The 59,269-nt window shown below is 44.2% G+C and overlaps 2 protein-coding genes across 2 annotated transcripts in view; one reads left to right on the top strand and one right to left on the bottom strand.

Annotated features, from left to right (window-relative positions):
* Positions 1-33,394: 33,394 nt before the first annotated feature.
* LOC112108571 (forkhead box protein F1) lies at positions 33,395-38,284 on the top strand. The gene is made up of 2 exons (XM_024202758.3): positions 33,395-34,433; positions 37,558-38,284. Exons 1-2 carry the CDS (start codon positions 33,395-33,397, stop codon positions 37,716-37,718), a joined length of 1,200 nt encoding a protein of 399 aa, XP_024058526.2. The 3' UTR covers positions 37,719-38,284.
* Positions 38,285-56,605: 18,321 nt separating this feature from the next.
* LOC113405014 (methenyltetrahydrofolate synthase domain-containing protein-like) overlaps positions 56,606-59,269 on the bottom strand; it is a 21,478-nt gene continuing 18,814 nt past the window's right edge. The window contains exon 7 of the mRNA XM_029914241.1: positions 56,606-57,676. Within this exon, the coding sequence (XP_029770101.1) occupies positions 57,149-57,676 (528 nt within the window). The 3' untranslated portion in view covers positions 56,606-57,148. The remainder of the gene's footprint in view (positions 57,677-59,269) is intronic.

The following is a 59,269-nucleotide window of genomic DNA, read 5'->3' as shown; positions in this document are numbered from 1 at the left end:
ATATATGCCTTTATATTGAGTCTCAGTATTGTTACTCACAAACTTTTTTTCAAAAAACCTCTTTTTTTTTTCAATGGAAAACCTACTTTTGTATTCTGCCACATGAAAGTAGTTTTGCCTTCATTAGTGGCTGCGCTGATTACAAAGACTAGAAGATCTTTAAATTGGTTGGGTTTTGTGTATTTCTTTCAAAGAAAACCATCAAAATAGCATTTGTGACTCATTATGATTATAACAGTGATGTTATCATACTTGTCTTATTACTTTTCTCATTTTGATCAAAACTCTGTATGCCAGGCATACCTTTAACTTATAGGGTCTCTGTGCAATCCTCTTTTGAGACATACAGAGAATACTATATGGTATGAAGATTGCAGATGCTGAGAAGTAACTGAGCTTAGACTCACTTAAAGAATACAGGACACATTCCCAGCTAGTGTAAATCAATTATCGCTCCAATAAAGTCAAAGGAAGTGTGCCAGTTTACACCAGCCATAGATCTGGCCCAATATGCCAAACTCTAGTGGAGTTACACCAAGGATGGATGTGGCCCAAAGGGCATTATCAATAACTTAGAGCTGGATTCTACTCTCAATGAAGTTAATAGCAAAACTGCCAAAGGCGTCACTGGGAGAAGTGTCAGACCCTTAGCAACTCTGGAATCCTTGTCCAGCACATAGTGTGACATCCGTGACATAAGATATTTAGGAATTCTTTTCAGAAGGGTTCAGTTTGAGGGTTTTTTCTCCTACTACGGAAACTTAGCAACCGTTTTTCTCCTTATTTTTGCTTTAAAGGAAGTTTATGGTAACTTTCTTCACTATTTTCCTATAAATAGTCTAGATAGTGTCCAGAATTACAGAACTTCCAGCTCCCACAGAGTTAAGAATCATTTATATTGGCGTTCTTGTAACTGAAAAACGTCACAACTCACATTTGTTTCATATTCACAATAAAAAGAAAATGGGTGTGTGTGTGACTTCACTGGGACCAAGATTTTTCCCCAGAAGTTTAGAGTTTTGTAAGTGCCTACAAAGTGGATATGTTTCCTGGAGGGCCATTGCATGGAATTAATACACTTGTAACTTACAGTCATCTCTTGCTAAAAATTGTCCTCCACAAGACACTAAAGCCCTGATATTCTTCAGAGGTGCTGATTTAACTGCAGCTTCAAGTGGTCAGGATTTCTGCAAATCCAGCCCAAACTGTAGTTTCAGGTAGAGTAATTGGATGAAATGACCGCATATGCCTTCACTTCACTTGGGATCATTATACCCTGGTTGCGTGCATTACCATGCCTAACTATTCCAGATTTGTGTTCTTCCACAACGTTCCATTATGTCATCGTGCTCAGGCTCTTTAAAAAAGGGACGGGGAATCTCTCTGCAGCAGGACATAAAGTAACTAGTAATAAATAATGCCACAATAGCCCTGGGCAAAGGATGACCTAAGCATTAAAAAGCTTTTTTGGACAGATGAATTCCATTGAAAATTGTCGGTTTAGAGATTTGGTTTGGTGCCACTGCAGGGAGCAATCCATCCCACACAGCTGTGGTGGAGACCTAGTCCCAAAGGAATGAGACCAACCCTTCATTTCAGATAAGTGTCATTTGTTCTTCACAGAAGGCTTGATCCTGAGCAGCGCTGAATCTCTCCAGCAGTCATTGAAATCAAATGGAGTTGCAGGTTGCCAGTACCTCTTAGGATCAGGAACAGAGGCTCAGATCTCAGAGGTATTTAAGCACCTAATTCCCATTGACATCAATGGAAATTAGGCACCGACATACCTTTGAGGATCTGGGCCAGACCTTATCACAGGCTCTGTGCTGGTCTGTGTGATTGACTCAACACATTAGTGTCTTTACAAGTTCTTTAAACTTTTCATACGTTTTAAGAACCATCCAGCCCTTTCTGAAAGAATGGGAAGGAAGGACAGTTCTGTGGTTACATCCCCAGGGGCCTGAGGAGCAGGAGATCTTGTTTTTAGTCTCAGCTGTAACACTTCTCTATGTGCCTCAGCTTCTCTCTCTGTAAAATAGGGATGATATTTACCTACAAATACAATTGTTGTATTCACCTACAGGTCCCAGCTGAGAACACGGTACTATTGAGTTAAGCATTGTACAAACACATAGTGAAAAATAGACCCTTCCCTCAAAAGCTTATAAACTAGACAAGAGAGAGATGAGAAGTGACCTCCCTAAGGTCACCGACAGGGACTAGAGGCAGGTCTCCTAAGTCCCAGTCCAGATTCTCTCCCTACTACAAATCAATGCGACCTGGATGGAGGGTGTTATACAAGTATAAAGTCTTCATAGTCTTTTGTAAACGATTGAGGATATACTAAGCGATTTTGTACTTGTCCTTATTCAGATTCCCCACTGTGATTCCTATTCAGCTCCTGCCTTGAAACTTACTCTCTTTCTGACTTCTTTGTGTGGGTGGGGCGGAGGAATGTCTACCAACCAACCAACTGACACTTCCCTTTTCTACCACTGTTTTCACTTATTAAAACTTTTTTTAAAAAAGTCTTGTTGCTGATTCTGTCCTTTTGATGATTATATTGATTTTAATTGTCATGTGTTTCCTTGTATTAAGTTTCTGATATTCAAGGAAATCCAGGCTGGATAACAAGTGACATGTGGGCACAATCAGTTTCAGACAATTTAGTTTTACCACCGTGTGTAAACACTGTGCTGAAATTGTCACTCTGATTTAGGAGGTGTCAAATTTTTCTGCAGGTCTTTCCCTCTCCCCACTTTTTTTTTTTCATTTTTCCTTCCTGTCTTTCAGCCCTCAGCCCTCTCAGTTGTGAGCTGCTTTCACAAAGGACTTCACCAGCTAAGCAACACGCACATTCGGTTTGCCCAAAGCCTTTGTGCTAACCTCCAGATGCATTCTTGGATGCTGTTAGAAGTATAGGCAGTTGCAAAACTCAGATCTTCTTTTCTTCTCGCTCTTGCCTGGAATTGGGAACAATTTTGTGCACCAAAAATAGAAGTATCAGTAAGCGGCTCAAAGGGACTTAATCCCCTAGATGCAGATGAAATCAATTAAAAAATTTGAAACTGGCAGCCTCTTATATTTTAATTGCACAGTGCGGAGATATTCTGCCGAAAGCAATTACATTGTAGATCTTCCCACACACAGACAGCCCCAGTTGTGCTCCATGAAGACTAGTGGTTAAGTGTATCAGGAATCACGTCTGCGTTTCAAAAATCCGTTTTCATTCCGGCTTTGAAATAAAGTTTCAGCATTTTTGGACAGAAGGGGGGTTGTGGGATTTATTTAATTTTTTGGACTAGCACAATGAAAATGCCCATGTGCCCGGAGGATAATATTGGTTTCATTCCTATTAATTAATCCATTGCTTTTGCTGCAAGGACGCTCTTCTGCCTCTTTGACTATTTTTGAACAGGCAACTGTCGGAAAAGATACCCCTGCTCAGCATCAAATGAACGATTCCACTCAAAAGAAAAATATTTCCACAGGTTGAACAGGCCTTGAAGCCCAGTCTTCCAAATTGTGGTTGCAGTGCTCAGATCCAGTTCATGCTAGTGATATCCCTTGCCCTCCCTTCAAAATTAGCCCATATGAATGGACCCTTTTGTAGCAGAGAAAGAAACAGACAGGGATCACAATGATCTCTTTCTAGCCAGGCCTTCTGTAGCTACTAGTGAGTCAACAAGCCTGCCTGCTCCTGTAGGAGAAGGAAAACAGCAATTTCTTAGTGGTTTCCGTGGCATGTTGGAAATTGCAGCAACTCTTCTGTTACTCTCCTGTTGGACTTCTGGCCTGCTTCCTACCATTAGCCGCCTTCCATCCAATACTGGTGTTAAAGTTCATGTATAATAGCATTTCATAGCAAAGAGCTAGGACCCATGTATGTGAGCAGAGTTAATACCAATAGGATTCATTGTCAGCCTCCAGGTAGGGGAGATCACACTTGCCCTCCCCCTCCAAAACCTTCCAAGGCAGCAAACTGAGAGAAGAGGGGATGATTACTTAGTACCACCATTAGCATGACCCCAGTCATTCATGTTTCTCATGCGTGCTTCACGAGCAATATCGTAACACTCAGTGTAAAGTTATTCTTCTTTCCTGTTATTCTAAAACTAAGTACTTTGCACATTTGGGAAGTATTATTAAATAATAGTCTGACGGATGGTCTGCGGTTGGAGTTAATTTCTTCCCGTTTTCAGAGCATCTAGTTACACTTTCCTCAATCGTAACTATCATAATTGCTTAGCACGTGTCAATGTCACTTGTAACAAAACATTCAGCTCATCCCTCAAGAGTGAAGATCTGGCACAAGAGGCTGCACCCAACACGTCTTTGAAATAAATGCAGTTTACAAGTCTGTATTTCTCTTTGGGTATTCCCCTAGGGATAAGAAACAAAGGGCTGGTGATGTGAAGCTGCATACCCCTATTTAAGCTGCCTCAGTTCACATCAGCTGAAGAGCTGGCCACACATTCTAAGGGCTGGTCGACATGAGAGCCTTGGAGCCTTGTCGATATAATGAAAATGGTGCAAACTCCTGTGTGGACACTCTTATTTCAGTTTAGGAGCACTTAGGACAGTAGTCTGCCGGTCTGCCACTTGTTCAGGGAAAGCCCCTGGCGGGCTGGGCCGATTTGTTTACCTGCTGCGTCCGCAGGTTCGGCCGATCGCGGCTCCCATCGGCTGCAGTTCGCCGCTCCAGGCCAATGGGGGCTGCGGGAAGTGGCGGCCAGCACATCCCTTGGTCTGCGCCGCTTCCTGCAGCCCCCATTGGCCTGGAGCGGTGAACCGCGGCCAGTGGGAGCCGCGATCGGCCAAACCTGCGGATGCGGCAGGTAAACAAACTGGCCCAGCCTGCCAGGGGCTTTCCCTGAACAAGCGGTGGACCGCCTTTGAGAACCACTGACTTAGGAGACCTGGGTACTATTTCTGGCTCTGCCACCAGCTTGCTGGGTGACCTTGGGCAAGTCACTTTGCTGCTCTCTCCCTCAGTTTTCCCATCTGTAAAATGGGGGTGATGATACTGACCTCCTCTGTAAAGCACTTTGAGAGCTACAGATGAAAAGTGCTATGTCAGAGTTAGGTGTTAGTTTGATTTAACTTAAACCTGTTCCTAGTCAACTTAAACTAAACCAAAAAATGGCACTCTTCTACCAGCATAAGAGTGGCCATATGAGGGTTTAACCAGATTACATTTGCACTGTAAATTATACCACTGCAACTATTTCATACAGATGTGCCTTTTGTCAAATAGAATGCATCCTTTGGAAGAATATTTCTACGTATTTCCTCCAGGCATTTTTATTAAAATAACACACTATGCGATTGATTTTTTTTTTAAAGTCGATTTAATTTTTCAGGGAGTTTTACTGTTGATGAAGAGTGTCAGGTGGGAAGACTGAAGGCCTGGAGTAATTTGTAGAGCTACTAGTGGCAATGCTCCCAGGAAAAATATGGATAAATTGAAGACAGTCCCGCGGAAAGCAACAAACATGAAAAAAAGGTTTAGAAATCCTGACCTATGAGGAAAGATGGAAAAATCCGGGCATGTTTTAGTCTTGAGAGAGACTGGGGAGGGACCTGATAAGTCTTCAAATATGTTAAGGACTAAATATGTTATAAAGAGGACTGTGATCAATTTTTCTCCATGTCCACTGAAGGTAGAACAAGAAGTTATGGGCTTAATCTACAGCAAGGAAGATTTAGATTAGATATTAGGGGAAATGTCCTAATTATAATGGTAGTTAAGATCTGGAATAGGCTTCCAAGAGAGGTTGTGGAATCCCCATTATTGGAGGTATTTTAGGAACAGGCTGGACAAACACCTGTTGGGATGGTCTAGGTCACCTTGGTCTTGCCTCAGGATGGGGGGCTGGACTTGATAACTGCTCCAGGTCCCTTCCAGCCCTACACTTCTATAATTCTATGCAAACTTCTTTGCCTGTGTGTCCACCACTCTATGCTAGAAGAGCCCATAGGAATGCCAGGATAACTCCAGCTTCATACCCCTTCAGTCACTGGTCTCTCTATTGGGACTTACAACTAGGCTGACAATTGCCATAGTCATTCTTGTGGTGTCAATTTCTTTCCACTGGGAACTGGAATGAGACACACCCACTCAACTCATTTCACACTGGCCACCAACAATATTCATATATTCAGTGACTTTTGGACACTGCTGACTTGGGCTAGTCAGAACAGGCAGCTAGTCCTTTAAGGTCTGTGTCCCACTATCAGACCACACAGGGCCCCCATTTTTTATTGGGAAAGATCCAGAAGAATTGACTAGCTGGCCTTCTAGAAATCCCTTCTGGCTCAAGGGAATGTGTTCTTGCTTTATTTTGGCTTGGTGTGTTTGTGTGCTAGAATTTGATATTTTAGGCTGATGCTCTTGTTTGTGAGGTGATGGGCCCATTTTCATTTGAATGGTGGACTGCAGAAGTAGACATGGTATCATCCAAGACTTTGTGAGCTAAGATTGTGATTTATTTTTCTTTCCTGGGATTTGTGACTGCATCAGGTGGAGAGAGGAAACGAAGGTTTGTTCTTTCTAAAGATTTATTTCAATACATCTGCAACAAGTCAAGGAGAGAACAGAGTAGAAAGACTTTTGGGTTTGGGCCTGAAACAAAGCACAGTTCCTTGAGATAAACAAATGGGAAAAAAGGAATTATCAAAGAAAGAGCTAGCCACAGACCATATTATGAACTGTACTTTAATCAGGTGGGTAACTTTGGTAACTTAAACCAAACTGAAGTCAGATCAACCTCTGCTGAGTAAAAGTCCTAAAGACCTGCAGAATATCAGTGCACCTAGGGCCAAAAATCTTCCAAAAGTCATCATCCATCTTCCAGATCTCTAATATGTGGCACTACTTTTCAGCCTTGACATGGAAGATATACCCAAGGTGTATATCTTCAAAGGTGATGATCTTCAAATTAGAACCCCAGTCTTATTCCTTGGTTCTATGCCTAACTCTGCCACTGACTTTTTTTAGCCATGGGAAAGTTATTTAATACATCTGCCCCTTAGTTTATCCATCTATATAAAGAGCTAATGACATTTACATACCTGTAATTGATGTTCATAAAAGGCCTTGAGATGCGTGAATGAAAAAAAACTATGTAAATGAAAAGCATAATTATATACATGCATGAGACCATCTCTCAGTCCCTTTCTCCCCATTCACCATGAGTGCAACATTTCAGGTATATAACTCGAGGCCATTTTTTGCTTTAAATGTGGCCTTTAATGTCTGCACCTCAGTTTTCTCATTTATAAACTGATTATGCTAATTCTCACCTAACCCGTTAATGGTCATGGCAACAAATTTGAAAAATCTCCGAGACATGGAATTTGATTAAATCATGGAGTTTATTTCCACAGGCACTGAAAGGAAAAAGTAGTTAAGCATTCAGTACAACAAGATTAAACTAACAAAGAAAGTGTAATAAAGAGCAAATGCCAGAGTACATACAAGAGGTCTATTAGGAGCCTAGCAGAAATAAATATTGAATTGTTTCTTTATCACTCCTGCATATTGTTTTGCAAAAACTCAGTCTAGCAGTTTCTCCAGACAACTGAGAACAGGGAGGATGTCAGTGCATATATGTGACCCCAGACCCTCCATACTCACAGATCTCTGAGAAGAAAAATGGTTGCAACTTAGCATTACAATTAGTGAGGCTCATCTCATTATCAGCCTGATACAATCAATATACACTAGGAGTTAGGAAGAGAAACATACAACATTTTGTTATACAGATATTCCAACAGAAGTGTAGTGGATTAAGGGGCAACCATTCCACTCCCACTAGTGAGGGGATGACCCATTATTTGTGATCTGTCCTCGTTGATGAGAATGCATTAAAAAGGCTGGGTTGGTCTGCCCAGTAATCAAAAGAGGCCTAGTTAGTACTCCAGAATCCCCACAAGTCCACCCTAAATGTGCACCACTGAGGTGATGAGATTGCTATCCCTACCAGTAGCTCAAGCCCAGTATAAACTACTGAAACCAGGAGAGCCACACTGAGGTAAAACTGGAGTCATGCAATGGTAAATAAAACTGACACTTGTGCCCCACAGTTACACAGAGAAAATAGGGAAACCTATATATGTAGTTCAGCTACCGTTTGACAACCACCATTGGTTGAAGCTAAAAGTTGTGCATTTTGAATATTCTTTGGGCAGCATATCATACGATTATTCTCTCTCTATTACTATACTGTAGAAGATCTTCAGAGAAAGATTATATACACAGCATGCTTGCAAATTCAAAGCCCCATGCACGAAAATTCCTCAGAGTAGGTCAAGATGGCTGGCCAAAAACCTGTAAAGAAGAGAGGGGAAAAAACTGTTTGTGGCAGAATTACGAAAGTACAAGAAGAGAAAAGGGCAGCTTGTTTCAATGTCTTTCTGTCTGGGATTGTGTTAACTTTTCCTTCCCTAATGCACAGCAGAGCTGAAACTGAGTTTAGTGGGGGATGACCATTAATGCTTCACATTCAGTGAGTGGGGTCAATTACACATGTTTTTGCTAAAATGTGACATGAAACCATTGCTGGCTTTCTGTTTTTATGGAGACAATTTGTTTTATCCTTTTTTTATATTATGCATCACTGAAATGAATAACTAAATCACAGCAAACCCTGTGTAACTATATTACCTCATGCAATAATCAAGTAGCTAACAAGAACCATAGCTAAATGAACTTAAAGTAATGACATAAGCATGGCTCCATGCAACCGATATTAGCGCGCTGAATATTTCTTGAGCTATGTAAGGCAAGAAATTGTCTTAAGCTAAAGTTTTCAAACTTGGGTGCCTAACTTAAGACACCAAAAGTAACATTTTCAAATGACTTAGAAGCCTGCCCCATTTTCAAAAGTGACGGAGGGCCAGAATTTTAAAAGGTATTTAGGCACCTAAAGACGTACATAGGCAACTGGTGGGATTTTCAGAAGTGCAATGGGAATGCCCTTAAAAATCTGGCCCGTAGGCACTTTTGAACCTAAGTCCCATTGACTTTCACTTCTAAAAATGGAGCAGGTTCCTAAGTCACTTAAAGTGCTTTTGAAAATTTTACACCTAAATCCATATTTAGGTATTGTCTCCCATTCATTTCATTAGCCGTGGTGGGTGCCCAGCACCTCTAAATGATGGCCTGATTTTCAGATGCCTAAATCTGGATGTAGGTGCCTTATTTTAGAACTCACAAACTAGGGGGTAAGGAGGAGGGAATTGCCGATAGGGCCTAATCTAATGTTCATTGAAATCAAAGGAAAGATTCCTAGTGACTTCAGGTGGGCATTCGATCAGGGTCTTGATGCATTTAGCGGAGAAGAACACCTGTAGAAGGGCAACACGTCATCTTCAGCAGGAAGGCTCATTCTTGCAAATAGAATTCCACTGGTACAATTGTTCATGGGAAGTGAATAAATAATAATGCCTAGCTTTTATATAGTGCTTTTCATCAATAGACCTCAAAGGAGAGTCTGCATCATTTATCCCCATTTTAGGGATGGGAAACTGAGGCACAGAGCAGCGAAGTGTCTTGCCCCAGGTCATCCAGCAGACCAGTGGCAGAGACATGAATAGAATTCAAGTCTGAGTCCCAGTCTAGTGGTCTGTCTAGCAGGCGACACTGCCGATCACAAAGGCCGCTGGAATTAACTTGTGGGTTTCATTCAAAATTTTGTAAATGTTTTTTGCAGTATTCCCCCTTATCCACAATATGACCTAAACCTGCACTCACTGAAGACAAGAGACGTTTTGCATTGTCTTTTGCAAGTGCAAGATCTGGTCTTTAAGCCCTGTGAAAATAAAGGAAAACTAGGTGTGGGGGAAAAAAAGACTTGATAAATATACTGAGGTGGTAATAATAATTCAGGATGCCTATAGAAGGTGCTTCAGTAGGTCTTCATCTCTGCTCTTTTTTTCTTAAATTTTATACTAACTTCAACAACATCTTAAGAACTAAGATTTGAATCAGTATATTTAGCATGCGCCTAAGTTTAGACCTCATCATCCTTATTAGTACGTATTGTTTATATTGTGGCTGTGGTTTTGAGACCTAATGGTGCAGGGAACATAAAAACCTAGTAAATGACAGCCCCTGCTCCAACCAGTTTAGAATACTCTACAGTGAGGTACCAAAAATTTCAACATGCTTTTCAAACATTCATTCATTAAGCCTTTCAACACACTTGCAAGGTAGATATTAATACTTCACTTTACAGATGAGGACATTTCATGGACTCGCAGGGACCGTGAAGTGTTTTGTCCCAGAGCCAGAGCGAAGAATGGAAATGAGAATGCCTGACTCCCAGTTCTGTAGTCTTGCTATTGAAGTACACTTGTAAAATGCACATTAACAATGCACTGCAGATAATTAGTGCCATGGGGTAATCAAAAATGGACCCTAGTGAGGGACTCTTTGTAGCTTGACCATATGGAATATATTCATAATACAGTGAAGAAATTGTTCGAGAGCAATTAATTGTTGCCCCAGAAAATATTGCCCCAGTGCCAGGGGTGCTGGAACAGCTTTTATAATGGGGGGGGGGGGACTGAGAGCCATTGAACCAAACTGTAAACGCTGCAGATAATGGAAACCTCTTCAAGCCAGGGGATGCGGCAGCACCCCTAGGTCCAGCACCTATGCCCAGTGCTGCTGCTGAGGTCAATGAGAACATAATTTATCAGCCACATAAGTGCTGGGAGACTGCCCCGGAGGCTATTACAACTTGTGGAGTAATAATAATAATAAAAACATTTTCCAAACAGCTGTAATGTAGGTGTAGATACAGGGTCTGTCACTGCAACCCATTATATGCAGGCACTGAGATCATGTTCATTGATCTCTGATGCCGATATTTCTTGAACAAGGCATGTTATTTGGCCCTTCCATGCCAGTTAAAACAAACATTTCTCAGAGAAACTTCACATCAAATTATTTTTGACTGACTCTCAGTGCGCCCAGTTTCCATGCTATAATGAAAATTGTTTGTATGGGTTCATGCATTGGACTGTAACTGTTCATTGCATGGGGAATAGTTTTCAGCAATCCACATTCTAACAGAACTCGAGCCAGCTCAGTAAGACAAGTGACACCAAGAAATACACCACGATCTTATATTCGGAGAGAGCGCATTGTACAGCTTTATACCTATGCCCACTCTGTACTCAACTTCCTTTCCTTCCGAGAAAGATATTTTTCCTCCCATATTAAAAGACTTCAATATAATTAGTATACAGAGCTCCTCTGGCAATTGTAATACCCAGATTGCTTCCCTGAAATCTCTGTGTAGAAGCAGCCCCAGCTGTCTCCACGGGACTTCTGCCCCACCCCCCGTCACCCTCAGGCCTTATGCAAGTTTCTCTGCAGGTTCAGGGTTCAGTCCTGGGGCAACGAAAGGGGGTGGGTGGGCTGGGAACAGGACAGGGACACTCAGATCATCTCCTTCACAGCATCACCGGATAAGATAATACAGCCCCAGGCCTGGATTTATGCCAGGGAAACCGAGTGCAGAATGTGGCCATAAAATTCTGCATGTTCCCTGGAAGAGCAGTCAGTAAAATTTTGTGGAATAAAAACCTTTCCATCTGTCAATGGTTCCCTTTAAAAAATAAATATATATAACCACCACTCTGCTCTGGACCACAAACTATCACTTGCAGTCTCCAACCCAAACTCAGTGAATTTAAAAGCCCTAGTTAGTTTGTTTCTACTTTAGTTAACCTTGGGCCAAATCCTACTGGTTTTGCAATAGTCTCATTGACCTCAGTAGGATTACTTGGCTAAGTAAGACAGAGATTTGGTTCCCCTGTAGGCATCAATACAGTACTTCTACCTTTGTATCCCATTAATGTCATGGCTTGCAGTAAGCATGGCTTGTGTTCCCACCCCAGATGCCTGTGGTGCAGAAAAGGTAATATAGCTGGGGGGCTGTACTATCTCTCCACGGAGAATTCAGCTGGGCCATTGGGTGAGGGGATGATGTGTCTTCCCACTACCCTGTCCTGCCCACTCCTCACCCAGCCTAGTCCTTCCACATGACCCACAGAGTCATACTGTGAATGACAGCCCTAGGCTGCACTTACTGTGCTGGCCACATCCTGGTACCACCGCCTACACGTCTGATCGCCCGTCCAGTGAAGGAAGAGGTGATCCATGCAAGGAGGCTTTCCGGCCCTCTCCCCGACTGCCACGTCCCCTCTGATGTACAGATCTCTGGAACATAATAGAGGCCTAAAGTTAAGAAATGTTGTAGATATGTGGCCATGTCTGCACTACAAAATTATGTCGACCTAACTGATGCTGGCATACAGCCACCATTATCAAACCACTCGTGTGTGTGTGCAGGTGGCTCCTTGTGCCGGCGGTGCACGTCCTCACTGGAAGCACTTGTATCGATTGTATTGTCAGCGTGGGGCATTGTGCAATGGCTCCTGAAAGTCAGTAACAGTCGACGCAGCGTCTGCACTGGCACTGCAGTGACCTCATTACATTGACCGTGACTCCACGCTGCTCAGGGAGGGGACGTTACTAACTCCGCATAGAGAGGCACTTATGTCGGCGGGAGCCAAATTTAAGTGATGATGTTTCCACAACTAGGTCGATGCAAAGCCGCTTCCCTCGACTTCACCGTGTCGTAGAGGCCAATATTCGCTGCACGAATGTGGTGGATACGTGGTTGTGTTGTGAAGAAAGCTGAGGGGCCGGCACAACTCAACCACATTTGTCATAACGAAGACAGACGTTTACAGAAACACGGCCGCACTTGCCATAAAGAGAGAACCACAGTTAACCTTTGTGATTCGCCATAGAAGACCCTGCCCTTGCTCCCACTGAAATCCAGAGTAAAGTTCCCACTGACTTCAATCTTCTTAGAAAGATGTGCAACATGCCTCAGGTGGCACGTAACCAGGATTCACCACTGAATTTGGTCTGTTGGTGGATCATTAGCTTCCTTGGCCCTGGGCCAGGAACTAACAGGGAGTGCGACAATGCGGATCCATACCTCCCACTGACTTCAATGAGGGCTAGGATCTAGGGGTCATCTTATGTGTCCATTTACACAAGCAGGTCAGACTGTTACTCTGTGGCACTAGCACAGCTATATATCTTGGAGTCGGTCTATGGCCTAACAGCGTAATCTGAGAAGCTCTTTAAGAACATTGTTTAGGTGAGTGCTAATTAATAGTTTGAGAGAAAGAAAAATCCAGATTAGTTTGGACTATTATAGAGGCATGATTCCATATTTGAGGTTGCATTGAGACTTGCATTTAAACTAGGATTTAATTTCTTGAGTATACATTAAAACTTCACTGAGCACAAAAACGGAATTGACAGAGTTCTGAATACCTTGTCCTATATTTTATTCTTCAAGCCCTGCTCTGGAGAAAAAATGCACAGTTCCCATAATAAATAAATAATTCAGCCATTTTCCTTCATTTTGTCAACACAATGAGGGCAAGCCCCCCCCCCCCCCCCCTTAAAACCTATCTTAGAAAAATCATTTAAATAAATCAGATAACAAAATAGAAAACATACCATTTAATCAACAGTGTGCAATTATGGGATCTCCCTCAGACACAACAATGGAGCCATTGTATCCACCCATCGGAGCAGTCAGCAAATTGTGGTAGTACAAGGCTGTAATGAATTAAAGGCTTTTCTGCAGCAGATAGGATTGCTGTTTGTTACTAAAAAAAGCACGTCCTCTGAAATCCTCTCCAGTCTGCTGCATGCTAAATTCATGTTAGTGTTTCTAGCACAGAGTAAAACCTTAAAAACCAGAACCAGGGGGATGAGGCCGGGGAAATTGCCAGACTGGAGTGACTTAATGCTATGCTGATTTTTCTCATTTTGCATGCTAGTGATTTTCTGCAAGTGATTGATAGGAGTGCTTATTGGTAGATTGCTTGCACCTCCCTCTGAAGCATTGGGACTGGCTGCTGTTAGAGAGGATACTGGAGTAGATGGGCTGGGCTGATCCAGTATGACAATTCCTATGTGGCTGTGATAATGACTGTAGTAATCATTTTGATTCTCTCAGTAAACACACATACATTTATGCTGACAAAATAATTGCTCTCCAGGCAGCATGGCTTAGAGGAGCGGGTACTGAACTGGGAGTCAGGAGAGCTAATTTCTATTCCCATCTCTGCCAATGACCTGCTGCATGATTGGTCAAATCACCCGGGCCTGGATCCTCAAAGGTATTTAGGCAACTAGCATCCATTGATTTCAATGGCAAGTTATGCGTCTACAGACCTTTGCGGATCTGGGCCTTAGTCTCTCTTTGCCTTGATTTTTCCCTACAACCTATTGTCCGACTGGTCTATTTCGAATCCTAACATATCATTTGGAAAGTAAACGTATATTATTTAGAGAGAATTATATTACAATATTGCAGTTAGTGTTGCGATAAATATTTTGATAGGCCTAAGTAATCCAGAGCAATTATTTTGTTACAATTTGTAGAAATGCTGGGCTGGAAAGGTCCTCAAAGTCATCTAGTCCAGCCCCCTGCACTGAGGCGGGAGCAAGTAAACCTAGACCATCCCTGACGGGTGTCTGTCCAACCTGTTCTTCAAAACCTCTAATGATGGGGATTCCACAACCTCCCTTGGAAGCCTATTCCAGAGTTTACCTATCCTGATATCTAACCAGAGTTTTTTCCTGATATCTAACCTAAATCTTCCTTGCTGCAGATTAATCCAGTTACTTCTTGTCCTACCTTCAGGGAACATGGAGAACAACTGATCACTGTCCTCTTTATTACAGCCCTTAATATATTTGAAGACTGTTACCAGGTCCCCTCCTCCCAGTCTTCTTTTCTCAAGACTAAAAGCACGCCCAGTTTTGTCATCTTTTCTCAGCGGTTATGACAAAACAGATGCATTGCTTGGGTTTAAAAATGCCAGTAATTGTTTTAATTGCGAACAGGGACCTTGAATCATTGAAATTGGCTTTGGCCCTCATCCAGTAGCCATTGGAGTAAACAGGACATTGTCCATTGACTTAACTGGGAGCAAGCTCAGGACGACAGTGCATCAGGATGCCGAGAATTGCGTAGTAACTTTTCTCCTCTCTCCCCCGTTCCCACCACACACCCACAGCATGTGTCACATTGAAACGAGACGCACCTGCTAGTGAAGTTGTGTGGGGGCAGAGATTATACACGGTTATAAATCCCCAGCCTATCAACAGCCTTTGGTAAACATTTGGACAATCCTTCCTACCTGTCTTTCGTCCAAATATTTGCACCGTGCAGGGCTGCGAGTCGTTTCCTGACATGTCCTCAGACTGCAGGTCGAATCCAGAACAGGTGGATTAATCGTCTTATTTTATAAAATAATTGCTTGGAAAATAGTCGCTCCGTCTACCCACAGGAAATTCAGGTGACGACGTGAACTTGCCGCTAGGGATTGTATTTTATTGGATGCGTGGATTTGGGCTTTTCGGATCTGATCCAAAGCTTTAAGAGTGAATGATCCAAAACCTTAGAAAACGTGCCTGGAAACATTCCCCCGTGACTTCCCTGGCTCTTAGCGATCCCGTAGAGAGACCACTTTAAAAGATGCTGTTCCCTTGTCGCTGAGCAAAGGATCCGAGAAATGCAGTGCCAACCTCGTCTTTTAAAAACGAGCAGCTGTCCTGGATGCTAAAGCCAAGCGTGTCCAATTAATCCTCACAAACTGAGGCATTTTCCAGATAAGTTGCAACAGGAGGGTGCTACGAGGTAAAGTGTTTAAAAAGTACGTGTGAACCGTTTAACGTAAGCAAAGGTTGCCAAGGCGAAATAAAACAATCGGTTTGTAGCAAGAGTAAAGCGCTCTGGATTCAGCTTTCGTAGTTAATAGGGCTGCCTACATGTAAAAACCAGTGTTTAAGATTACTGTGCTAAATCCCAGAGCTGGCAAGGTTGCATCCTACAAACACAATAATTTTAATCCTCGAGTCCATACAACCAGTATTTTATGGCTAAATATACACTATAATAAGACGGTGGAATTTCTGATAGCGTAGCGAAGAAAATATTTGACCTTAAGTTTAATTGTGGGATAAAATTGCTTCGGGTACAATGTGTTCTCCCTAGCTCAGGCTTTGGTCGGGATCTTTTACTTGATCTTGGCTATAAAATCCACGCAGGGCAAAGGGAACATAACTTTAGGCTGTATGATCTTCGGGGCAGAAACTGCTTCAGTTAGGAGAATTGTCCAAACACTGTCAGCACCAAGTAAGCACATAAGGTCAGAACAAATAACAACAGCCTGTGGAATCAGCCACTGGTGTTTGGAATTTGAGCATCAGCAAACTGGATATCCATTTAAAATGGAACCCAGACCATTCTTAGGAAATTGACCAGGTAGGAGTCACCAGTTAGTGCGCCTAAGTATTGCGCGTTTTATTTAAAGCCTTGTTTACTATGGGCTCCAGCTCAGCTAGACAATATATAGGCATCGATCCCTTATACAAAAAGAAAGAGATCCTTGCAAAAAGAGAAGGCTGTGATGAAGCTGTGTGTTGCCAAATTTGTGAAAGCAGCATGTAAATTGCAGGCAGGTAATCCCCCATTGTTTCTCAAACATTTCCTCCCTGAGCCATGACTTCCTTTCAGGAGAACCAAAGCATCCCCTGCACAGACTAAACAATAGCTTGAAAGTTTTCTTTAAAAAAACACACACACACACAGTTCAAGAGGAGAAAGTCACTGTCCCCATCTAAGCGAGCTGATTGGGGAGGGGAGAGGCAAGGATGTGGCAGAAGCATAAAGCACCTGTTGAAGGCTATTTACGGATTAGCCAAGTGCTGACAGACAAATTGGCAAGATTAATAAAAGCAATCAAGGCTGTGTGGGCTAGAGTTGTTGGCTGACATTAATGTGACATCACTTTCATCTGCTTTTGCCTCACGTTGCACAGCGGGTATACAGCATCACTAGTGCTGCTGGAAGCTGGAACTAGAATGCAGTATGATACTGGTCAGATACTGGTGCTAGGAAGGGTGTGTGTGTGTGTGGGGGGGGGTCACTTATTAGATCTCAATATGTCTGCTTAGCGCTTTTATTATTAACAGGAAACCTCCCAGCCCAATTGTACTGCGCACACGGTTAAACACACTTTGAAATAAACCCGTTCAGGAAAACCAGAAGAGGATTGAAACACTACAAGTTTAAAGGAGAATTCGTTCTCCGATTCTTTAACTCTTTCTAGATGCCGGCGGAATGGTGGTTTGGGGTTTAACTGATACATTCTTGATTTACGTGGAGGAATTATTACTCCGACGTAACTGGAGAAATTGCAGGTTTCACGAGAAAATACTTCTCCGTTTTTTTAAATAGCAAAACTAAAAGGAAGTCAGGTAAAGTCACTTGAAAACGTGGGCTAAGTCAGCCGAGGTGATTCAGGTTTGGGGGAAATTAGGCCCATGTGTCTATAATGTATTTTTGGCTGATTTCTGCATCTTTCAAAACAGGCGATCTTGTATTGGCTTCTCTATCCTTAAAAAGAAAAATCTTAACACATTAGGCATAGTCTATATTTATAACGTATTGCTCAGGCACTAAACCTTAGCGCGATATGCCTGAAAGCACGGGCTGGACCAGGTATAGATCACACAAATGAAGCATCCAGCGAGGAGCACCGTTGGCACCAAGTGAAGTTAGAAACCCCCTTTAGGGTAAACTCTTAAGGAATACAAGATAACAGCTAAAAACGCCGTTGTCATGATTGGGTCTAACTCCTTGGGCTTTTAACAAGTTCACTACCTCAAAAAGGCATCGCTTTCATCTCTGCCACCAAACCCAATGCAGAAGTTCTACAAGCAACTTTAATTCGGGTTTCTTGCATGCGGAGGTTATTGTTTAGATGTTTTTGTTTTTCCTTGTTCTGTTACATTCTGGCCTGCGAACGTTTCACTCTCATTCCTGAACTTTTGGTAATATCCTCTTCAAACGGGACTTGTTTACACTTCGTTTTTCCTTTGTAGTTTAGTCCATGAGGAAACACAACCGTAATAAAACATATGACTCTAAAACTGCTCTGACCCAGCCCTGCTTTCCTTTAACAATGTCCTCTTGTCGAGAACTTTTTACGCACAAAAGGAAAGTAGGAAACCAGCGAAGGAGACACATACCTATATGGAAAAGGCTGACGTAATTTGTGGGCATTGAATTAATTTTTTACCTAAAGATGAGGACAGGGGAAGTTTGTAAAAATCCTATTTATTAAAAGTAATCTGCCCGCAGCAAGAGATTCCATCAAATGCATTGGTTCGAGCGCATGTACCAGTATCCCGAAGAAACATTCGAATTCGGTGCAGTCCCTGTGGTCCTAAATGTTTAGGGATGGTGATTGATTGAAAAGTCCGCTATTCTCGACAGCCTGATCCTGCAGTTAGGGTAAAAACCCCTTCTGAGGTCAGTGGGAGCTGTGTCTGGCTAAGGATCTCAGAATCGGGCCCTTTGCCTGCCATTGTGATTTAAAGGGAGTGGGCAAACGATTTGGCCATCGAAGTTGGGGAAATCATGGGGTATGCAAGGCCACTGATTTTTGAGCAGGTGATAATCTTTGGGAGGGTCTGCTTGAAATAGTCCTGGAAAGATCTTGTATTTATCAACCGCATGGCTTCTACAGTTATTACTATTTCAGGTGTGATCATCAAAGACCACGTGCCAATACGTGTTAGCCGTGATCATGGAAAACTGGGAACTCTGTAGGGGGAGCCTCTTGAAGAGTGTTTAAATGCCCGATCCTGCCCTGCCTACTCCACGGGACGAAGCAGAATCGGGCCCTTTGATACTGTACCAAACACGCTGCAAACCTGAGTGCTTTTCATACATCTTTCGTGTGCACTTTCAGTTATTTTCCAAATCCAATCCCAGCACCAAAGCTAGTCTGTCCTTGTCTCGACTGTGTCTTTCTTAGGAGCTGATGGAAAACATATTATAGAGCTTGGAGCAAGACAAAAGCAGCAATTACCACACACAGAAAATCTCCCCAAATAATGCAAATGTGTTTCTGCGAAAACTACAACAATCATATTTGCTCACAGAAACTGATTACTTATACAATTTACCAATCCAGCAGCAAAATTCAGGGCATTCAGTGGTCTGTTTGTAATCTCATCCTTTTTTATTAACATAAACACTACTCAACAAAAATATACATGGCCACCTACTAAGCCAGTAAAGTGAATGTAGAGACCATCTCATTGCTTTCAGCGAGCATATTAGCTTGCCTTTAGTGTGTGAATGAATATGTGTGCACATGTCTCTCTCTTTCTCAATACTTCTGACATATATAGATTCACAAGTATTTTAAAATATATAGAGACATTCAATCAATGTCTCTATAGACTAAAATACGTACATTATATAGATAGATCGATATACCCCACAATTGATCCCCCACCTCCAAAAATCTATTTTGGTGTTTTTTACTTTTCTCAAGGGAAAAAAATATATATCCATTGACATTCACACACAGCCACACTATCCCTATACAACAAAACTTTGGTAGGTTACTTCAAAAAAAATCTTTGTTCTCAGTCTCTTCCCGTTCTTGTCCCTCAACTTCAGACAATATCTAAGGTTCTGGGTTCAACACTGTATGCAGAATTCAAGGTCTTGGTGACAGTTCCTTTGGGTTAGGTAGGTTGCTCTGCTTTTACTACTGGCTCTGGGGAGAGAAACAGAGAAGGAACAACTGAAACTGCTCCTTCTGAAGTGAGGGTATTTATTTGGTTGTTTTACATGCGGGGGCTTTTTTTTGCTCGCTCTCGGTCTCTTTTCTGCTTCCCCCTTTACAGTTTCGGAGGGAAATTTACCTGTGCCCCTACGTGTTTAATCTATCTACCTGCACACGCTATGATTCATCGGAACTTGGAAATACTGTTGTTTCCTTCAAACAGATGAATCAAACACGTTACAGTTGCAAGGTGACCTTGGAGAACATTCCAGAGAAATGGCTTCTTTCAATTAAGTGAAATCTGTGCAAATCAAACACATGGCTTCTCTTACAGCTTTGCAGTCTGGAACGCTTTCCCTCTGTTATAACCCTCCTTTCTGACACTAATTTCGCAACACACGTATATTTGTTTTAATCAAAGCACTTGATACTGCTTTAACATCCATCAGGGGAGTTTAATGCCTCTGTGAATATGACACAATCTCTCCCCAGATGCCATCGCTATATAGACAACGGCTTGGGTGCGGTTTAAGTGCTTAGCATTTTACCCTCCTGTTGGTTTTGCAATAAATACATACAGAAGTGTCTGCTGCGATTTGCCTTCTTGTGATTTCTGCTCTCACTATGGGGCAGTTCTGAGCAACTATTTCTCGCTCGGGGCTGTTCAGAATCAATCCTTTTCGTCGCACGGGACAGGGCTCGGTTCTGCTCTGACTCGCGCGCTTCAATCGAGTGCGCTGGTTCCTCCACCGCGTAATATAACGTTGTAGCCTTAAACAAGATCCCAAAGCGAAGAGGCAACTAGCAGCGGCGGGGGGCCGGGTGCTGATTCTGATTTACATCCATGATCTGCCCATCTCTGATGGCTGGGGGGAGCTCTGTTCGGTAGAGACCAGGAACCCAGGCCGCCTTGCAATCACTTTCTGCCTTATCTCCCAGCCTGGCGTTGGAAGTTTCAGAGTGATTGGGGCGGTTGGGAGTAGATAGGTAAAGAGGAGGGATCTCGCCCTCCAGGGTCGCTCGAAATACAAGCTGCAGACTATGGGATAGAAAAGAAGGCGGCACTCGTTCGAGCCTCGGCGGAGAAAAAGCGCTCTCAATGCTCCGGGTGATTTTAAACCCGGTGAATCGAGGGGATATAACCTCCCTGCACACAGATCATGTAGTCGCTTGAACAACTATGTCTGGAAACGAATGCGACAATTGAGAGCTACGTTCATAAACCTTCCGCTCGGAGATGCCTAAAATCATTTTAAAACAGCTCCCAGCAGCATTTTAGGACAACAATTTCATCCAGGACCTCCCTGCTCAAAGGATACATTTCCTGATCGTCGACGATGCTTTAAATTAATGATTTGTAACATTCAAATAATATCACTCTGGGGGGGGGGGAATGTTAAGGATTTTTGTTTTTAACCGTAGAATACCCAGAATGTCAGAAAAATAAACAGTGTAAAACACGGTTAATGTATCATTCATTCAGTGTTCTTATTCCTTTAAGATATAAAGCCCGTTGTTTAAGGCAGTGCTTTCTGAGACAGACAAAACAATACAACTAAACTTCTGCCGCGATCTCTCTTTGATTTGCCGATTTTGATTGGATTAGCTGCAAACTGATATTTTTGGGGCATATTTTAAGAACTGGAGATGCAGTTGATGTGGAGATTAGCTGTCAGGACCTGAGTGTTTTGCCCCCCACCCACTGAGATATTTAAAAAATTAATGTGTGACTAAGGAGAAAGCAATAGAATTTAAGGGTTGGTATTTTGCATTTTCAATCAATTTCTACAAAGTTTGCCTGGCGCGGACGGAGGAACACACGAAATATAAACGTAGAATGGGAAAACTTAATCTATCAAACCCTATAATTAGATGGACTCATGGAGAAAACAACTGCTTTATTGCAGAGCACAAGTCACTCCAGAAACAAATACCAGTCTTTTGCAGAGACTCGTGTATCTGCTTTTCTATATTTCATGTTTCCATTTGAATTAACCCCAATCAAATCCTTCGAGGATTTTTTTTTCTGGAGTGTAATTTCTTAGAGTGTTCTTTTGTGTTAATCAAAAACAATGCATAGATACTTAGCCTGAAACCGATTCTTAAAAGGAGATTAACCGTTTCGATGATTATTTTGATAGGAAATGAGCGATATGATTGTCCAAACTGTTGTATTTCTAACAAGCACTGCCGCTCTAGTTCGATACAGACTGAGGTTATGTGCTTATAATATACTTGTGTTTGTTAGCATAGTGGGGACTCCATAACATTAATTATAATTATAATTAAACGCTAAAACTATTATAATTAAACGCTAAAACTGTGGTGAAAAACGCCACCAGACCAATCGTTTAAAGCAGGAAGCTTTCGCCCATTCAGATTAAATGAAGAACGACAAATGGGAATCAATTCTTGACCTAAAAGAAAAAGTTAAAGGTTTAAAAAAAGGCCAGTTTGAAGATAATTTCTGCGTTAAGGCACTGGGATAGATTCCACCAATAACAATTGCTTAGCCTTAAAGGAGGGGGAGAAGAGAAAATTGTATTTTCCTGCCTAGGGAGGAGATGTCAAAATTCGTTTTGCATCGTTTACACAGCAGATCGGCGTCCAGAGCTTTCCTCCTTTGCCTTAATTTCTGTATATAGTTTAAATGTGAGATTTATTATGGAAACAAGAAGGTAAAAATCACGTCTCCTCAGACGTTAATTGGCGGTATAATCTATAATCGGTGAACCTAACTATCGGTGGGTGCGGAGTAATATTATCCAACTCTGTGTATGGACCTACGCCCACTATACATACACTGGTGACATCCTGGCTCAACTGAAATCAATGGGAGTTTTGCCATGGATTTGAATGGGGCCCTGGTTTCACTCACTGTCAGAGAGAGACTAGGTTGAGGGAGAGGGCCCAATCCTGCATCCCAGGGGGAAGCAGACCTCTCACTAAACTCAACAGAAATCCTGCCTAGCTGAGCTTTGCAGGATCAGCATCAGGTGGAAGCTAATGCTAATATTGAAAAGTATTTCTACCTGCATTTCTGATTACAGTTATTAAAGGGGGCGGGGCTAAATGGAGTCTTGACAAAGTGACCATTTACTGATCCTTCCAAACATATCCAACTTGACTGTAGCAAAAGAATAGTGAATAATCCCTAGTGCTTTAAATTACCCCAGCTCTGCACAGCTAACTAACTAGTTTATCCTAGGGGGAGGGTTTGCCATTCCCATTTTGCAGACGGAGAAAGTGTGGGCATCATAGTGGCGTTCAGGATGGGATCCAGGGAGAGGTTTATTATGTGCTTTGCCCCTAACCCTCTGGCCTATTTAAAGGAATCTTTAAAAACAAGGTGTTATTGTGGTGTCCTTTCGCCAATGGACACAGTAAGGCAGGGGGGAAAGAACATGCTTTGAAGGAGAAACGAAGTGTGAGGGGATCCAGCCCACACCACGGATGTCAATGATTCTCTTACTCAGAGGGCTAACCTTTACCCCGCCTCCTAATCCGGTTGGCACCAAAGGGAGCAGAATCTGGTCTCTGGATTGCCACTGATACGTATGTGGATACATGGTCTAAGGAATAGCAGACGGAGTACAGGCTATTCCCCCTGTGCGGGGATTTGCAACACAGGACCCTGCCATTCTTGTCTATGATCTTCATTTTCTATTGTTCTATTTATTTCTTCATATTCTAATCACTGGCAATGCCACCACGTCAAAGAGGCATTGTTTCAGCACGGCACTTGATGATAAATGTTCCTTATATGATGAATATTTACATACGCTTTCCCCGCAATTAGTGTGACGTTACCAGGGCTGGATCCGTTGGAAAACTGAGGCTTAAGCCTTCACGAATCAGACTGCAAAAGAATTGCAGAACCTCCTTATTGCCACCAGACAATAAAGATGCATGCATGTCGCTATCTAAGCGGTTATCATTCTGCCTAGAGAGCTGGAGAACTATGGACAGTTTGCTAGAGAGCTGTCTGGAGCTGTGTTTAGCACCTACAAGGCGGCAGGGGAGGAGGGAGAATCCGTTAGTTCTCTGGAAGTTAAATCATCGATTAATTTATAGGAGCCTTCTCTTAGCAGGTGGCTAAGTCACCCGGATGCCTTGCGTGCTGATAATTGTGTATAGTGGGAATTTCAGATGGAGATCTTTCCTTAAGGCAGTTATAAACAATGTGCATCTGTATTAGCCTGGTTTATGGAAAAGGACATTGAGGGTAAAGTTTGCACTGAAATGTATTTTGATTGATCATTTTGTCGAAAATCGCCTCCTGCTTTTACTCCATAGATATGTGAGCACAAAAGCTCACTATACATAGCAGATCTATAGCATGCATTTATTTACATGTGCGTTTTGGGAGTGGCTTTTTTTGAAATGCCATAATCCTCTATTGATGACTGCTACCTATAGTTCATACAAAGGCTTCCTATCTGAAGATATTCTTTGGTTTCGTAGTGGATGAAGTATGTCCGAACTCTTCCGTTATCTCTTGGGATTTGTCTTAAAATGTTGGTATTTGTGCGAGATTAAATTTATTACAGTTCAATACACGCTACTATCCTTAGCTAGTCAAGAGAGGTGATTGTATCCGCTTATTGAAGAGGTATAATTCTGTATCAACCCACGCACATCTTTGGGTTAAGGATACTAAACTCTTTCTACATTACACTCTAGTTGGTAACCGCCGGAAGGGGAAGTGGAGGATGGAATATTTGTTTGTAGGCTTTGAATTCTAGTATGGAAAGGGGTTTAAATAAGATTTCAGGGGAGTTTGTCTCATTCCATTCCGCACTGAAATGTTGTCAGCCAAGGGACACAACTGACACTTTTTTGGTATGAACAAACCTCTTGGCTAGAAATAGTTTCTGCCAGCCTGTGAGTGTGGAGTGAAAGGGGCTTTCTGCCGTGATCCAGGTAACTGAAGAGCTTTGATTGGACACAATGCGTGGAAAGGTTCTTTGGCTGTTGTTGGAGGGGCCAGACTGGACTTCCCCATCCATATTAGCAGCTGAGAGAGTTCAACGTTTGCTGTAATGTGTTCCCCAAAAGAGTCCCCACAGCTTCCTTCTAAAAGTCCAGGGACCCCAAGTCATTCGCCAGGAACATCTCTTCCCCAGGATGCCAGGCTTCGGAGGAGATTCATCGACATTCATGGGACATATGGACCCAACATCCTGCTTCTAACGTAGCTCTAGTCTCTTCCACTGACCTCTCTGACTCTACACAAGAGGAGGGCGCTTGGCTCAAAAGCCTGTTACAAGGCTCTAACGAAAGGATTGCAGGCGGGATAAGGTTTCACAATAATGCACGGATTGTGCCTGCCAAATAGTCGATACGCACCCCACCTCTGCCGGAGAAACAGTTAATGAAGTCCCTATTGTCTTGCATGTAATGGTGCCGCCTTGTTCTAAACATGTACATTCGGGTATGTTCTCTAGGTATGGACAATCAGCACACAGTTGATCTCATAAACTGATTTGGTGATTTATATTTCTACTTGGAACCAACGCCTCAACTATCAGAAACTCGGATCTATTTTTCGGCTTATATAACTCCTTATCTTCTTTAACTTTTCAAAGTCATATTGATATTTCCGTATGATTGTACCAACACATTGTGCTTCTGGACAACAATACGTAACTTATTGAGAGAACTAATTTGGATATTAATCAGTTAGGTATTAAAAAATTAGGAAGACTCTTTAATGTCAAAGAGAGCAATTAGAGTACATGTAAATTAACTTCTGTAACCTATTTGGTTATTTTATATTTTTTGCATCCCATTGTGCTATTTATTTAGTAGAAAAATCAATACGCTCACTTGTCCCTTATATAGAATGGAAATATACTGTATTAATTCTTTTCACTCTGCATATTAGAAAAGCTTTTCCTCCCTTCGCTTAACTGTGAATAAATATAAAACAGTATTTTCTTTTCGGTCCCAAACTCTAACTATAGAGCAGGACTTTTTAAACCACAAAATGCTGTAAGCTTTGCAAAGGGGGAAACAAAAGTTTCTTGCAACATCACAACAATTAAAACTATTTCCCTTGTCCACAAACAACAAATACAGCTATTTTCCCAAGTCACATAAAATCAAAATCCTCTGTCTTTGATGCATGTTGTCTTTTACTTTTGCGCCATTCCAACCACCTGAAATTTGGATTAGGGCATTTCAAATGCGTTTTGATTATAAAGGCAAAAATTGAAAATAAATTCAAGCATAATTCGGGGGCGGGAAGATACAGTTTATAAAACCTTGTTCTCAAAGGATTAAAGTTGTTCATGCTACAAGAATAATTGTCCTTCTAATGACTCTGTTGCTGTTTTATCTTCATTCAGCAAACCAGTTTAGTTCCTTCAGAATTATTTTCCTTCGGCGCACATAGGAAAGTAAAAGAGATTACTTATCTGAAACATTCGTGGTACCTAAACATTTCTCCTGGACAACAAGTTACTCAGAGCAAGACTATTGTATGGTTAATAACACTCGTTGGGGTTAGAAACGCGTCTTGCCTTAGAAATAAGCTTATTGGTGTGCTACGTTGATTTATATACATATTTATTTTTTCCCAAAGGATACTTTAACCCTATTTTTTGTCAACGTATTCCTCTCTCTTTAAATAATACTGCACTTTTCATGCAGCAGCTTATTCTGAAAATAGCGTCAAAAATCCTAGGAAATAATGAATGTATTGAAGGGATTCTTGGATTGGTTCCATAGCGGATTTGCTGACATGGCCCAGAGCGGCGTCACCTTGCAAGAGGTGAAACAGGCAAGATCCTGCTCTCTGGTTTAACGAAAGGAAAGCCCAGCCTGAGCAGAAAATGATTGCGGGAAGGGAGGGTTATCAAACAAAACAAGCTGGGAACTGGTGAGATAACAGACAAGAGTCAAGACAGACCCGATTCTGCAGGCTCACTGGGAACTTTGCCTGAGAAAGGATTGCAAGATCCGACCTAAAATAGCTTTCCTCCAAATACCTGACCATAAGAATACCCTGTCCACGACTGTCGCAGGAATCAGACGTTTGGGTTCAGTCTAATCTCCTTTTCTATATAAGAGTATTTACAGCTCTTCTTTGTTTTCTCTTGCATCCAACTACCTGATACACCCGCAAAGGCATCGAAGCGATTAAAGCCCCTTTCACTCCAGAATCAGAGGCTACTGCCCCAGTCTGGGAGTGCTGGACAAAGCTTCTTTTGAATCTAACGATGGTTAGGCCAGATCTACCGAAAGTACAGTGTATGGAGGCTAGGGGAGACTAACACGTTTTATCAGAAAGCAACAGCTTCTGTCTCAAGGCAGGGCCCGATCCCGACCGCACTGAATTTCAGCGAGGGCAGAATTGCCTGGGAGAATGTCACCTAAAGGTGAAATCCTGCTGCTGTCCTTTACTTCAGTGGGGCTAAGATTTCCCGTTGGGTGCGGGGTTGGGTTCGGGTTTTTGAAATTTTTTGTTTTTTTTTTTTTTTTTTTTTTTTGGCCCATATATAGCGAAGCAACCTTAGCCACTTCGCAGCTTAGCAATTCAGTAACATCTTGGCAGGCTGCGGAGTTCGCCTTCTGAATCTCTCTCTCTCTCTCCCTCCCCTCTCTATTTATGCCGTGGTAGGCTACGCAAATCTGAGTTCCAGCCAGCGAGAAAATGCTCAAAGGAAAGCATTCTAGTTACCCACCCGTAAGCGAAGATATAAATACACGAGACATTTTAAAGATCTCCTCTGTGGGAAGCGATTGTGTCTTGGAGCTAAATAGTAACGTTTGAAGGTTAATATCTCTGGAACTGGTTTCTGTTTGAGGGACTGTTCCTGCCAGCAAACTCCCCAAAAATCTTGCGCTAAAGAGGGCTGTAAATTCCTGCGCTGTGATGTTGTCAAATATTTCATTGAAGAACGTCATGGAAACTGTGTGCTTTGGGGGCAACCTCGGGACCAGGCAGCTAAAAAGCACAATCCTTTTTTCTGACCAAGGCTTGAACTTCTTCCTAGCATACAGCTGCCAGGAGGCCTTAAGTGCTGCATTTATGCTCCAATAGACCCAACAGCAGCTGGATTCGACAATTGAGCAGCGGTAATTTGTGCAAAGTCGCCTCAAAACTCGGGGTCCAGCTTCACGCTCCCCTAAACCCCTATGGATTTCACTCAGTCCCAACTCGGAACCTACGCTTGTGAGATCCCACTGATGTGTGTGTAGATATAGGATAATATCCTACTGAGGCCGTCTACTTTTGTTCATGAAAACCGTATTTATACATTCATAACATATAGATTCATAGATTCTAGGACTGGAAGGGACCTCGAGAGGTCATCGAGTCCAGTCCCCTGCCCGCATGGCAGGACCAAATACTGTCAGGGCGCAGATGTATACACCCGTGTGTGTAGACCTATATATGCATAGGTATATGTTGTGTGATAGGAAACACACATTCTAGATGAATGAATAAAAAGATCAATTATGGAGTCAGAGATTCCGATCAGGGCTGATTTGAAACCAATAAGAGTTATGGGAGGGATGAAAGTAGGCCCTGATTTTGGGGTGACTTTCCACAAGCAGAAATGGACCAGGGAATGGCTTAGGTATGCCTGGGTGCAGGGATGCTGCATTGTGTGGCTAGTTATATCCTGGCTGCACTCTCCTGGCATGGACCTGCATCTGAATCCTGTTCCGCCCAATAGCCTGCTACCCTCTGCCTTTAACCTCTTGTGGCCAAGACTGGGTTGCTAAAGCTGGCTCTCTTGCCTTGCTGGTCTCCAGGGAAATCAGCGGCGCTCCGGGAAAGCTTGTCTTTTCCGCCACATATTTCCTGCATGAACTCACTTACGGTGCTTTTAGCGATGGTGGTTTTTTGTTGTTGGTTTGTTTTTTTCCCCTACCCGGAGAAGCTACAACGCGGATGGTGCGTGAGACCCCAAAACTGCGCCGGGTCCGAACGTTAATAATAGCAACAGACCGCGGATGCTAGAACTGCCCTGCGGCTCTGCATTCCCCCCCAGCCTTGCCCAGACCTTCGCTGGTTAATCTGCTTTGCACACGTGCAGTCGGGCTCTTAAAGGTGGGATGGGAAGCAAGCGTCTCCCGGGCTTTTCTCCCTGGAGGAGCCTCTTCTGGACAGCTTATTATAGAGAGGAGATGCCAAGGAGCTGCCCGAAACGCCCCCCCCCCAAATAGTGCCCCCTCCTGTCAACACCTTTTAGGCTGGAATATTTACAAGTTAACAAAATGCCCTCCTCCCTCCGTCTGTAACCCGCTGGTTGAATCAGCCCCCATCGCTCCCTCCCCGCCTACCTTATGTAAACGTTTAGGCATCAGTTTGCACTGGGCTAAAGCACGGAGTTTGGGCGATCGCCTCCAGAAAGCGAAGTAGGGGGGCGGGCTTCTCCAACTGAAGTCCCTGGTGTTAATGAAAAGCAGGGGCAGTGGAGAGGGGGGCGCACGCGTGCCTCTGCCCTCTCCATGGGTGGTCTGCGCTCGGATAAACACATGGGCCTCTTAGCAAAGCAGCACCCAACTGCACAGTCTTCTTACAACAATACTACCTATATACATTTCCATACTCGGATTACAGGCTGGCTTGTTGCAGAGTCTAGTTCACTTAAGCAATTAGCTAGTAAAAATACCTTCAGTGCAGGAAAAGGAAGAAAGCTCAGATTTGTCTATTTTTACACAAAGCACTGCAGATTTAAAAAAAAAGGAGAAAAAAATGTCTTTTGGAAATTAATTTGAAAACAGAGGGTTATTTTTTTAAAAAAAGGAAACATTGCAGGCCCACTGGGCTGATTTTTAGCCCAACCGTCTGATGTGAAATCTGCATCAAAGTAGCAACATATTTTAAAAAGACAATAATTGCTCCAAATTATATGTTCCCCATCTAGTTTATTTTGCTGACGGGGCCACAGATGAGGAGGGGGGATCTTATATTTTATTTTGTTTGTTTTATACAGGGAAATATCTATCTACATGAATCACCAGCCTGACATTTTTCTAGAGCAGGAATTTAAGACATATCCTATTTGCCCTTTAAGAATCCGGTCTTGACCATATTTTGAATAATTTTGACGTTTTATAACCAACAAACCACTGAAGATAACAAGTTACCTAACAACATGGTCCTCTCAGTCTATAATAAGAGTGACACTGAGGGTTAATTTATTGTAAAATAAAATCCTTGTGCTATATACAATAAATCATGTCTTGGCCTTTATTCCCAAAATCTGTTATTTACTAAATACACGGGTTAGTTTACTACATAAAACGATGTAATATTTCTTCCTTTCCCACAGCTAGGCCTATGAAATACGGAGTAGATTATATGGGTTTTTTTTAAGTTTACCAGATAAATACGTCGGAAAAAAATCTTCACACTCCCAAAAGTCACTGGGGGAAACAAAGAAAACAATTAAGCAAAAGATTGTTTTATTTTTTTAGAAAATTGTTTCGTTAAGACCACTGAAACAAGCGTCATATTTGCTCAGGCTGACTGTTGTTGTTTTTTTCCTGATACACTAGTGGAGATACTTCCTCATGTAAATTACCACCAACATTTTAACTTGAACTGCAATGCAAGCTGTAAAGCCAGAATTTTATTTTTAATCTGTCCTTATCGGCACCCCAGAAACAATTGCAAAAGATCTTAATACCTTGCATCCCTTGTTTAGAATTCTGGAATTGACATATATAATCTGGGTTCTGAATTGTTTAATTTCCAAATTCATTCTTTATATTTCTTTCAAGCAAAGTGGGAGGAGGGAGGGAGGGAGGGAGAGGGAGGAAAGTATCTACAATGCGATTTCATATTTTAAAGAAATCAAGACAAATAATAATTTGAGCTATAACATAATAGCTGCAATGGAGAAAAATAGGTTAGACATGCTCACAAGAAAATTAAAGGCTGATTTAAGAAGGTTATTTTGCATTATAAATTTGGGATCTGTAAACAGAGAAAGCATATGCTCACTTACTAAAGAAGAGCTGGGGAAATGTCTGATTTTTTTTAAATGAAGCAATAACACACGATACACTCACTATTTGTTATCCCCGTTTGCTCTATGCTTTTTCTGGCATAGAATGGTATTTTAAACCATGTGTCTTCCTGCTTTGAGATGGAGATGTGGGACGGGATTTTCTGCGCTGGGGGATGGTCCCTCCTCCGTATAATATCAATTTATGGGAACATTTCACCGTATTTCTATAGCCGGGGGAGTGGGGAGAAGGCCATATAGAAACAGAGAGCCCCCTGACACATTGCAGTTATATGTGGATTATCCTGCAACCCAGGCCCTGAATCCAGGCTATTTACTAGAGAGCTTTCTTTCTCGCTCGCAGTTTAGGCCATTTGACCGGCTGTGAAATACCAATCAGAAAATCATTCTCTGCAGTGGATACGTGACATCGATGCTTCACTTTTCTGTATTGTTAGCATGTTTAAGGGCCAGTTACACACAACTCTATACCGAGGCACACTGACGGATCTGAACTGAGCTGCAAAAGTCCCGAAATGCGCTAGTTTCCCGTGGAAACACACGTTCTGCTCCCCCCTGCAAACGCTGGAGATTGCTTCTGAGTGTTGCAAGGGGAAAAGAAGAAGAAAAAAAAAATCCTGATGTGAAATCCCTGTTGGTGGTATCACAGATGTGTCAGGCGCCCTAGAGGCTAGTAACGACTGGCTGCAAATAACGTTAACAGGGATTTTGGAAACCCGATCAGTATCTATCTTTCTTTTAAAAGGTATTAAATTATCATAAAACCCTTAAAAGCGAATCTGGGCAGAAGGGGGAATTAAAGGAGGAAGGAGAGAAGGCGGAGGGGGGTTTCAGCCTTTCACTCGGTTAAGATACTTTGCAGAGCCGAGAACGGGCAGCAGCAGCACAAACTCAATTGGATTTTTTTCGTACTATCTGGCCTTTCCCCCCCGCCCCCATCTTGACAAGAAAGAAAACGGCAACAGCCAGCACATCTGCTCAGTTTCTAGCGATGAACTGTGAAAGCCACCCCCCCCCCCGGGCCCTCCGCACAAGCCCCTCTCACGGCTTAATTGTGCAAAAGTTACCACGCGCGCCTGGTAAGAAGGCGACAAAAGTTTCAAGTGACTTACCTTGATTAGGGAGTGACAGCTTTACTGATGAAAAGATGGCCAGACTTTTTGGGGGTGGGGGTCTGAGGAAGCTTTGCCCTCCTTTTCCTCCCCGCCCCCCCCCATGTGGTGTGTGTGTGTGTGAGAGAGAGAGAGAGAGAGCCATTACTTCTGAGGATCAAAGTCTGGGCATAGCTGAAAAAAATCAACACATATTTGTATCACAACAACAAACAACAACAAAAGTCTAACCCGGCCGCAAATCAGGCGACGGGCGCTATTTTATATGGCGCAGCACGGGGCTCTATGCGAACTACCAGGGACTTTTCTTTCTGATTTCTTTTTATTAAAGAACCCCTGAGAAGATGTTTACATTTCGCTGTATAAACATCCTGCCCATGTTCCTGTCTATCTTCAAAAGAAATAAGAAACTGGGGTTTTAAGTGGGCGAGCTTCACTCCTGCTACATTTCAAATTCGATTCGCACTCTAGGGCGAGCCGCATTTCCCCTTTTTTCATAGTTGTGGACAAACAGCCCTCGTGGCTTTCAGAGCCAGCAAACAGCTGTTTTTCTCGGGCTATACGCGAGTCGCCCGGGGACTTAAACCTGCTGCTACTTGGATTTTTGTCTCTTTTAAATCCTGCAGGCGCGTTGACTCTTCCTCCCCCCCCCCCCCCCCGCCCCGCTCCGTTGCGATCTCTATTATGATTTAAGAATAGAGACTGTAAGAGCAAAGAGCTCAGAAAACTGCCTCGTTCAGAGCAACTTTGTCTTCACCGTCCTCAACTGGGCCTTGGAAAGATGGGGCTGACAATCAGAGAAGTCCAGGGGAAAATGTTAGTGACTTAAAAATGTTGCGACCTGCGAGGCAAAATAAAGACAATAAAACGCCCTCTCTCCCGGCCCCCCCTCTCCCAAATCACCCCCACAGACCGCCTCGGGGGGGGGGCGTATTGAAAAGGGATTGACGCCCAATACGAGAAGGAGCCGCCTGTGAGTCAGTTGCAAAGCAGTTGGCCGGAGTGTAAAGGTCCCTTTAAGTGCCCACCAGAGCTGAGCTTGAGCGAAGGGGTGGGGGGAGAAAAGGGGAGGTGGGGGAGTTGGTTGGGGCGGGGAACTCCTCTTGCTTCTTACGTCTGACTGTCAAGATCCGACAGACGCCGCGGACACGAGATAAAGTTAAAGGCGATCGGCTCGGCTGGGGGCAGAACCAGCCCGACTGAGATGAAAAGCAACTCCCAGCAGCAGCAGCCGAGCTGAGAGCCAGGAGGCGGCGTTGGGGGAGACCAGCCTCTTGCAAAACAACGTAGGGAGGAAAAAAAAAAAAAAAACCAATTCCAGGGGGCTTCTCTGCTCCGCACCCGAGCCCGGACAGCGGCCCGGTCCCTTCGCCTCTGGCTCAGCCTTGCCGCGGGGCTCGGATTTAGGGGCAGGGTGGAGGGGTCACTTGCGTGTGTTTATTCAAAGGGGGTGCAGGCTCCTGGTGGAAAGACCCCCTGCACCTAGAGAGAGGGGGGGGGGAATAACACCCCCCAGCAGCGCGGCCGGGGCAGGGGGGGAGGAGGGCCGAGCAGAGGGGGGCCGGAGCTGGTTTGGGGACGCCGCTGTCGATGACTGCAGAGGTACAACAGCCTCCGTCCTCTCAGCCCCCTCCTCCCGCGGCGCACGGCGGCTGCAGCCTCATGTCCTCCGCGCTGGAGAAGCAGCAGCAGCCGGGCTCGGCCATGGAGTCCGCCTCCTCCGCCGCCAGCAGCACCCCCGCGGGCGGCGGCGGCGGCAAAGCCAAGAAGAGCAACGCCGGGATCCGGCGGCCGGAGAAGCCCCCTTACTCCTACATCGCCCTGATCGTCATGGCCATCCAGAGCTCGCCGTCCAAGCGCCTGACGCTGAGCGAGATCTACCAGTTCCTGCAGAGCCGCTTCCCCTTCTTCCGCGGCTCCTACCAGGGCTGGAAGAACTCCGTGCGCCACAACCTCTCGCTCAACGAGTGCTTCATCAAGCTGCCCAAGGGGCTGGGCCGCCCGGGCAAGGGCCACTACTGGACCATCGACCCGGCCAGCGAGTTCATGTTCGAGGAAGGCTCCTTCCGCAGGAGGCCCCGCGGCTTCAGGAGGAAATGCCAAGCTCTCAAGCCCATGTACAGCATGATGAACAGCCTGGGCTTCAACCACCTCTCCCCGGAGAGCTACGGCTTCCAGGGCACGGCCGGGGGCCTCTCCTGCGGCCCCAACAGCCTGGGCCTGGATGGGGGCCTGGGCATGATGAACGGGCACTTGCCCAGCAACGTGGACAGCATGGGCCTGGGGGGACACTCCGTGCCCCACCTGCCTGCCAACGGCGGGCACTCCTACATGGGCAGCTGCACCGGCTCCTCCGGGGGCGACTACCCGCACCACGAGAGCTCCGTGCCGGCCTCCCCGCTGCTGGCCAGCGGCGGGGTGATGGAGCCCCACTCGGTCTACTCCAGCTCGGCCTCGCCGTGGGCCCCTTCGGCCTCGGCCGCCTTGAACAGCGGGGCGCCCTACATCAAGCAGCAATCCTTGTCCCCCTGCAACCCCGCGGCCAACCCGCTCTCCTCGGGCCTCTCCACGCACTCCCTGGACCAGTCCTACCTGCACCAGAACAGCCACAACGCCGCAGAGCTGCAAGGTAACGGGGGAGGTGGGGGGCCGGTGCCCGGGGCCTTCCCAGGTGCACTGCTGAGGAGCAGGCCATAAAGCATGTATGCAACGTAGGCGCGACATCCATGCAAGTGATCTCACGCCAGCCATGCAATAGATCCATGCAAGTGACCGTACGAACACTTCCTGCAAGTGTTTGTATGCTCAGGCATCACACAACACACACACATACACTTACATGGATGGACATGCACGCGCGCACACTTAAACCCATACACACGCATATAGAGGCGCGGGGCCCCGGCCTCTACCTCTTTTCTCCCACGGCTGTTGTGTAAGTTTTGTGACACCATTTCCGCGTCCTTTGGGAAAAGATTTTCAATCTGTCATGTCTAAATGTGAAACATAGGCAGATACATACAAGTGTGTGTGTGTATGTGTGTGTGATATTTTAGTTATCTATCTTTCTGATTTCAAATTCAATTGAGAAATTCAGGCCCCAAATCTCCTCCCACCTTTTTCGGTGCACTCTGGTTTACATTGGATTCCTCCAATTTGGGGTTATTTCTCGGCAGTCTCTTCGCAGCCTATATAACAAGCAAGAGTAACTGCTGGCTTGGTACATTAACGATCGCTTCCTACCTCTGCAAAGCAGATCGGTAGAGCTGACGAGTATAGCCACACCTAAGCACTCACATGAGAGCCGTGAAAGGCCGTCGATTTTGCAAACAGAGCTAACGCTGCAGTAGTTTAGGGGGGAATTTGGCTAGGGACAGGAGGATGTCCCGATAGATGACCCCAAAGTAAAGTAATCTAGAGTTCTGTATCCCGCCTTAGGTTAGACTCTTCCCAGCCAGGGATCATGGTTTTTTCCTTGCCAGGGTGAATTAAACCAACGCACCTACTCCCCTTGTGCTGGGGAGACCAGCTATTATTTGCAGGGAGGGAAATATCCCGCGGGGAGGGGGGTGCGGTTTCTAGGAGCCAGGAGATGTTGTGGCCAGGGGCTGAGCCACTCCCGGACAGGGCTTGCTTCAAGGAAACACGCCAGTGGCGAGGCGAGGGTTTAGGAGTGCAGCGGCCGGCTGGAGCGGCAAGCTCCGGGAAGAGGTTATCTCGGGCCCAGCAGCCTGCGGCTCTGCTGGGGATTCCCATTGCCTGCGGTGGGGACCGTCCCACGCTGCGCTGTTTGCACCATCCCATTGCAGGGGACCTAGGGTGAAATCCCGGCTCCATTGCAGGCCGGGGGGGTTGTCCAGAGGCCAGGATTTCGGGATTTCACCCCTGTCATGCATGGCGTTGAAACCAGTTCCGCCGGGCTGTTTTTCCAGGCATGTTTTTCTGCGCGGAGGTTGGTGCTTTCGTGTCCCGTGTGCACTTTCGTCCTAGGCCCTGTGCTATTGAGAAGGGAGCGGGGGTGACTGTGGGACCCGAAGAGGAGGAAATGTTCCGATATATTTTCACCCGATCTGAATTAATCGATTAGATCGGGCACTAAAAGCGTCGAACCAAAAATGAATCCAGATCTCTGGATCTACTCTGACCTCAGTGGCAATTCTGTTCGATCGGGTCCTTGTATCGAGACGCTGTAGACACGATGAACTGGATTAGTGGCCCGCTCGATCATATTTTCTGTTGGAGTAGCAGGGCTCGCAGTAAGAATAGAAACGAAGTGATCGCAAAGCAGGAAAGTTTTAGAACTGCCACACAGAGTTGCTGTTTTTCGATAGGGCTAAACCCAGGGTTTCTCCGTGGCCTGACTTTTGTGTTGAAACCTGACAATTAACTTCAGCAGCCTTTTAAAAAAAATCGCTGCCTCTTCCCCTCTATTTCTCTCGCCATTTTAATCGAGTGCTATTTGGGGGAACTGTATTTTTAACACATCTCCTGGGGGGGCCCATCTGGGCTTTGAAATGCGGGCCTGCTGGAGAAACGTACAGTCCGGCGTGTAAACGGAGTCCCATAAAATAAGGGTGAACCGGAATAGCGGCCAGGGAACAGCAAGAGTGAACACTGCTGTGTCGCCCTCGGCAGATCTCTTTTCCCACCTATCCGATGGCAGGTGGAACGCTCAGCCCCTCATGTAAACATACTGTTAAGGGAACTAAACTGCAGAGCCTGGAGTAATCCAGATTAATAATTTCAGATCAACTGCGAAAATATAATTGGAATAGACCGGATGAATCATTTCAGATTAGCTGCAAAATTCTATGGGACTAGTCCGGATTAATTTTTCGAAATTAACTGCAAACGATCATTTATTCCAAATCGGAGAGACACGCTACGGGGTTTTTAATACAAGATTTTAAACACCAAGCGTGTAACAATGGCACCAACATGGGAGCACTTGGGTTTGGTTTACAAAGATCGGTTAGATAGAAGGAAACGTTTCAGAGTTGATTGATTTTGTGCTGGAAACCATGAATAATTCGGAAGGCTCTCGGCACCCTTGCGCTTACTAGTAGTATTATCCTTGTTCCCACTGCCGTGGCTTGCTTTAATATAGCATTGCTTTGCTTTGGGTGTCACTGGGGGAAATCTCTTGGAGGTTTCACTTTGATTTCGATGGGAGTTCTGCTTTAAAACCCCAGGCTCTCTGGGCTCCTTCCATTTGACCCCCACGTTTGCTAACTCTTCTTCTTTTCGTTGTCAGAGCTCAGGGGTAGGGGGCGCAGAGAGGGGTAAGCAGTCAAAGCCCGGTAGGTCCCACTGGAAATCAAGGGGCCTTTCCCTCCCCCGTTGACTCCCACGGAAGGAGCATCAGGCCCTCAATCTGTACATCAAGGACGCAGAATGTAAACACACATCTTCGAAATGCTTCTGCTTCCTTAGCCAGCCAGGAAATATACCGCCCCATCCTGCAATTCGTATTCGGGCAAAACTCCCATTAAAGTCAATGGGAATTTCCTCTGAGTAAGGACTGCCATGACAGCACCTGTTTGTGCGCAACAAAAACCCCTGGGATGATAAAGCAGAACTGGCGTGTTCCCTTCCGTGCAGTGAAAACCCTCCTCCCAAATGCCCCCCAGCCAGCACGGGGTGATGGTAGGGAACCCCCAAGCGTCTTCATTTGATTTAGGCCTCTCTATAGGATTACTGATCTAGCCACTTGCTAAAGCGTCATTTTAATTCTGATCCCCGATTTCTTCCAGGAATCCCTCGGTATCATTCCCAGTCTCCAAGCATGTGCGACAGGAAAGAATTCGTCTTCTCTTTCAACGCGATGGCCTCTTCCTCGATGCATTCAGCAGGGAGTGGATCTTACTATCATCAGCAAGTGACATACCAAGACATCAAGCCCTGTGTTATGTGATAACAGGCAAATAAGCCAACTTTTGGGGACCCCCCCCAATCACGACACAAAGGAAACTTTCTATGTGGAAGGGACCTCCCAAAAGACCCTCTGTGCTAAAGGGACATCCAAATAACTAGACTGATTTTACTCTGGAGGTATATAAGCCATCCGCAGAAGCCTGGCGTTTGGGAACATTTTGAAATGAATTAACACTAAGCTAAAGAAGCAGGGATGCACGTGCCTTTTTGGAAAGGGTAAAGTGAACACGGGGTGCTGTCTCTTTCCTTCGTGTGTAGCATCGCTCGGGGGCTGTGAGCTGACTAAGTTTCCAAGAATCACGTGTCTGTTTCATTGCTAATACGAGCTCTTATTTTTTATTGATGGGGTGGGAAAAAAATCCAAAATTGTATTTTTTTTTAAAAAAAAACGTGAGTGTTAAAAAAAAAAGAAAAGAAAGAAAAAAAACCCCATCCGGAAAATATGGGATGAAAGCGATCGGGAAGGGTTTGCTTGGACCAGAACTCTAGGCGCGGTGAGCTTTAAAAGGAGAATGGAAATCTTTTGGAAATGGTCTGGTTGAGATGTGTAACTGAAGGGTTAAAGGAATTGCTTGGAATCTTCAGAACACAGATGGGATTTCTGGCCAAGGGTTCTTCCAATCCCTCACTGTCTTAAAAAAAGAAAAGAAAAGAAAAGGGGAAAGAATTCCTCTATGTGCCTGTGTTATTCCCTATCAGCTCTTTACTGGTGTGTGTGGGGCTTTCCTGCACCATCCAAGTCTATGGGTGTGGGGCTATTGACTTCCCCGAGAGCAGAAAAGAACTCCACATACCCTCTTTTCATGTGATTGTGCATTTGTAGCCTATTCTCCAAATTCTGCAGTATATTTTGTGGTCTCCCTCTCCCTGTTGGGCTAGGGAATGTGTGAATCAGCGCTATACACGAAGGACTAAACATTGGCTCACGAGGCAGTGCGGGGGTTTGGCGTCTCAATAAGGGCAACAAAACGACAAACCCCCTCCCATTGGCTTTATCCTAGTCTCCATTCTAGCCCGGGCTTTAGAGACGTACTTTATTTTTATTTTTTTTGCCTGCAACCCCGCATTAGGTAAAATCTCCCAAAGGGAGTTATTTGCCTGCCTCAGACTGCAGGATCAGACCCTATGCAGAGAGAATAAGGCACTTTGAGAAAAAAATAGCCAGGCTCATCCTGTTATTTATTCTACATTTTTTTTGTTGCTAATAATCGAGACACCAGGAGCCTCAGTTGATCAGTATTAAAGTGGTGTAACTTTGTTGGCAATATTTGCCATATAGATTTTTTTTTAGCTAGCCATTGTACATTTTTTAAAACGTCTGATCTGCCTGTAAAGACAATCCGCCCCGTGTTTTATATAAATATATATATAATGAAGGATTATTTCCTCCTCCCGTCCCCCCCTTTTTTTTGTCCCGCCTTTGTACAGTTCGGTGACACCTATTTTAATTTTCTTCTGCACTGTATTAAATGGTAATTATGATTTTTTTGCCCCCTTTGTGTGTTTGTCCTTTAAAAAAAAAACCGAACCAAAAATAAAACATGTATGTTATTTGTACATGGTCTTCACAATTGTATGAACAGCAAATAAAATAGCATGCGGTGTAATACATGGTAAGAGTGTGCGACACCTCTATGGGGGACATAGGGCCCCCGATCCAAAGTCTGTGGGAATCTTTCCATTGGCAGCATTAGGCTTTGGATCAGCCCATAGAGGGCCCAACTGTGCATTATTTGGTTCCCCGACTCCCTTTGCGGTGCCAATGGGCTGGTAGGGTGAGCAAGGAAGGCATAATAGGACCCTATATTTACAACGAGATCTTCCCCCTCTCCAAACGGCCATAGCTCGTATCCCTGCAGTCCAGGATAATTTACTTGAATATCTTCACTTTCTTTTTTTTTAACAATGTCATAGTTCAGTGCAAACCTGAAAGGAGCTGCTATTGTTCTTGGCTTCTGCTTCCAAGAAATCCTTTATCCCAGTCTAAATTCAATCCCCTTGTTTTAAAGAAATCTTTAAAATAATAATAGTAATAATTTTAAAAATACCCGGAGGCGATTTTTGCAAGGAGAATATGATTTTTGACAGTTTTTTTGGAGGTCGAAGGAATTTCGTGCTGATGAAGATAAATATAATTCAAGTCTTCCTTTCTCTTTTCTTCCTACCCGTTATACAGTGGGATTTTTATCTGCCAACACTGCAGTCTGCTTTTCCTATTATAAGGAACTAATATGGTGTGTTTTTAAAACGTATGTTGGGATTAGCTGAAGCTAATGGAGGAGCGAAATAGCCAGATATATTTCATGGACAGCGGTGTTTCTGTTTTTCTTGCTTAGGACCAGATCCACAGCCAACTGACTTAATGGGGTTGGGATCAAGCCCTTAATGAATGACTTGAAATTAACTAGCTTTACTTTGATGACACTTCTTTTCCTCTTTGGGCTGATCTCTGGACTGGACCCACCGCAGCTTCATTCGCTCTTGCGATCCACAGCTCCTGAAACTGGTTCTTTTCAAACTTGACATTTTGGACGTGGGGGGTAATTTATTTGGGGCTCGGTTACATAGAAATTACCGATAAACTCGACGAACGCAATTGATGGCACAAGCTGCTGTCTCTAAAGAGAAGGCAGACTGGTAAAGCCAGGGACTCTGTCTCTTTTTGGTAATTCGGGGTGAAGTCAATAAAGCGACATTCACTTGACCTGAAGGGGCTTTTATTTCGGAGTAAAGACCAAATAAACCCCCTTTCTCTCCCCTCCCCCGCATTAGAAATAATAGAATGAAATGCGAAAAGAAATAGTGGAGAAATAAAGAGAAAAATCAGACCAATGGGCAGAGAAAACGCCTTAAAAAACAAAATACTCAGCCCTCCTCTCCGCCATAACCCCCCCCCCAAAAACAAAACTTACCCTCAAACCTTGCAATAGCAAAACAAACAGCAAAAACAGCCACTACTCAGGAAAATTGCAGGTTTATTGCCCGAAGGAATAAACACTAAACAGCAGTAAAAGGACAGATCTTCTGCGTTGCAACCGCGCTATCAAAAGTCTGTTTGCTTTGCATCCCCACCTCCCTGGTTCTTTTCCTCTCGGCTTTGGGGTGCATGGCTCGTTGTGACGTCTCATTAACGTTTGCATTGTTCTTTCCTCCTGCTGCCAGTGAGACTTTCAGGCATTTTTATAAACTGTAAATTACCAGGTATTTTATGGATTGTTTTTTTTTTAAGACACTAACAGAATTAAAAGACCCCCTCCCTCTCTTGAATCAGCTTTGCTAAAAGCACCAAGCGCCCCACACGCCTTGGCTACGTGATTTCGAAAACAACCTAAAGAATTATCTGCAAGAGGCCAGATTTTTCAGTTTCAGGAAAGCTCTGGGTGGGACCGGACGGGCATCTGAGGGCTGAAGCAGAAGGCGGCTAGCCGTTAGCAAGGAACGGTGCTGCCGCTTTTCTCCTCTCCTTAGCCAGGGAATGTAGGTGTTTGCAGGACAATTCGGAGCTAAATAAAAGTGGTTTACGTTTTGCTTCTCAAGTCCCCAAGAAACCGATCTTATCTACCGCTGTATAGCGCACATAGGTCGCTAGATCTGATCTATCTAGCTGGTCAATCCAATTATACAGAGAATCGGGCCAATCATCTTACGCTCTCGAAAGATTTTGCTACAATAACTTGCTACCCACTCTCCAAAGGCCCCCCCGAAGGAAGGCTTTGCTGTGAGGCGCCCGATGCTGGGCAGGGTCAGTGGGAAGGAATTTGACCCACACCAGCCTTCACGTTCCCAGCGTATCCGCTTGGCCTTGCGGCTGGGGACCTTTCTGACTGCACCATCCCTCCCATAGGCAGGGACACTGCGGCAGGCTGAGCCTGTTCCCTTCGGAGCTGGAGCTGTTGTCTTTAAAGCCAACCCTCCTCCCGGGGGACCAGGGCCGGAGCCTGCCACCTGAAGGATCTGGTTGAAGGGAGAAAGCAGCCCAGTGTCTGAGATCCACCCTAACTGGGCTGCATGTGCGGCTGTGCTGGGGGGAGGAGGAATCTAGCTGAATCTAACACGAGTTTACCAATCTTAATCGCGACTAATGGCTCATATTAAACACCAGGGCTCAGTGGAGGATAACACCAAGGGCTGTGATCTCTTCCTGATCTACTTACAACCCCACACAGCGTGACGGAAGCCAGAAATTGTATCGCTAGCTAGAGGTAGGCATGCACCTATGTATAGGATGCGGGTAGTTCTCGCTAAATAGCGAGAGAGCACGGGAAAGGTATTGCGGCAATAGATATAGACAGCCATTATCCATAGGTAAATAGCCATATAGGTAGATTAGCAGTATAGAGACACCTACATTTCTACTTCTGTATAAATATACATACCTGTATGGCGCTGTAATTCATTTCTCTCTGTCTCTCGCTCTTTGTAGGTATAAATATAGTATATACATTAGATATAGTTCATATACTGCTTATGCGGAAACTAGAAGTATATACATGTATTTTGATATAGACCTGTCAATTAATCTGTGGATAGATAGATAAATAGATGAGAGAGAGAGAGAGAGAGAGAGAGAGAGAGAGAGAGAGAAAGTGTGTGTGTGAGAGAGAGTGTTTCTGCATTAGAGGTATATGTATTATTATCTTCAACTTTCTGCATTAAAGAGAGAGACAATGCAGAAAGTAGAGGCTATAATACATATACCTCAAATGCAGAAAGTAGAGGTGTATAGCACAGTCTAAACAGGCAGGCAGCACTCTGTCTCATACACCTAGAGCCAGGGAGGGGGAAAAAACAACCCCCTGGAGGCTGCTATATCTCTGGGCCAGCCTTTCTCTTGTGTGAGTTCCTCCCGTCATAGTAAAAGCTTGTCTTGATAATAACTATGCCCTTTATGGGACTTATTTGAACTCAGCTGATCATGTGTGCACACACACATATATACACACACACGATTGTGATGTTATCAATCCAATTATAAGTGAAATAAGTGTACACACACACACTTAATCCACAGGTCTACACGCAGGCGTAGCTCTAATATCTGCATACCTTAAATCTCTCTAGTCTGTTTTTTTACTGCTGCTAAAATCCACAAAGATTCATAAGAAATCTCAGCCCTAAATAGATACAGCTATTTATCCATGGCATTTCACTGAATAGCCCTGCTAGAACTGGGCCATGTAACATAGAATCCAGGGTCAGGGATTTTGCTTCCGAAGCAAATATCTTTACTAGGTGCGTCCGAGATAAAGGTCCCGAGGTTAGAAGTTCAAACGCCACCAAGTGGTTCTTTTCCTTGAAGTCTCCTTATCTTTCCCAAGATTCATTTTCAGCCTTCAGCTTCATTTCAGGCTTGCCTTTTGTGTATACAATAAATCCCTGGAAAGTCTGGTCTCAGGGTGGGGTGGAGGGAGAGAGAACGCACCTTGCAGGCTGCAGGCCGAGTCTCCCAGAGGCCTGAACTCCATTCCACAGGAAAGTTTTGCACGGTTAATTTTTTTTTAAACCTGGAAAAACAGAACCACCACATACCATGGACGCCACATATTCTTCAAGTCGGTGAGCGCAGTCTAAACAGACAGGCAGCACTCCATCTCATACACCTACAGCCAGGGAGAAAAAGATAAACCCCTGGAGGCTGCTACATCTCTGGGCCCTTCTCCTGCATCAGGACAGCCATTTCCCCTGTATGAGTTGCCCCAGAAGATAGAAGACGACTTGATAATAACTATGCCCTTTATGGGACCTATAGGTGTGCACGCATGATGAACTGTGTCCAAATATGAGCAGACACCAAATACACAAAGGCCCAGATGCTCAAATCTATTTAGACTCAACTCCCACGGATTTCACTAGGAGCCTATACCAATACTTTTGAGGATCCAGGCCTAACTGCTTGGCCATAGTCTCTGGCTCAGGTGTCTCCCAGGCAGTGGGAGTCAGATGCCTGGCTAAGGGGCAAAGATTTCCCCTAGCTATGGTTTTCACCCAGCAAAAGTCCTGCCTAATGAGTCGGTTTACAGCTTTTTGAAGGTGCCCCCATGACTTGGATGCCAAGAATATTCTCTAGCAGGTCAGGCCCAGCTTTTCGCAGGTTGGGGATACACTTCTCCAGCTAAGTCCCCAGCTGTGCAGCAGAGAAACGACTACTGGGGAATCACTGCCCCTTAGGAAAAAGTAAGATCAGCCACTCCCTGGTTTCATAGCGGGGTTGAGTTTGAACAGGGGCATGTTCCCCGGGAGGATGGAGCCAGAGTTAAAGCTCTAGTGAAGCCAAGCTCCTATTAAACAGGGTAGGAAAGAGGAGCAAAATGCCACCTTGACCTCAGGTCTTGGGCTGTTGGTCTGTATTTTAGCCCCCCCCCCCCCCCCTTGTTGCATGCCCTCGTGCCTCAAAGAGCAAGTCTGATCACTGTATTTCAAGCCAGTCCTCGGCTTTGTAGGGCCCCTTGAAAAGGAGGCGAGGGGGCTGCGGTCTCTTGTAAATTAGGAAAATAAAGCAGCGCATGATTTCAAAGGACTTGGTGGGGCTTAGAGGGGTATGGCTTCCGGGAACCCCCCTCCCCCCCAAGAGAAAAGAGGCGCAGCAGAGCTAAAAGCGACTAGGGACTGTAACCTTTCTAGGAGCAGAAATGCTCGGCGGCAACGCAAGGGTTAAGAGGCCTTCCAGCAGAGCCCTTTAACACGGCGCTAGCGCCACCTGCCGTCCGCTCGGGGTGCGGTTCTTCAGGGCTAGGGCCATACGGGGCAGGACGTGTGGCTGGGACTGCCTGCGTGTCGTAGCGTGTTTCCCCCTCGGTCACACTGTCTCGCGAACACGGCTCCCCTGGCCCGAAAGCCCAACACACAACCCAGCAAAGGGCCAGAAGAACAAGCGCGGAGAGTAGGCGGAATAGTGCAAAATAAAGCCTCCGGGAAGGTCCATTCAGATACAACCGTGTGGCTTTGTGTCAGTGGCGGCTGTTCGTCTTTCAGGCTGTGTCTACAGCCAGCTTCAGCAGGGGTAGCAACATCACCAGGGCAGTTCCTGGGGGCGTTAAACGCTTGTTCAGACTCCTGGAGCCCTGCTGCTGGTCCCAGGATATTAGCGACACAAGGTGGGCAAAGGAACTATCTTTTATTGGACCAACTTCTGTTGGTGAGAGAGAAAGTTGGCTGGGATGATTTAGTTGGCGTTGGTCCTGCTTTGAGCAGGGGGTTGGACCAGATGACCTCCCGAGGTCCCTTCCAACCCTGATATTCTAAGAAAGTTGGTCCAGTAAAAGATATTCCCTCACCCACCTTGTCTCTTCTCAGACTCGGCAGGTAAGTCATCTCCTTGTCAGGAATTTTTATTTTTCCCCCACCATTTTCTCCATCAATAATGCATTTTCATTAAAAGCAAATTGTTCTGCAAAAATCTGTTCAATTTTGATGACACTTTCAATTTTTCCACCCCACCTCCCCCCACAAAAATCCCAAACAAACCAGAAATGCAATTCATGTTGCTCAGTTTAGTTTTTGGCTTGAAACATTTGTCTCAGTTTGGTGTCCAATAACCAAAATATGTGTGTGTGTGTGTGTGCGCATTTCAGTTTTGTCATTAAAAAAAAGCCCTTAAAATTTGTGTGGAAAAAAAAAAATCTCAAATGAAACCGGTTCATTTGAAATGTTTTACAGAAATACAATTGGTTCTTTTTCACTGGCCCTAGTATGTTGTCTAGAACCTACCATTGTCACTACCAGCGGAGCTACAATGGGGTTATCCATAGTGGGAAATTTTAGACACAAGGTAAAATTTTAAAAAGCCTCTAAGAGACAAGTTCCATTTTCAGAAGTGATTTAGGTGCTTAGAAGCCTACATTTCATTGACCATCAATGAGAGTTAGGCTCTTGTTACTTTTGAAAATGGCATGTAGGCTCCTAAGTCACATAGGCCCAGTTGCACAGGGGTACCAATGAAATCAATGAGAATTAGGCACCTGAATACCTTTGAGGTGTTGGATGATAGGTGCTTTTGAAAAATGTTGCCTGAAGTGTTTTTCTTCCATGCATATTTTTGTTGGCAAAAATGTTTGCAGAAAGAGAATGTGCTACAATGCTCAGGCAAATATGTATTTGAACAGCAGAAATGTTTGCACAAGTCGTGGTAAAAACTCTGTGGATTAGGGAATCATCATCAGGGACCAGAAACAATAATATGGGCATTAGGTGGCCATTCATAGAGCATGGATAATGACTTACAAGTAGCAAATGCTCAGAGCATTAGTGATGGTTAATAATTCATGAAATTTGTATATAATAATATTAGTTATGGTTAATAATTTGTTCACATAAACCATTCACTGGATAGACTTGAGGAATGAATAAATGAATGAAATTCAAATGCTCTTCACTATTTGTGATCAGAAGAGGAGGCCTTTAGTTATTGGTTGATTATTTTTAAATTTACTGGCCACTCCAAATAGTTCACCCAGGTCTATAAGAAAGTATAAGGGTCAGAATATTCTCCATTAGGGAGGCAGCTAATAATAAAGACTATTATCATTATTTGTATTGTTGTCTCATGTAGTGATCCCAGTCAGGTTCAAGACCCCATTGGGCTGGACATTGTACCAACACACAGCAAGTGACAATCCCAGCCCCAAGTTAGTTTTAACTTGATCCTGGAACAATAAAGCATGGGCCTGAAAGAACTAGACGCTAAAGGCCTGATTCTGATCTCATAGTTTCATAGGGTATGTGTACACTGAAATGTAAGCCCAGGGTTAGTAGAACTCAAGTTAGCAGATCCTGGGTTTGTTAAACTAGGGCTTGAGCATCCGCTATACTCATTTGTAATCCTAGGTTAGGAATTGTTCAACCCTGGGGCTCCAGTGTCTACACTACATTCTGAGGGCCTGAGTCCAACCACCCATATGCCATACTTCCTAGCGCCATCCCAAAATATGGCTGCCCTAAATCCTTTGTTTGAAGTGTGGTGTGGGAAACCTTGATTGTTCACTGAACTTGACTATACGGGGGACAAAGAAAATTGGCCTATGGGATTGTGGGATACTTTTGGCAGATTCCCAGAGCACGAGTCCAGTGGGGCTGCATCTACACTGCAAAGCAAAAGGGCTAGAACCCTGGGTCCTGGCTTGTCTGAGGCTCAGACCCTCCACCTAGGAGGTCCCAGGACCCTTGGTCCAAGTCCTGGGTTAGCAAGATTTGTGTGTAGATCAGGGCCGGCTCCAGGCACCAGCTCACCAAGCTTGTGCTTGGGGTGGCACCTGGAGTGGGGCGGCGCGGCGCTCCGGCTCTGGCCGCCGGGGAGAGCGGAGCCCCGGCCGGGGCTCGCCGCCCTCCCCCCGGCGCTCTGGCCACCAGGGAGAGCGGAGCCCCGGCCGGGCACTCCGCCCTCCTCCCAGGGCTCCGGCCGCCCTTCCCCCCGGCACCCTCCCCGTGGCTGCCGGGGAGAGTGGAGCCCCAGCTGGGGCTCGCCGCCCTCCCCCCGGGGCTCCGGCCGCCCTCCCCTGCCACCCTGGGGGTGGGGGGGCGGCCGGAGGCTTTTTTGCCTGGGGCGGCAAAAAAGCCAGAGCCGGCCCTGGTGTAGATCCAAGGGGGCTTAGGCTTGAGCCTGAGTTGGGCTACATTGCAATGTAGACACACCCATAAAGATTTTAATCCAGAAGGGACCATTAGAATAGCTACTCTGACCACCTGTATATCACAGGCCATTACATTTCACCAAAATACCACTGGGCTGACCCCAATCTTTCGTAAACCACTTTTACATTGGTGTGATGTCATGGACATCTATGGTGTTATTTCCATATTTATACCTTTGTTAATGAGATCAGAATTAGGCCCAGAGAATGTAGAAATAGATACAACCATACTTTAGCAGAAGCTGAAATTTCACTGCACCGCATGGCTTCATGCTAATTACTGAAAAAATAAGCAAACATACCTGGGAAAGCAAGATGTCAAGGAGCCTGGGAAGTTTGGAAGGAACCTGTAGTGCCAGGAGTTCATGCATAATAAGAATTGCTCCTACAATTGTATTTATGTATGCTTGTAAAGAAATGACCCCATATATCAACTGCCTGAGTAATCACTTCCTGCAGCAGATGAAAACATTACTTTCTGGAGCCTAAACAGCACAAATTACTGGAAGCCCTCTGAAAATGTGATCCTCAATTTAAAATGTGAGAGTTAATCTCCTTTAAAAGATTAAGCTAATCATCCTAGCAGACTGTTCAAAATCACTGTGAAGTGACAGCAAAGGATTTTTGAACATTAATGAACAGCAATACAGATGTTTTTGCAAGTTTGTTTAGTGACTGCATCTTTCCTCTTGGGCTTTCTCATGCCACATTCTTAGAGAAGGCTAGTCTTTGCTGTACAGGTAAGTGAGGTCATAGTATCAATAACTGCGGTTCTCCAGCCATGGAGGATGATGGGCTTCCATGTGGTCAAACAACTGGTAAATAGGGATCCTTGCAGCTAAAAGTAGCCCAGTTCAGGACTATTTAGGGTTTCTAGGAGCCATTTGGACCATCTGAACTCTGAATCCTATGCAGCTACTCTTAGTCTGGCTTTGTTGCATGTTTCTTTGGGGAAAATTCAACTGCACTCAAATTTGCTGATGACACAAGAATTGGAAGGGGGCACAAACACAGAGAAGGGTAGAGCCAAGCTACCAAATGACCTGGCAACATCAGAGCTATGGGGTTGCAGACAGTGAGGTGAGGTTTGAATCTGTTCAGTGAAAAACCCTGCACTTAGGAACAGGAAATAAAACAGCTCAATATACAAAATGGAGTGAAGAAACCAAGCTACTGCAGCCATCATATTGAAGTGAACTTATTACCCCCGTGTCCTTAAAGCTCTCCTAATATTCCTTAGTCGTATAACCAAGACTATAGTTTGAGCCGGAAAGCCATTAGCTCAGGACTGAGCAGTTAGGATCAAAGCGCAAAAGCGCAAGGAACATGGCGCTACATTTTTTTAGTGAGAGGTTCACTGAAATGATGACGCTCTTACTTTGATAAAGCCACTTTCATACCTGCTGGATTACAAAGTACATTGTGTAGGTTACCAATTGCACCAGCAAATTTCTTTGCCCAGCCTTGAGGCACTGCCATCTGCAAGGCAGAAGGGGGTGACTGGTTAATAGCATTACATAATCAGATAGGCCAGGATGAGAAGAATACTGTATGCAAAGAATATGTAATATCACCCAAATGGAAATCTGGTTAGAAGCCTGGAGATAAGCTCTTACCCTTATAAAGTGAGCCAGGAGCTTGATTTTTTTGACCGAAGATACCTGGAACATCAAACAAAATAATAACTAACTCTTATATAGTATTTGTCATCAGTAGATCTCAAAGCGCTTCACAAGGAGAAGCAACATAACATTTTTCTTCATTGTGGCAGGCATCAACCAAATCAGATCATATAGCTCTTTAAAGGAAGGATTGTAGGGCATTTTATGATTTTAAGTGCTAAAAATATTCCAAATACAGTTTGACAAATAACTGAAACAGCCTCCTGAACAGGTACTGATGAGAACCGATAAATAATTGAGAGAAAAAGACGTGACCTATGGTATTAACACCGGGCTGAGAACGAAGAACTGGCTGATTCACTGCTCTTCCAAAGCATTGGCTAAGTCACTTAAGCTCTCAGGCTCCTAAATAACCTTGAGGATCTAGGCCTTAGTGCTTCAATCCCCCCGTCTGTAAAATGCAGATAATATGCACAGGCTTTAAGGCCAGAAGCGACCATTATGCTCATCTAATTTGACCTCTTGCACATTTTAGGCCACAGAATCTCACTCACTCACTTGTGTAATAGGCCCATAACTTCTGGCTGAGTTACTGAAGTCCTCAACACTTGGATTCTCTGTAAACTGAAGTCTTTAAATCATTTATTCTAGTTCAAACCAGAAAGTGACCTGTGGCCCATGTGGCAAGAGGAAGGTGAAAATCCCCTTGCATCTTTGCCAATCTGACCTGGAGGAAGATTCATTCCTGATCCCAAATACGACAATCAGTTAGACCCTGAGCACGTGGGCAAGAATTCTCTGTACTGACTCAGAGCTCTCCCCATCTACTGTCCCATCTCCCATCTTCATGGAGCTCTGTGAAGATTAATTAGGTAGGACCATATCCTGCAATCATTTCTCCTATTTACTTCAGTGGGATGTCCATGCATAGAACAATGACAGGATACATCACTCTAAACATTTTTGAAGTGCTTTGAAGATTGAAAAATTAGAAGAACTGATTTTTTTACCTATGTAAGGATGGGAAAGAAATAGGGACTTGTGTTATTTATAATAGACAGCAAGAACAATATAGATGAAAAGATGGGAAGCGGCTCATTTTTCTGTTGAGACAATTATCTTCTGCAGGTGGCAATGAGGAAATAAAATCTTTCAGAGCATAAGTGTTGCAGAGGGCTGTATATGCTTTACTAACTAGCAGAGGTTTCAGATGGCCAGAGATACAGATGTTTCCTTCACTGAAACTGATCTGAGACTGGTCTTGGTCAAGAACTTGAATCAGAGAAATCACAGAGAAAAACAAAACCCTCACAAAAGAGCTCTCTCCCTGCTGTGGTTTTCAGTTCAAAACTCTGGAGATTTTGATTACAAAAATTAACAGGCTGTTTTTCCCTACCAGCAATATAAACCTGTTCAATGGTTTTCAAGAATTTAATTTTTGCTGACAAATTTTTCGCCAAACATTTCTTATGATAAATTGTTGCCCCTTTTTTGACAAGCGGTGGTAACCGGAGCCTGCAAGCTGCTTTTCAGGGCCAGATCCAGGAGTCATCTCAATGAAGTCAGAGGGGGTGCTGCCTGGAGGTCTGCCTGTATGGAAAAGGATCAGGGCTTACATGGCTTCCCAATTTATGAGGAGGCTGTTTTGTTTCTGGTTGTTGTGTTTTTTTTTGTATGTGTGTGTGTGTGTGTGGTCTCTGGAAACAATCTCTAATGCTTGCATCTGTCATTCAGTCACTGAAGTCTTCACAGCAATAGATCATGTTGACTCACTGTTGCTTTCTGATTGAAACTGTGTGGCCAGAAACGGCTCTAGGAAAACTTTCATGATCATATCGTTTCGGCACTGAATGGCAGCTAGCCACCTCACTTTGACTGTTAGCAGATTCTGACACTGCCTCATATTATAGTGCCACACATTGTGCTCTGACTAATATCATTTAACAAAAGAAAACCAACTCCAGAGTGCCAGCGTTCTAATGCCTCGTGTCCCTGGTAGCATCTCAGTTCTTTTGCTACTATGCTTCCATCATGGCTTGTCTACACTGAGAAGTTAATTCAGATTAAGGGAGGGTGTGAATTTAAAGCCAAATAGCTATTTCCGATTAACTCCTTGTGTGGACACCCGGATTCTGGTATAAGAGTGCCTTATTCTGTATTAAATTCACTTCTAAAGTTGATTAACTCCCTGTGTGGATGTTCTTATTGTTGAATAAGAGTGCCTTATTCTGAATTAATCCATCAGGAATAGCTATTCTGGAATAATTCCCCATGGAGACAACCCTCAGCATCTCTCCCACCAATATGGATAAATCTGGGGGGAGGGGGGGTTCATTCTTGAAAACGATTCATTTATTATAACACCTAGGGTGGTTGCTTGCATATTCAGAGCCTGACCCTGCTTTGCTCTATGCACCTTCAGCTGTCATTAAGGTCAAGGTGATTTGATAGCACTCAGCAGCTCCAGGAGTTGCTCAGCGTCTTGCAGGATTGAGCCCTCAATGACAGCATGCAATAGTAAGGCTCTGATTTGTTTGTGCCATGAAAGTAACTGGAAAGAATGCACCAACTACATGACAATCAAGGACACAATGGAGACATCAGGCTGCAGAAAGACCTCATTTTAAATTGCTGCTAAACAATGCTGGCTTCAGCTCTGGTCCGTCTAAGTCTGTTGTTGAACTTTTCCCCTCATTGCGTAACAAAGTGAGTTGCATTCTGTTGTGCGGTTGTGAGTGAAACAGACATGAAAATTGCATGTTAATGACATGCACTGATCACGTATGGAGATCATCCATATTATCTCTATCTCAGGTACATAAGTGGTCCCCCATTATTTAGTAGTTGAACGCCTCACCATCTTTGATGCCTTTATCCTCGCAACACCCATGTGAGGTAGGGAAATACTGTCTGAAACCTGCTGTCTCCCCAAGTAGGGGGTGGCTGTTATGAAGGGGAGGACTACACCAGGAGGGATGAGAAATGGGGGCCGACTTACAGATGTGCATATGGACCTGGGTTGCCTTAATTCAGCCCTGTTCTTTGGGTTATTTAAATAAACAGTAGTTACTACGTCTTGCATTTGGATTTCTGCTTTAGCTGAAAGATGTGCAAAACCACAGACTGCATCCTAGACCCTGACCCCCTGGATCTCAATGGCAAAACTCCCACTGACTTCAAGAATGCAGAATCAAGCTCCTGTTGAATATTTAATTGAAGAGGCTTCTGTGTGACATGTATTTCAGCAAGCGTATGACATACTCTGCACTTGTAAAATGTGGTCCTGAGTGGATACAGTGGTGGTATCTTGAGAAAATCTCTTATTTCTGGCTAAACCTCTCCTTATTTGTGTGATCTTACAGCAACAATCCATGAGAGATGCCTGACCTAATACACTGTGGGGGCTTGTCTTCAGTATGAAACAAAGGTGTGTATTTAACTCAAGTTAGCTGACAAGTGGTGAAGACAAGGCGGTTTGTAATTTTCACATGAGTTAGCAGGTCAAGTTAAAGAGTAGGGACCTGCTAACTCATGTGAAAACTACACTTTGCCTTGTCCTCTTTAGGATTTTACCTAGTGTTACCAACCAAATGTTAACAAAGTAGAGTTCAGAACACACCTTCTTCCTAGTGGAGACAAGGCCTAGTAGATGGATCACGTATCCACAGCTGAGATCAGGAGCGAGTACATGGGTGGAAGGATAGCAACACATTACCATTGACTCCAATGCTAACAAATAATGCTTATTCTTAGCTGAAATATCAGGACCCAACAGCTAAGGTTGTTTATTTTTCTCATGGTGCTAACCACAGGTCTAATGTCATGTCTGGTAGATCAATCTCCAAGAAGGCTCTTCTGAACTGGCCAGCGAATCACTAACTGGGTTAACCACTACTGCAATCTCTGCTTTAGCAATACCTATTATAGAACAAAGTGAGTAACAGACTTAGAGACACCTAAATGAAGATCCATCTTTTAAAGAATGGATTTAAAATAGGGCATAGATATGGGTTAAACATGGAGCATAGTTGCATGGATATGGAAACCCAATCAACAGGAAGATCTATGTACACCTTGTCAAAACAAAAAAGAGCATCATATTGCAGCTAGTGTGCTGCTATCACACCATATAGAGATACAGCTATCTTTTTGTATTATGGGCTTTATACTAACAGAGGGCATAATAACAAGCCCTAAGTTTATTGTTCTATTTCACTATGTTCTGAATATAGCTGACCATAAATCAAGTCTTATGGTTTCCATCAATTTTTTGAAAAATATGGATTTGCTCAATTACGAATGAAAGTGTTAAAAATGAGCTTTAATTGCAAGACAACTTTCAAGTGCAGTTATATATACATACAAAGTACTCCACATATACACATGTACCTAGGCAGAACTGCTATGATAAACGTATTAAAAATCTCAGCAGTGGTTATTCTTAATAGTAATTTATTAACTTCAAATTTTAGGAAAATGAGGTAGAGTGAGGAGTAACCATGACTTACTTTTCAAATACTAATCAGGTCAGGTGTGTGGGGCAAAATTAGCTCCCAGGTCAAAGATTCACAGATTGCAAGGCCAAAAGGGACCATTATGATCATCTAGTCTGACTCCTGTATAGCACAGCCCATGGAACTTGCCCAAAATAATTCCTAGAGCAGATCTTTGAGAAAAACATCTAGTCTTGATTTAAAGATTGTCAGTGATGGAGAATCCACCACAATCCTTGGTAAATTGTTACCCCTTATTTCTAATCTGAATTCATCTAGCTTCATCTTCCAGCCATTTGATCACGTTATACTTTTCACTGCCAGACGGAAGAGCTCATTATTAAAGATTTGTTCTCCATGTAGATACTTACAGACTGTAATCAAGTCACCCCTTAACCATCTCTTTGTTAAGCTAAATAGATTGAGCTTTTAAATCTATCACTATATGTAGGGCCCTACCAAATTAACAGTCCATTTTGATCAATTTCATGGTCATAGGATTTTAAAAAATCGTAAATTTCATGATTTCAGCTATTTAAATCTGAAATTTCACAGTGTTGTAATTGTAGGGATCCTGACCCAAAAAGGATTTGGGGGGGTGTCACAAGGTTATTGTGGGGGGGTTGCAGCAACGCTCCCCTTACTTCTGCACTGCTGGTAGCGACACTGCCTTCACAGCTCAGCAGCTGGAGAGCAGTGGCTGCTGGCCAGGCGCCCAGCTTTGAAGGCAGGGCTGCTACCACCAGCAGCGTAGAAATAAGGATGCTATGGTATCGCCACCCTTACTTCTGTGCTGCTGGTGGGGTGCTACTTTCAGAGCTAGGCGCCCAGCCAACACTCGCTGCTCTCTGGCCTCCTAGCTCTGAAGGCAGTGAAGTAAGAGTTGCAGTACTGCGACCCCCTAAAATAACCTTGCAACCCCCCTGCAACTCCCTTTTCGGTCAGGACCCCGAATTTGAGAAACTCCAGTCTCCTCTGTGAAATCTGTATAGAATAGAGTAAAAGCAGACAAAAGACCAAAGACCAGATTTCACGGCATTTTTCATGGCCACGAATTTAGTAGGGCATTTTTTCTAATCCTTTAATCTTTCTTGTGGATTTTCTCTGAAACCTCTCTAATGTATCAACATCCTTCTTGAACTGTGGGCACCAGAACTGGACATCAGCGGTTGCACCAGTGCCAAATATAAAGGTGAAATAATCTCTTGATTCCTACTTGAGATTCCCCCCGTTTCTGCATCTCAGGATGGAATTAGCTCTTCTGGCCAGTGTGACGCTTGGAACTCAGATTCATATGATTATCCACCACAACCCCCAAATCTTTTTCAGAATCACTGCTTCCCAAGATACAGTCCCTCTACATTCTTTGTTCCTAGATGTATATATTTATAGTTAGCCATATCAAAATATATTATTTGCTTCCACCCAGTTTAACAAACAATCCAACTCGCTTTTTAAAAAAAAAAGCCATCAAGTTACTTTGACTGGGTCTATTTTCCATAAACCCTCCTTGATTTGCTTTAATTACATTATCCTCCTTTAATTCTTTATTAATTGAGTCTCGTATCAGCCACTCCATTATTTTGCATGGGAACAATATCAGACCGACGGGCCTGTAATTACTCAGGTCATCTCATTACCTTTGTTTACACCTGTACATCTTCACTGATGCCAATGGGGTTATATGAGTCTAAAAAGAGCATAATTAGATAGACCATCATATAATTGCCAGTGATTTTGGAAAAAAGTGATACTGGATTATTTTTAGTTTGCTTTTCAGATCTTCTTTTAACTGATTATGCAATGAACACGTTTGCAATTTGTTACACAGCCCCCCTACCCATATATTTTAAATGTTTTGCTTGCATGGCCAGTTGGGCAAAGAGAAGTGCTTTGCAGCGTTTTAGCTTTAATTCACCCTGAGGAGCATTGACAATAATTCTGAGTTTGAGGAACAGTCATCACTCGAGAGCATAATTTTATTTCTTCAGAAGTCTCTCCTTTGTTTGCCCTGCAAAAAGTGAAAGCAAGGCTTTCTTTGAGCTCTTATGCAGACAGCTTTGAGAACGTTTTCTTTAATACTGCATGAAAGGTCTTCCCCACTTGAAGCATAATAATGTGCTTAAAATATACTTAGTAATACCCTCTGGCTAAGAAAAATGTTTCCAACTCCTATACTTAAAAAAAGAAAATATCCATTTAGAAGCTTATTTTGACTTTTTGCCCAGGATCAATTGCAAAGTGCTTCTGTTTAGAAAGGATAGTTCAGCCAAAATTCAACTTGTTTTTCAGGACTAAGGAACTTACAAAAAATAAAAACCATACTAAATAAATCAGAATTCTGCTTTATTCCATAAAAGCATGTGTGTGTGTGCGTGTACAAGCTAGCACCTCCCGGTCAGGAAAATTTTCCTGTAGCACTCCGTACTCGAACCCATATCTGGCATCATGGTTACAAAGGAAGATTGCAATGCTGTAATAAGAAGGCACAGAATGAATACGCTGTGCTGATACCTTGGTAACTTTTCAAATAACTTTATGCCTAATCAGTTTCCACCAGTATTTGCAGTAGAGGCCCTGAATCTTCTCTCCCTTACATCAGTTTTACACTAATATAACTCCATTCATGTCAGAGTTGTGCTTAATTTACATCAGCAGCAGTGAGAGAAGAATCAGGCCCACTGGTCTTGAAAATAATCACATACTACATACCAATCTACCCATGAAAAAGGCACCTAAAATAGCCGGAAAGAAAAGCGATATTCCTCTTATTTCCCAGACCAGAATAAAACGTACAAAATTGAGAGAGAGTTAAGAGAGTGACCCTGTGGGGTGCTCAGTACGGTTAGTTTCAGATGATGTCGACAGGTGCTGAGGATGCTCGGTACCAGAGATGGTAAAAAAAAAAAACAAAAAAACAACCACCACACAAACAAACCAAAACAAACACCTCCCCCTCCCCCACAAATCACAATCCAGCCAATGGCATTGAAAAATTGCTTTTCAACAAAACATTTCGGTGAATTTTTTTTCCATTTCTCACAAAATTTTGTTGCAAACCTCAAAAAGCCTTTTTTGGGAGAGTGTGTGTGTGTGTGTGGGGGGGGGGGGGGTGGAGGGGTGCGGGGGCAGTTTTCCTAGCCAGCTGTCCTTTGCACCTCACAGGATCGGGTCCTGTCTGGCAAGTGTTGCATCCCACAGACTAGATTTTTCAAAAGCTCACCTCTAAATGTGTGTGCACAGCTGTGCAGGTACATTTCCCTGCCAGCACCGATGACAGAATATAGGCATCTGGCTAGAATTGTGGGTACATAGATTCCTTGGGGCAGTTTTCCAAACAGGGCATGTGTGCAAACGAATGTGTATGTGTGTACAATGACACACCTATCTAGTGCACCACAACTACTGGCAACTGAAGACATAAACTGAGTAACTGTATGCCGAAAGGGCCAATTTTTCATCTGCATAGGCAAATACTTGATTTGCATAAACATTTGTAGAAACAGTCAGCAAATCAGCTGTGCAACTGCATGCCTAATCTGCTAGAAAAGCTGGCTTTTAAATTCTATTGTTGGATACTGTTTAGTCCACAAAGTTAGAGACTGTGCTGAGATCCTTGAAAAACTAGGTTGGATTCTTGATGAGCAATGAAGATAGACCTAATTTTTTCTATTCATACTTGTTTCTCTGTCCATTGATTTCTACTTGCCCTTTGTTTCTCTGGTTCTTGGCCATCTCAACTCGCAAAGTCTGACCCCTGAGGCTTAAGCCTTTCAAAGAGGATACAACACTCTCAGCAGTCATTTTATCCATGTAATCAAGAAAAGCCCGGCCCTGTGCTCCCTGCCAACTGAGCCGCAACGGGGATGCATGGAATTCTCGTAAAGCACTTTTTAACTCACTCACTCTTGTGCCTGGAGGTATATTACCTACATAGACAGTGGTGAGTGCACCATGTGTCTCTGATTTGGTACTTAAAGAATCATTTCCAACATGATGCTGTCTAATTTGGGCCGAGGTGGACTCGGTTTGCAGTTTTGTATTTCCAGTCTTGGCATTTTCATCGGAGTCTGCTGGTTTCCTGGCGTTTGGAAAGCCTGGATGTTCGTCTTTCAGGATAACATCTTGGCCTGCCTGCTTCTCTCTATAGCGAAGATTCTTTAGGATTGGGATTCTTTCCAGCATCTCGTAGCTGATCTAAAAAATTAACAGAAACAAGTTTGAGGGTGTTTTTTTTTTAATTAACCCAACATATAAGGTCAGACTCTGATCTCGTTTTGTCATCATCTTTCAAAATGCCCAGAGCATTCAACAAACTTTACTAACTGTGTGGCTGACTTCTGAAGTTACTCCATAAACATACGTGGCAGGGCAACAAAAAACACTGGTCACTATGCAGGCTGCACAATGCAGATCCAGCAGAAAATAACCAACCAACCCAGAGCTACTGGACTTTGGAATTTGCTGACTTGTGCATGTTCGGATTTGCAACCTTAATGTTGCATCAGTAGAAGATTCTGCATATGACGTATATTATGTGTGTTAAAAATCTAACACGGACTGCATCCCCCATGCTTCCCTCATGGAAATTGGCCGAAACTGTGTTAACGTTTTTCTCTGACAAGTCACCTGGCCCTGCCCCCAAAATTTCTCTTCCATCATTTCTTCCCATCACAGGCACAGCCCCCTTTCTGTTGCACTCTGAGTGGTCTCGCGTGTTTTCCTCTCCCCATCCCTCTCAAAGTCAGTGGGGTGGGGATGGTCTTCTCCTTCCCTGCCAGGATCTTTAGGGGCAGCTGGGCTTTAGAAAGAGGCCTGCTCTCTCTCCATCATGCCCCAGTTATCATAAGCCTCATCAGCAGAGGTCCAGGAAAGACTCCTATTCTCACTGCTGAATGCTACCAGTCTGGGCCATGAAAGGGCCTAGGCTGCAGCCCACGACTCAAGAACTCTCTAGTTACTGTATAACATGGCTGGGCTCTCAGCCTCTGAATTGTAGCAAAGCCATTGCAGTAGCTGGAAGGAAAAGGGGCATTGCTTGCTTGGCTGTTGATGAGGTTGCGGACAAGCAAGATGTTTACCTTCCAGGAGATCTGCCCCCCGAAATTAGTGGGGTGCCAGGGCACCTTGTTGACTCCACCTCAGTGAACTTCAAGGGAAAAAGGGCCAGCCAGCTGCCAAGAAGTTGCTGGTGGTAGATGAGAGCAGGTTGGGCACCAAGGCCCACCTAGGGTATAGGGGAGGCAATTCAGCAGAGGTCTCTCCAGTGTTTGCACATGCCTCTGCAGGATTTCAGGTTTGTGAACCTCAAAGAGTTTTACTTTCAGGCTCAGACCAAAAGTCAGGCCTGGTTTCCTCTTGTTTTGGCTTGTAAAAGGTTCGTGCCGGGGCTCGACCCTCCGGGGCAGGAGGGGAGCCACACCGACTCCCTACACACGAAACAAAACAGCCGGCTAGCCCGGGTTTCAGACCCTTCGGTGCAGGGCTGAGTAGTCCACAGGCCGTCCAGTAGCCCAGGCCCTCTGGTGCAGGGGGCGGGGGCAACAAACAGTTCAACAACCCAGGCCCTCTGGTGCGGGGGCTGGGTAAATAGCAGTTCAACAGCCCAGGCCCTCTGGTGCAGGGGGGCTGGGGCAATAGTAGTTCAACAGCCCAGGCCCTCTGGTGCAGGGGGCTGGGTAAGTAGCAGTTCAATAGCCCAGGCCCTCTGGTGCAGGGGGGCTGGGGCAACAGCAGTTCAATAGCCCAGGCCCTCTGGTGCAGGGGGGCTGGGGCAATAGCAGTTCAACG

The sequence above is a fragment of the Terrapene carolina genome, unplaced genomic scaffold, assembly GCF_002925995.2.
Source record: "Terrapene carolina triunguis isolate 2854851 unplaced genomic scaffold, T_m_triunguis-2.0 Scaffold33891, whole genome shotgun sequence".
NCBI classification, from domain to species: Eukaryota; Metazoa; Chordata; order Testudines; family Emydidae; genus Terrapene; species Terrapene triunguis.
Note: the sequence above shows the minus strand (reverse complement) of the source record. Positions and strands in the feature narration are given on the sequence as shown.

What these genes read in the sequence shown, in the direction of transcription:
- LOC112108571 (XM_024202758.3), top strand. Translation starts at nt 33,395, where the DNA reads ATGACTGCAGAGGTACAACAGCCTCCGTCCTCTCAGCCCCCTCCTCCC. An exon ending in CAACGCCGCAGAGCTGCAAG is followed by an intron (nt 34,434 to 37,557) that starts GTAACGGGGGAG and finishes GATTTCTTCCAG; the next exon opens with GAATCCCTCGGTATCATTCC.